The sequence below is a fragment of the Prionailurus bengalensis genome, chromosome D2, assembly GCF_016509475.1.
Source record: "Prionailurus bengalensis isolate Pbe53 chromosome D2, Fcat_Pben_1.1_paternal_pri, whole genome shotgun sequence".
Classification (NCBI taxonomy): Eukaryota; Metazoa; Chordata; class Mammalia; order Carnivora; family Felidae; genus Prionailurus; species Prionailurus bengalensis.
In genome coordinates, this window is record NC_057351.1 from 74,148,265 (window position 1) to 74,220,353 (window position 72,089).

General features: G+C 41.1%; 1 protein-coding gene across 2 annotated transcripts; it reads right to left on the minus strand.

Moving 5' to 3' along the window:
• Positions 1-12,392: 12,392 nt before the first annotated feature.
• Positions 12,393-52,263, minus strand: RAB11FIP2 (RAB11 family interacting protein 2). Of its 2 annotated transcripts, XM_043597671.1 has the most exons (5): positions 51,662-52,263; positions 45,511-45,953; positions 44,312-44,780; positions 19,872-19,917; positions 12,393-14,034 (listed from the first exon to the last, which is right to left on the minus strand). In XM_043597671.1, exons 1-5 carry the CDS (start codon positions 52,012-52,014, stop codon positions 13,807-13,809), a joined length of 1,539 nt encoding a protein of 512 aa, XP_043453606.1. In that variant the 5' UTR covers positions 52,015-52,263; the 3' UTR covers positions 12,393-13,806. The 2 variants fall into 2 exon arrangements, with proteins under 2 accessions (XP_043453606.1, XP_043453607.1); XM_043597672.1 differs by lacking the exons at positions 12,393-14,034; positions 19,872-19,917 and adding an exon at positions 42,464-43,602.
• Between the last annotated feature and the right edge of the window lie 19,826 nt (positions 52,264-72,089).

Consider the following 72,089-nt stretch of genomic DNA (forward strand, 5'->3'; position numbering starts at 1 on the left):
GGTGAAGTTTTCCTAAATAAAACAGACTTTCTTCATCTTTCATTTCTAAATGATATGCTTGCAATTCCAAGTGGAGAATGATAATGAGTTTTCTGCAATGCAGAAAAGGATAACAATAGTCCATTTACATCATTACTTCTAATTATTTGAGAATTGTCTGTATACTGGAGACAATTTAGTCTTTCTTTCTTTCTTTCTTTCTTTCTTTCTTTCTTTCTTTCTTTCTTTCTTTCTTATCTGGTTTGGAAACATCTCCCAGGTTTCGACTACATTTTTTCAAAATTAAACTTCATGAATTAACTAAGAGACTCATGGAAGCATTGCATATGAGCTCATCATTACTTCTTTGTGATACTGGATACATCTATCATTAACTATTGTCTCATCTTGGTATCATCAGATGACATAAATTTCTACCGTCATAAAAAGATAACACCTAACTGGTTATGGAGTAGACCCTAAAAGACTCAAAAATGTCCTTTAAAAATGGGGTGGGGGGGCGCCTGTGTGGCTCAGTCAGTTGAGCGTCCGACTTCGGCTCAGGTCATGATCTCACAGTTCATGAGTTCGAGCTCTGCGTCGGGCTCTGTGCTGACAGCTCGGAGCGTGGTGCCCGCTTCAGATTCTGTGTCTCCCTCTCTTTCTGCCCCTCCCAGCTTACACTCTGTCTCTCTCTTTCAAAAACAAATGAACGTTAAAAAAAATTTTTTTTTTAAATGAGATAGGATGAGGGAGCAGGGACTTCCTGAACCCTTGGTAGACATCACTGATTGATTATAGCACTATTTGTCCATCGTGTTCAACTCTGTATCATTTGTGTTTAGAACAGTGCTTTGCACAGAGCAGGTGTTTAATTTGTTGAGTGGAAGGAAGGAGGATAGGTGGACATAGGTTCCGATCAATGGATGATGGGAGAGCCCAGATGAGGCTTTACCAACGTCCATGACATAGCAATAACTGTTCATTGATCAATTAACACTCGAGGGGAAACCTATTTACCATGCTGCACTGAGGTTTTACTCTGGACTCATTTTTCCTGACTGTTCAATGAAAGACGTGTACATTCAACAAAACACTTGAGTCAGAAAAGCCTATCTTGCTTAGTGTCCTCAGCAAGATGCTTTATTTATTTTTTGCATCATGATACAATTAAGTAAACTGTTTTTATATCTAGAATTTCCATAAGACTCTTGAACAAAAGTGGACCCATGTACTCTCTGTTTCAATTAGGGACCACTCAAGGTTTCTTTCTTTCTCATTAATTACAAATATAAGCCATATTAGGATGGGAGCTCCTCCCTTCATCAAGGACAATGGAAAGTGTTTTTATAATAACCATGGTTGCAATATTTTAAAGTGCAGATAATTAAAATCTCAGCATGCTACCACATACAACAAAAAAAGTAAAACCTTACATCCTATTTCAAAGAACCAGCTACTGAGCCCCACCCTCCCCTCCCTTCTCTAACAGGCATCCAGGAAGGACCTGGAACGTGATGTGTGACCTGTAAGTGGTGGGAAAGCAAAGGTGAGCAGCTATTTTTCTCCGTTCAGCTTGCATACAGATGAGCAGGGCACGTAGACAAGGAAACAAGAATCTACAATAAGATATGGCAAACCCTCACTAAAGTAGTGAATGAAGGAGTTGATTAAACACGCTTATTAAATTTTGACGGGCTGCCTATAATTTGAGATGAATTTATTTCTGCGTCCTGCCCATTTCCCCAGGCAATGCGTTGCTATCTGTTGTTTCTCCTCTAGACCCAACTCCCACTACCTGTAAAAACCCCTTATGTTCATCCATTTCAAAATGTGTGTGTGTGGGGGCTCCCTTATAAGATAAAATCACTATTTATAATAGATATTCATAACGACTGTATGAGTCTTGGTTAAAAAACCTTGCTCACTCATTCAGCAATCATTTATTGAGTCCCAACTATATAGCGGGCAGGTGCTAGTTATCCATCAGTGCTATGGTGTCATCCGAGACTCAGCTCTTTGCCAGGAATTCTTTGTGTCTTTTGGGGATATTAAAAAAATACATAACTACTAGACTCAAAAGAAGGACAAATGAATGTGTAGGGTGGGGGTTTGCTGGAGGTTGGCAGAGATCAGACGGGGCAATTTGTATGGAGGGAAGTCAGTGCGATCGGAAGAAATGTATTCCTACGATGGAAATGTATTCATGGTAACTCATTTCACAAAACAGGTGGTTTACAAACATACACACGATTCAAATGATGAAAGTAAACGAGTCAGGAGAAAGAAATAGCGTCTACAAATCATAAAAGTAGGAGTAAATTTATCATTGAGCAAGGCAGACCAAGGGGCACCTGAGCGGCTCTGAGAGTAGGTTAAGCATCTGACTCGATCTCAGCTCGGATCTTGATCTCAGGGTCATGAGTTCGGGCCCTGCACTGGAGGTGAAGCCTACTTAAAAAAACAAAACACAAAAATGCATACTAAGATTTGTTTAGTTACTAGGGAATGCCAAACACTAGTGATTGCCAGACTGAAAAATAACTTAGGTGGAATCTGTTCAACTCGATGATTCACTACGCAAATAGGAAGAACTCAGTGCAGAGAGAATTAAAAGGCATTTATAAAGTGATTGGCCAGTTTGTGGGAATCCGCAGATAAGAAAGTCCCAAACTACTTTAGGTGGATAATAATATATGCCTAGGGAGTCTGTAATAATGTTGAAAGAGTAAGGATCAGACAAAAGGTTGAAATAATATGTGAATATCCCATAATAGTGAGATATTTGCAATAGCGAAATCAGAAATTAAGGTGTGGTACATTGCTGTGGGTTTTTTTTAATGTGTATTTATTTATTTATTTTTGAGAGAGAGAGTAGGGGACGTAACTAGGGGAGGGGCAGAGAGGGAGGGAGACACAGAATCCCAAGCAGGTTCCAGGCTCTGAGCTGTCAGCACAGAGCCCGACACGGGGCTCAAACTCACCACCTGTGAGATCATGACCTGAGCTGAAGTCAGATGCTTAACCGACTGAGCCACCCAGGTGCCCCTTAATCTGGCTTCTGACAGGAGATACGCTTTGGGAGTTTGCAGGACACCCATGAGTGAGGTCACTCCTGTCGCTGTGAGACCAGCAAGTAAGAGGCACTAAAAATAGGTTGAATTCCAAGGGAGCCTGGTTTAGGCATCAAAACACAAGAGTTGAAAGCCGTCGGAGAAGGCCCCGCTGAAGAATGAATACCAGGATTAAGATTTATAATCGGTGAAACATTCCCTAAGTCTGGTGGGAACTAAGTTTTGTCCCATGGATACACCATTCTGGCACATTCTTAGAGGAGGCATCATGATAGGTGTCTAGGCCACAGCTCCTCAAGTGGTGCGACCCCGAAGTAACAACAAGCCTCCCAGGAATGGACAAGTCTCCCTGGAATCTCTAGTGACTAAAATAACATGCGGGTCGTGGAAGAATCTGGGTGCCTCCATGCAGCTGAGTGACTTAGGAAACCTCCATTTTCAGTCCTTCACACGAGGTCCCTTGCTCTGGGGGACCCACCCATGGTACCAACCTGCCCCAGTCCTCCATCAATTCGGAGAAAAGAAATAAACAAATGGCCTCAACTCCGAAGGGATTAAAGACCTAGGATTCCATAATAGAGTCACCGCAGCCAGCTCAGTGTTTCTAAGACTACCAAATTAAACTCGATGCTCCCCCCAAGCCCTTCCTCCAAGGATGACCCCGAGACACCCAAGCCGTCCCTGTCACAGCCTCCCGACCTGGCCCGCTGCACAACACAGTCCACTGTCCATGGATCCCGTGAGGCTGTTACCATCTCTCTGCGAGTCCTCCTCTCACTTAACGAAGAGCTCCTATAAGCACAGTTCCAATTAGTATGAATTCCAGTGTTTTCATTTAAAATCTATTCACTTAAAGTCAAAATGACATCTTTAATGCCACTCAGCAGAGCAATTTGCCCAGAATAAGAAGTGAGCTGCTTTTTTGGAAAGACTTACTGCTAGATTTCAGTCCACATTTTTTTTTTAATTAAAATACATGGATTGTCTTCACAAACTCTTCCTGAATATTTCATGTGTTTTGTGCTTTACTTGCTGTACATATCTTCACAGCATGCATATTATTCAAATATTCCCAACAGATGGTCTCAAGTGCTACATATTATATAGCATTAAGTGAATAGCTTGGTAAACAAATGAGTCAAGGATTAAAATATCTTACAGCTTATAAATCATGAAAGATGTTCAATAACAGTACATTAATAAAAAAAAAATCTTTAAATGTAAACATAAAAACATTTAATGCCGCTATTGGATCAGTCAACTGTTTATGACAAATGAATTACTTTTTTTTTTATTTAAAAAAATTTTTTTTAATGTTTTATTTATTTTTGAGACAGAGAGCATGAGCAGGGGAGGGGCAGAGAGAGAGACACAGAATCCGAAGCAGGCTCCAGGCTCCCACCTGTCAGCACAGAGCCCGACGCGGGGCTCGAACCCACGAACCACGAGAGCGTGGCCTGAGCCGAAGTCGGACGCTTAACCGACTGAGCCACCCAGGCACCCTGACAAATGAATTACTTCTTAAAAGAGGTGGTCGTCCCGTAGGGTCTCAGATTGTAACCTAAACTAATCTGAGGCTGGCAACCAGTTTACCTGCGGGCCTGGCTCACTCTGGCCTGCACCCAACTTTGGTGGCTTCCTCTGCCATTTCCCTCTCATTAACCCCTCCTTCACAGCGAGGAAAGGAAAGGAAATAGGCAAGCCGATTTTGGTACTCTGTAGACTAACTTGAGCAGAATTTTGCCGAAAGAGGTTCAAGCTACAGGGTCACGGTGAGGATTCTGAACTGGCCGTGACTTTATGCCCTTGTGCTCTTAGGTCTCCTTCCACCACTCGCCAAGTTTGGCACTGATGTCTCCACGGGGGGCTCGCAAAAACTAAACCCCAACCCCAACAACTTTTGCCGGTGTTCAGATGTCTCTGAATCCATTTTACACTGTTAATGTTCTAGCCATTATTCCGCCAAGGGATAAAAACCCATAGACTCTCCCTACATTAGATGCTCTCTCTCCTGCCACCCTTATTTTAAATCATGTTGCTTAAATTTAATGCATGATGGCCTTTTCCGACTCACTTGGTGTTTCTCATAATTGATGCAGGATCTTACAAGACTTTTAAAATTTCATTCTACATGTCCCCGGAAATGAGAGAATTCAACCCAGTTTTAACTGTGAAAATAATATATGCTTTCACAACTATTTGACAAAATGGTTCTAACCAGCAAAGTTATGAGGTGGCTGTTAAATAAAGCCTCTGAGCTACAGTCATAAGCTGGCTTCATTTGTTCTGTTAAGGTTCGCTACCCAATTTCACACATAGAGTCACAACTTTATTCTACCACATTCCATATCCGGCGGAGAAAGATACTGCCTTCCTTAACCAAATGTAGAATAATCACCAAGTCAGAACAAAGGGAAGACATTCTGGCATTTTTACACGGAGGCCCATAGTCTCAATTCCAATCCAAAATCTCACCGCGCGAACCAAAACATCGTATCGATGAATCCATAGTATTCATTATGTGTCTTCTTTGCATAATGCACTGTGTTTATCTTAGGAGGATTCTACTCTACTAAGTTTCATCAGTCTTGACGACTAAGTTTCTTTAATGTAAAGCAGTCACCAAGGAACTAAAGAAACAAAAAATAGGTTCATAAATTCAGGACTGGTGAGGAAAGTTACGTTAAGTAAACAAAAATAAAAGATTATAATAAGCTACAAAAAGAGGGTGGGGTCTCTATCTCAGTGGTTCTCAAATTTGAATGTGGCTGGAGGGCTTATTCTAAGAACATTCTGAGTCCTACCCCCCAGAGTTTCTGATTCAGTAGTTCTGGAAAAGGGCCTGAGAAAGTGCATTCTAACGAGTTCCCAGGTGATACTGACATTGCTGTGTTAGGGACCACATTTTAAGAACCAGTGATCTAAACGATTCACCTTTCCTGATCTGGCTGGAGTCAAACAGTGTGCTAGAATTTTAAATGGCTGATGTACAAAAATCAGACGAATTATGGAATCAACAGCCATTATATTTTCATTGAAATACGTATTTCATATCCTAACAAAAGCAACATGGGAACACAGAGTCAATATAAAGTCAGTATTACTGGAAACTCACATACCACATGACCTTCACAGAGCACAATGTTATGTGCATCACTGATCTTTGAGACACTAAGGAATTTTAACACAATTTTTGCCAAAAGGCAAGGACATCATAGATAAGATATCAAAAAATCATAATTACCACAAAAAAGGTATATAAGAGATCCTGAGAAAACATTCTAAAAAGCTCTAAACACTAGAGCAGGGGCCTTCAGAGTGCAGTTGGACTTACCTGGACTGTTATCCTTCTTAAAAGCAGCTCGGGTTCAGGGACAGGCTAATCAGGCAAGGCTTTGTTCTTTGTTGTAGGAAGAAAATTTAATGAGACCCACCCTCCTGACAAATTTTGTAAGTGCACAAAACAGTGTTGTTAACTGTAGGCACAAGGTCGTGAGCAGAGCTCTAGAACCTATTCATGTAGCATAACCGAAACTTTATACCCATTGAATACTCTTTCTCACCCCCTGCGAGCCTTGAACGGGGCTGTTACGTCTCCCACACAGCCCGCAGCGCCCTTGGCCAACCCAGGTTTTGATGAAAAACAGAACCATTTGGGGGGGGGGGCGGGGAGTAAAACATACTCTGAATTGCTCCGACAATGACTCGATGGTACCTCAGAACCAGTGACTAAGGACGAGATAGTACACTGGTGACCGCTTGTTAAAAAAAACCAACGAACTAGTTGCTAACATCTGGAAATCATATTCCACGTAGAAATCTGTATCTTCATTTTCTCTAGGCAGATCGGATTTGGCGGCCCTGGCCCCACGTTCATTTCCATATGGCCGCATGAACTAGAAAACGGGCTGTCCGGATTGCCATTACTGTCCCCAGGAATCCCTGCTCTGCTACCCCGGGCCTGCCTTACTCGCCACCATACCCACCGGACCCTGTCAACCCTGGAGCTTGCAATCCGTGCACTGAGGCTATTGTACAAATGAGCAAGTTCGCTGGGAACCGAACACGACCTGTGGACTCGGTCTCCTACACTCTCTGATCATTTGCCAGAGCCTAAGAGAGTGCACGTAACGTTATAATGGTGGAACCTTCGCTCCATTCTAATTCGTTAAAAGAGAAAAGAAATCACGTGCAAACTTGGGCACTAATATCAGTGACCAGCTGGGCAGAACTTACGTTTGACCACAACGCACTACAATGGAAAACCCGATGGAGAAATCTGATCGCTGGCTTCCCAGCATAAATGCTGGTATGCCCAACAAATGATGAAACCATTGAACATTTGACAGATTTTAGGATGTGAGGAGTAAAAAAACGGAGTCAAGCATTCCTAGTGCACGTAATTACAGGTTTATTAAAAAATGTCGCTTGTAAGTAGGATCTCTGTACAATCGTAAAAACATGCCATTTGTGTTATCATGTAAAACTATTTGGCGGGGGGAGGAAATGCAGAATGTCAGACACCCAGGTCACAAGCCCCTTACCTTGGAAAACTGAACAGGAACGTTTCTGAGACAGGCATCGCGTTACAACAAACGCTACGGGGAGAATGGCCACGTTAAGAGGATGTCCCTGTTCCTGGGGCACCTGGTTGGCTCAGTCAGTGAAGCGTCCAACTCTTGACTTCAGCTCGGGCCATGATCTCATGGTTCCTGGGTTTGAGCCCCGCGACAGCACGGAGCTTGCTTGGCATTCTCTCTTTCCCTCTCTCTGCCCCTCCCTTGCTCTCACTCTCTCACCAAATAAATAAACACTTGGGGCTCCTGGGTGGCTCGTCACGCATCTGCCTTCAGCTCAAGTCATGATCTCGCGGTCTGTGAGTTCGAGCCCCGCATCAGGCTCTCCGCTGTCCTTGCAGAGCCCACTCCAGATCCTCTGTCTCCCTCTCTCTCTCACAAAAATAATAAAAATTAAACACTAAAAAAAAAAAAAAAAAAAAAAAAAAGTGCCTCTTCCCAAATGACCCCAAATATCTTTGTCTCAGGAGACTAAGGGAACATACGTGTGGGGATAGGCAGAAAGGGGAGAAACGTGGGGGGAGTGCAGGGATACGTTAAATGGACCCTCCCAGCAGTTAGAGAACAGGAAGGTGTTCTGGTCTGCAGAGAAATCCCTGGCTCCAAACGTGTGCAACTTATGGCCCAAACTACTCCACACGCATCCCATCTCACCGTCTGGCGTAACAGAACTGCCTAATACGCTGCCATATGCATAACGGCACCCAAGCCATCCTCCTTCCGTGCCTGCCTCCTGCAGCCAGCACCGGGACGGGCAGGGGTGCCCTGGGACTGCTGGGCCGAGAGGGTGGAAGCGGTGACGGGTGAGTGATTTCTGCTGGACGGTAAGGGGTGAGAAGTGCTATGGGTCTGCCAACTTACTCTCGAGTTTCACACGTAGATTTTTCGCTAGTCGTCTTCACTTTCCTCTGAAAGCCTGTACGGTTCTAACCGTACAGGGCTGTTGTGAGGAGTACATAAAATAACGTCTAACGAGGGGCGCCAGGGTGGCTCAGTCGGTTGAGCGTCTGACTCTTGATGTCAGCTCAGGTCATGATCCCAGGGTTGTGGGATCGAGCCCTGTGTCAGGCTCCGTGCTGAGCATGAAGCCTGCTTAGGATTCTCTTTCTCTCTCTCTCTGCCCCTCTCCCCCACGTGCACTCTCCCTCTCTCCCTCTCAAATTAACATTTTTAAAAATGCAGAAATAGAAAGCATTCAAGAGGGGCCTTAGCCTCCATCTAAATACTAAAATGTCATTCACTACCAAACCGTAAGTTCCAATTTTGTGAGGGGATGCCTCACACACAGAGGGCACTCACACATCTGTTGAAGAACGTCCACTCTGAGGTGCTGGAAAACCACTCTGAGTCACTCTGCAAAACAACTTCCGCAGTGAAGTGAGTTTAGGCCTTAAAATACACTTGCTGTCGTAATACATCAAGTAAGAGGCATCCTAAGTACTTTTCAAAGGCAAGAAGGACTCACGTACAAGTGCGTACATTCTACAGTCTTCTCTGCAGTAAGAAATTATGACAACCAGTGGTGCCCGGGGGGCTCAGTCGTTTGAGCGGCCGACTTCGGCCCAGGTCACCATCTCACGGCTCTTGAGTTCGAGCCCCGCGTCAGGCTCTGTGCTGACAGCTCGGAGCCTGGAGCCTGCTTCGGATTCGGTGTCTCCCTCTCTCTCTCTGCCCCCTCCCCCCTCTTGCGCTCTGTGTGTGTGTGCCTCTCTCTCTCTCAAAAATAAACAAACATTAAAAATTTTTTTAATAAAAAAAAATAAAGGAAATTATGACAACTGAATTAAGATTAGACACTTTAATCAACTATAATAAATCAATACTTATATATTATATAAAATTCTGATTCATGCATCAGATTACATAAATTATACAGCTGTCACGTATGCAATGCTTACAGACTTTTGAGTTTGTACCTGCAAAAAAATGTATACAAGTTTCCAGAGCTTTTTACTTAAGTGTAATACTCATCAGTTATAAATAATGCTTTTATCTTCCAAATACCTGCTAAATATATACACTTACAGATCTGCAGCATTTTTTTTTTTTTGTACCTCGAAAAACGAACCACCTGGGAGCTTCAAGGATTAATGAGTCCAATGTATCGTTTTTTTTACAGACTTCCATTCCATCGTAAGAGTGGAAAATGTCAATGTCGACATAGGAAATAAATGAAATAAAACGTCAACTCTAGTTTAATGCTCGAAAGCTTCTACACCTCCTATTAAATACATCAGAAAACCCTTCATATGCAGATTAATTAGTTAAGGTGCTACCTATTGCATATTAAATACTTCCAATGATTGCATCTGGATTATTCAGGTTATAAAGCTGTGGAAACGGGGGCCTGCGATGTGTGCTGACAGACCCCTACATCTCCATAAACCGGCGGCACCGTGGTCCTCTACCTCCTACTTCAAAGACGTCAAGTGAATGAGCATGCTTTATGCGCACGCACACACACACGACCCCTAGCATATCTAGAAGACACGTGAACACACGGACAGCAAAAAGTTTCGGCTGGATTTACAAATCCAAGGTAGGGTGCTTCTCCTAAAAAGGCTACAGAGGGAAAATAACAAGCTCCAGTGTAACAATGACTAGATACATTGAAGACAGCAGTTTTTTAGTTTCTGTCTTAAGATTCTCCTTGCTAAACAATAAGCACTCTGATGGGGGTGGGAGGCAGGAGGGAGGCGAGGCTGGAGGAAAAGGTGATGGACGGATGTGAGGAAAGCAAGTCTGTCACTAATGCGCTGAGTTTTACTTAGGGGTCCATTCATGAAATCCTTCTCAATACGAGGCAACATCTTCACAGCTGGAAAATTACAAGTAAATCTTCATTTACTGCCAAAAGCAATATACGTAGCTGTGCATAATCTATGGATAATATGACGTTCCCGGGAGGACGGCAAACTAGGCTCAATGTAGAATACAGCGGCACGAAGAAATATCTAAACGTTTTCGTGAACGGGTGACGTGTCACTTTATATACATTTCCCAGGTCCGACCCTGGTATTCAGAAAACGAAACCTGACGCATGGGATGGTAGGACAGACAGCGTGTTCAACTTTCAAAGCCAAATTTTGGAACTGGAAGGGAGCCAACTGTAAAACACGGTTATGAAAATAATAGCAGAAATACTTTTATCGGTAACAGAAGTACGTTCGCCGAAGATAGGTTTAGGATAGATACCCGTTCTGGGATTTCAGGAAATTCTCTCACAGTGGGAATGCCCTATCGCATGCAGTTTTCAGCATAAAAGCAAAAGTAAAATCTGTTTATAAAGTCTATTGTGCTGTGCATTATTTAATGAGCACACGTATTTTATTTCTATTTCTACGCTACTAACAAAATACACCATTGGAATGCTTAAAAGTCACATTTTGGAGAAATTAACTAAAGGTGATCTTGATGGCCTTTTTCCTACAACATTAGAAACTAAAACTACTCTGTTTGCACTTCTGTCCAAACACGGAAACACTGATGTGTTTACTTGGGAACTCATTTTTACTTTTTTTTTTTTTTTTTTTTTTTAATTTTTTTTCAACGTTTATTTATTTTTGGGACAGAGAGAGACAGAGCATGAACAGGGGAGGGGCAGAGAGAGAGGGAGACACAGAATCGGAAACAGGCTCCAGGCTCCGAGCCATCAGCCCAGAGCCCGACGCGGGGCTCGAACTCACGGACCGCGAGATCGTGACCTGGCTGAAGTCGGCCGCTTAACCGACTGCGCCACCCAGGCGCCCCTCATTTTTACTTTTTGACTTTAGCATATTGTAGTGACCAATTACGAAAACATACAAGAAGTTGTACTCTGGGTCACGAGTGGAAGTTCATAAACACTGGAACGATACTTGGACCCAAATGCCGACAATCAGCCATGACAAGTGCTGATTCAGTTTTCAATACAAGTCTCGTCTTAGATTTAAAAACAAAAGTATCGATTCAGTTATAACCAAATCATTCACATCTGATTGGTCTAATCCTTAACAGTTTCATATTGGCAAAGAATCTCTCCTCAAAAGTAAATTTCCTCATAAAAAGAGCAGTATGTGAGTAATACTTTTTAATGAACTCGATTTACATAAAACATATCCCCAATACGAAACTGACATCTTTTGGCCAAAGCATATTGAAATATCGGCAGATAATCTATCACAATACTGCAAACACATGGACTTTAGTATTTTAAAAAGTCTAAGAAGAGCTTCGGTTGTACTAACATCAGAAAAAAAAAGCTGAAAGTTTTGTAATATTTAATAAAATGTTAACTGAAAGTGGCACCGTGTTAAAAAAAATGACTCAGACCTCAAATGGGAAAATAAAATACTAATAAACCAAATTCTGAGGGTCATTACAGAAATTTATAAGTGGGGAAAAAAAGGTTGGTGGAAGTTATTTTTCCTTCTCCATTTCTTCACTTAAAAAGTTATTTAATTTTTGAAAAAAGGAAAAAAAAATCCTAATTTTTTGTATGTAGGAGAAGTTCTCAGAATTTCCAAATGTATGCTCTCATAGGAAAACTAAAGAGTCGGCTAACACAAATAAGCAATTTTAGCTTATGAATCTAAACTTGGCCAAGTATTATCTGATTCAGAGTATTAAAATGAGCCAAACTCTTCTCTCTGCTTTGCATTGAACTTTCAATGGAGTCTTCATAGAGATAAATATTAGACAAAAATGAGGTTCATTAAAAGACTGCAGAATAGATGTCTCCAGAGACAAGCAAACTTTCCCATTTGAAAACTGGAGACACAGATTCAGTGTTTCGTAATTTATTTTAGATTTTTTACGGGAAAAAAATTAGCAGATGATTAGCGATATTTTTAGACCACTGTTTTCCACCGTAAATTTCAGGCTAATTTCGTACAGATATATCAAGATAATTCTTGGAAGTATTGGCATTTGGGGGGAACTGAGTTAAGAAAAGGGCCAACATATAATTCTGTGATAAACCAGTTCTTAAGGGCAGATGTAGAACTGTGTCCAGGGCCACGCTAGTGAAGGTCTGTTCCAACGATTCACTCGTCCTTCGGTGACTCTTCTTCTGGTTCAAGACCCAAATGCAACCATCTGTTCTATTATTTACGTAACCTGAAACTAAGCCTAATTCTTCATTCCTCGAATTTGCTCGTTGCTCTGGGTTATCAGGCATCAGACGATCACCTCCTTTTTTCCCTCACAATGATTTTCAGATCTAACTTCCTAATATCTTTCGGGCTAGTGATCTAAAGGCATTCAGAATCTCAACAAAACAGATGACCTTAGCTTCTCTTGGACTTAAACGAAACTCAAACGCGAAGGCAAGTTACTCTCCTGAAGCTAATCAAGTTTCCTAAAATAGGTCATGCTTCAAAAAAACTACAACAACAAAAACAAAAACAAAACTCACAAAACTTTGGATCATTCCTTTCAGAAAAAGAGCAACATCTGATACCGGAATAACACAGGGGAGCAGCTCTGTGAAACCAAGGTTCACAAAGTCAAGAGCGATCTGAAGCAGCTTCCCGGTAACAAACCGTACGTGATACGGTAGCGATGACGATTTTGTTTTGCATCGAGAGAGCACACATAGATCTTCACATTGAGAAATTGGTATCTTAATTTTAGAGGCAACCAGTTGTTCTTAAACGTTTTAAAAACACATGTATATATGAGGTATATGCATGTATTTTATACACAAAGATACATGAACATATATTCATGTACACATACGGATGCATATAAAATAGGAACTCTTTTTTGAGTGTTTACAATGAACGGTATTCCTGCAGCTAAATGTGTCTACAAACCGACTTCTGAGAAACCGGCCACGGCGTCGATTCTGCTTTAGGAGAAATCTATTCCTGAGGAATCACGAGTCGTGTACTTCCGAAGCTGCCCCTAGGCCTATGGCAGGTTCGTGGGCGACACCAGCACCTAAGTGAAGCCGAAGGAACTGCTTATTCATGGAGAAGCTGGCCCCTTTTCACTTTAAAAGTGTAAATAATTTAGCTCACTTCACAGGTCACTCTTGAGAGTCCCTGCTAGTATTTACACGGGACGTAGTTTTTCGCAATGAAGGCGAGTATGTAACGAAGCCTGACCATGTGGTTTCTCGCAGTACCGAGATTTCCTTCTTCCTTTGTCTCTTTTCTTCTTGCCCCTAACGCAAGCACAGTACGACTGGCTTATTAACTGTTGGCGAACTTGCCAGCTTTCCGGGACGGTTCGTATGGCACTCTGAGGATACTGGGCGTCTCCTCCATGACCCTTACGAGGAGGTTGTCGATGTAGTCCTCGAGTTCCCGGATGTGCGTGTCTTTCCTCCTGAGGAGCTCTTTGTGCTTCACCAGCTCCTGTAGGACCTCCTCGTAGGTCAGACCACGATACCCTGCGGTGGCATCAAAAGGGTTGCTGTCCTGGAACAGGAGAAAGGTGGTCATTTCAGCAGACAGAACATGGCCAGGGGGAGGGGGCGGCAAGGTAAGAATTAATCTGGAACTTCAACTTTTGGGTTTTCAAACCCCGATGTGTCCTTGGCTAGAACCAATGTGACGTTCAGAGTGGCCAGCCAGTCCTGAGGCAAGAACTAGGGCGGACACACCAAAGCCTCGATTGTAATTCTAAATCTTTCTAGAACGGTTCCTTACGTTGTGGACAGTGTCCTAATAGACGAAATGGACCACACAATTTAGGATTAAGAGATAAAATGCTCTACCACAAGCATAATTAAAATAGACGAAGACTAAAGATCTCTAAGATTTGACTTGGAAAAACTCGGAGTAGCTATGGAAGAGTATACATTTGCACAATAGCTTAGCCCTCATGAACTGCTTCTACTGAACTGTGGTTTAATGCTATGGCTTTGGCTTTTTACTGAAGATGGTTTCAAAAAGCAGCCGTATCAAATCTGCTTCTCCAATTTGCTGTAAAAAGTTCAAGTCGTTCAGAATTAAACCAATGAGCAGCCTGGAAAGAAGTAATTACCCATGGGAGTAATTTCTGCTTTAATTGAGAGGCAAACAAAGCTTTTTCTCCCCTCAGTAACTGGTCTATTTCCTCCTCCTAGGACTACTACCCACATAACTCATTTCCCCTTTTGCCCTGGTTATTAGGAAACTCAGAGTTCAACTACAATCATGCTAACTAACACTTAGGATTGGTGGATCTGTGTTCTCTCATTCACTCATTTACTTATTTTGCTAACTTTATCCTACTGATGAATGATATCCTATTGATGAACACAAAAATAATAAAACAGAGAAAGACGTGGATTTGACCTTTATTACAAAGCATTCTAATATTAGAAGGAAAACATCTGTCATAAATTTAATCAAAACAGCACTGGAACATCACCTATGGTGTGGAGTATTTAGATTTTTCATTATAGTATATGTGTATATATGCAATATGTATATATGTCCAAATATAAAGTAACAACTTTTATGCCTTTTTTACACAGTTCTGTCCTTAATCAACAACTTAAAAAAGGTTTTTATCACTTTCTTTCAAAACATTTCCATTTGGCTTGAAGGGAAAAAAAAACCCCTGTAATACTGAGGAAACGGGTCTAGCTCTTAAGGACTAACTGATCTAATCTATCCAGTGGAGGGTAGAGAACGGGGACTGCTGGGTAAATGCAGAAAGGCCTTTGACTCTTTTTTCTCTCCACTGGGTTAAATTTGTCTTTAGTCCTTTTTCAGGATCTACTTTAATTTGATATGTGTCTGGTGCTCATGAGGAAAGTCAAAGTGTAACTTTTTATCCCCCCCCCCCCCCCCCCCCCCCCGCCGGCACCTTGACTTTGCTGTCCGGAGAAACACCTGAAGTACAGATGCCCATTTGATGCTTAGGTTATCAAAGTCACTCCCTTCTCAAGGATAAAGGAAAAATTCAGGACCCAAAACTGGTCCAACGCCATGGGCATCTGAAGCAGTGCGCTCTGCTCGTTTAAAGGAGGAAACGTGATTCAAGGCATAAGGGTCAACAGTAGGTAATCCGTGGAGAACAGCTGGAAAATAAGGCTTCAGGACAGAGTGCCAAGAGGCTGAAATGGTAGGTTCCGACAGACTGTCAAGGATGCCGGATGTTATTATTAAGGACTTTTGAGACTTACTGCAATGGTGAGGAAGCCATGGAAGGTTTCTACACAGAGGCAGAGTATGATTAAAGCGAAGTTCTAGGAAAATTAAAATGGGAGCAGTGGGTAGGATCATTTGGAGGAGCTTAGTTGTAAAGCTACTGAATGGAACGTTAAAGACAAGTAATAAAAGCCTCCAACAGATTAGCAGAAAGGACAGAGCGGATGCTAACGGAAAAGTGAGCTTCCATTCCATAAGATTATATTTAAAACAACTCATTTTAGCACTAGAAACTGGGAGCAGATACAACTTTATGAGTCATATTACCTTTGTCCCTAAAAACATTTAAGAATATTACTTCACAACCACTCTGGAGAGAAGTGTTGGTTTACTTTTTATTCTCTTCTCAGTCTTTTGTAATAATAAGACTACACACACACACACACACACACACACACACACACAGACTCACATGTTTACTAACTTACATAACTGGTCACGAGCAGTTTAGAGATATAAAACTTATAATTTCCTAACCACATTCTTGTTAAACATTTATTACATTAAGCAGATTTCTAAAGAAAAGATAAGCTACAGTAGTACTCAATACTGAGGTAAGTATATTTTTAAAATGTCTTAAAAATAAGCTAACCTTTCTTAGTATAACCTAAGTAATTCTGCATAGATTTGAGACAGATACCGGCCTAGGCCTCACTTCCCTTATCTGATAAATGAGATGTTCTCCACGGTTCCTTTCAATTCTAAGATTTCCTGGTCTACAAAGCAATTTTTTTCTGAACTCCATTTTTAAAAAAGTAGCGACATCCAACTCATGTGACTTCATTTATCTAATGAAACATTTACCGAAAAACAGAGTTCTTGTGCGAACTGCAGGGGTTAATGAAATTGCACTAAATGGGGTTCATTACTGCCGAGTTGACTGTTTTATGTGTTTTCTTAGTTTAACATAATAACAGCGTCAGCCTGAGTCTCTCTAATCTTAATCAAATTACACATATATGAACTGATTCCTCCAAACTAATTAAGTGACGACACACAGTTAGGAAATCATTCAGATGGTTATATTTACCACCACACCAGGACTATCAGATAATGTAATGGAAATCGTTTTTAAACATTTCTGTGAAGACAATGAGGATGAAGAACATGCCGAAGAATCCTTATTTTGACATGGGTAGTTTACATGAAAGCCATGATATGAATCGATCTAACAATTTAATCTCTCAAAACAATTACCATAAATACTGCTCAACGCTTTAAAGCCATAATCTGGCGTAGAAAAGCCACTATTTGGCTTATTTTTCCCCCCCTCCCGACCATCTAATACTTATATATAGACAGATTTCCTGGAAATACATTTCTGGCCTTCTCAATAAATTTTCCATTTGTCCTTTTATGTGAAAATTTCCCCCCAAATTTCTGCATTGAGTTTCTAGGCAGGAAAACATCTTAGGAACACATGTACTATAAACTATATTCTGGAAAAGAATATAAAATAATTAAAAACAGTTTTGTGCTTAGTTCCAGGTTTCATCCCACAGTTGAAAGCCAGTTAACCCTTCTAATTTTAGGCATCAGATGCTTGCACTGACTGACCTATTCAGTGAATACATATAGATGTCTCCTTCTGTTCGTTGATACAATTCCCAACAAAATAATACAGACTAATATTAACACATACAATAGGGAATGGAGTTATTTGCTGGTTACAAAAGTTCTTTGGCTTGAAGAGGAAAACTCTCAGGCAAATATAAAAATGAATTATTTTTCCAAAAGATATTTCTAACACTGTTCTCAGAAGAACTTCTAAAACTGAGAAACCTCCAAACTGGTGGAGACTCAAATAACCCCAGCAGGGCTCCTAGGTACTCAGTATTTATTCCTCCAGCACTCCGTACAGACAGCACGTATGTTTTTAAGCTGTCTTCTTGTATTGAAATTTAACGTAAATTTGTCTTCTCTCTTCCCCTCTCACGACCCATCCTTTGTCATCCCCACGGGACTTCGGTTCAAAATTTCCTTACGCAGATATCAGACAGTGGGGATGGGGTGAGAGGACAGCAGAATCGTGACGTGAAGTTTTCCAATCGGAATTTTAAGTAACACGGTTGTACGAAAGACTTTTGAGAATTACCAGGGAGCTGTTTTTACTTCACACGTAGCCTAGCCTTTTACACCGGGAAATGTATATTTTTTGCAATATTGAAATTTAAACAAAAGCAAATTATCAGGACTCAAAATAACTGGAGGTTTCAAGAGAGGTTGTCCTGGCAACCAAATATTGGTGGGGCACTAACTGCCATCCAAGGCGGCCAGGGGAAAGAGACAGAAAGATGAAGGCTTGGCATTCTCTGATCTTCTCATTATTGTTCTAATGAGGAACTTTGCTCTGGGAATATCATCTCAGCTACTTTCACATCTTTTGTCCGACTGCCTTCACCTCCCTTTCAGTTCTTAATTAGGCCTTAAAGAGCTCGCGCTGCCCTTTCAACTGGCTACTGCTCCTGTTTAAACACTGTGCTTTCACAGACAGGTGTTGGCACCAGCATGGAAGACATACAAACTTAATTACAAAATACTAGGCCCAGAAGGGGAAAAAATAACTTGGGGGATGGCTCTTATTGGAGAACTTAATGTAAATTACTTCAAACATCTTATAATCTTCAACAGAAGAATTGTTCAAATGCTTTCCCTCAATAACGATCCGGAGAAGGATGAGCTTTCTCCTCTTAATTGCATCCTGCGGTAAATTAACAACACCTAGTAATCCTTCAACTGTCATTTAGAAGAGTTAGTATTCCAGAGGAAAAGAATCGCACATCAAGGATTCTTTTATCACCTTTAAATCCTTTAACTAAAACAATTTTCACATTTATATTTCTTTAAAGAATTCTAAGGATGCTTTTACGGCAATAAATCACAAGATTGGGAAAAGTACATTTACAAGCACACAGAAATTGTAATTAAGGTTACTTAATAAACAATAGCTGCACATTAAATCGATTTTTTGATGTTGCATTTTGTTTGAGATTAAGTAACCGCCTGATAGAATTCATTTTACTATCTGATCAAAGGCTGACTTCATATATTCTGACATTTCTCGCCAGACTGCCATATTATAAAGACTCGAGTATTTATGAAACATCAAAACTTATAAATCATTTACATAAAACAGCAAAAATGCAGTACAAAGTCCTCTGCTTCTATAATGTTTTCTATAATTTTAAATACAAATAACTACATTTAGAACGGTTTATACACCACACCAGTTTCTTCTAGGCATATCACATCATAGAAAATTGCGATATGTTATTGCTTTAAAAAATTCTTATTATACATCTGGATCACACACATTAAGGACAGATGGTTCCAACAGCAACCACCAGCCTCTTGGAATAAAGGCTCTATTTCTGTTATTCAGTGGGAATCCAGTTTTCTACCGAGAACATGTGCCCATATTTTTGTACAGTAACTTACTCTCTAGATTTTAATGCTTTTAGAATCGACTGAAGATGCAGTGAACTCTGAACAGAGATCCAAACCTGGACTTCAAACACAATAAAATGAAGTTAAGATATCTGAATGATCCTTGCAAAATGTGAGTTACATTTAGATGGTCGCTTCCAAGCCTGTTAATATATTTGGTTTTGTTCTAAGAAGGTAAGTGTCCTAAAGGTTCTTTCAAAGACTCTCCCGGTTACCTCGATCTCTTGCCAAGACGCTTTTCCTATTGTTGGAAGTTAACAGGCCGTTTTATTCTTTCTTCGATCTTTGTCACAACAACAAAAAACGTCCATTTTCTCCCCACGCTCTCATTTCATAACCGTGATGTTGACCTTGACCTACAGCTTTCACATTAATTTTAAAAGTCTGTAAACAAAATGTGTAGATTCTAAATTGGCTTCAGTTATATCTCTAATACTGCTTGAATCTCTACACATCATAAAGTCACGCCCTATCGTACGTTAAAGACTGAGTTTGAATTTTGCTTTTCTTCTTTCTCCCCAGATGACCACATTAAGCTATAATCCAAAGGTAACTGAGGGGTTCAGGATGAAGGCTTTTTCAAAAATGTATGCCAGGCAGAAGGTCAGTTTGTGGTTTCTTTTCTGATGATGCACTAACCCCCCCCCCCTCCCCCTCGGCCAACTTACCGGGATTTTCCTGAGGTCCTCATTGCTTGTTGGATTCATATGAAAACTAAGTAACAAAAGACAAACATCCACGTTAAAAGCATATCACACAGTCCACAGTGGTTGAGGAAACAAAAACATAACGTTTCTAACCCACTCTGCAAGAACAATTTCTAAAGTCCTAATTTACTTGGATGAATGAAACCTAATCCAGGATGTAGAAGAAAAACAGTATTTACTCAACATCCTAAAGTATCTATAATTTTAAACTTTAGAGGAAAACCCTCCAGGTATTATCAGAACTGAAGAACTATATATAAATAGATACAGTTTCTAAACATCTTTAAACATAAGCGATTTTACCCAGCAGGACAGTTTATAAACCTGAATTTTATAACTTACTCATTTTACATACATGCACTCACCTCAAGCCTTGTACTATAAACTATGGAGAATTCAATAAATGTACGTTGGAAAGACTGGAGAATACATGAGTTAAAGCAGTCTTTTAAAAACATTATACAGGTATTAGAAAAATTAACTTTTATACACTATCCTCTCAATGAGAACGGAGTCAGAGTCGTACGAACGAGTTCCATCATTAATGTGACTTCCAAGCAACTGGCCTTCAAAATTTAAATACCCAAATGGACCCAAACAAAAGGTGTTTTTCTTCCATGCAGAGCGTAAGAGAACGTCACAGCTGAATGCTATAATCATTTTCTTCTTTGAAACATGTCCATTAGGAAGGGGCTGTGACCAAAAAGAGGCCGAACTTCAAAGCCATCTGATGAGTAAATATTTCATCATTGCCATTCAAGTTTAACTCTGACCCGGCACTTAAGAGTATTGGACATTAGAGCCTCGACAAAGCATTACTGTCCTCGGAACCTTTTTACCCCCCTTACCCCAAACAAAAAGACTTAACTGTAAAGTATACATTTTTTTTTCATTATCTGTGCTGTATCAGCCAAATAATTGGAATCCTTTGAAGAAATTCACTTTTAAAACTTTTGGCGGTGTGCACGAGAAGTCTCAGCTGGATGCGACGTCTGGAAAATCCCTACCGCTGCAGGTGCACGGCCCAAGCGGTCAATCCGCAGGGCCTCTGTGCACGTACCTGCACGGGAGAATAACTCACAAACCCGACGCTTCATCGGCTAGGACTAAGATCTGGAGTGCAAGCTTCCAGAACTGATTGCTGACCTTCTCTAGCTAGAATCCCTGTGGATAAATTTGGTATTTTTCAGTAGAGCCGCGTGCCACGGCAGAGCATATTAACACACGTTTTAAATACCTACAAACGAACACGCCGTCAGCAGGCTGACGCGGCGGAGCCACTCTCTCCTTCCCTGTCTTTGTGGTGTTCTGTACGGTTCCAGACTAGAGTCAGTGATGCCAGCAAAGCCGCAAGAGCCTGACAAAAGAGTGGCTTAAGAGAAAATACCAAAAATAAAATCCGTTATCGTACGGCACAGCTAGGCCGGGGGGGGCCGTGGGAGCAGCTAACACGTGCGGTTCCCGTCCTGCCCATTTTTCGGTCCAAGGCGGCCCACGGCAGACCAGTGGGACGACTCCCTCCCGGCCATCGCCTCACAGCACACCGCTGTCCCGAAGAGAACAAGAGACACATCCAGCTGCGTTTCCCTCCGTCCCACTGAGTCTCAAGGACAACGCGATTTACAGTCGGGGTTGCAGCACGCCTCGGTGGTTAAAGGAGAGGAGTGACCGAGGGCCCCGGAGCCAAGTGGCATCAACCCAAATCCTGATTCTGCCCTAATCTTGCCGTGTGACCCCGAGCAAGTCACTTAACGGTGCGTCGTCTGTAAAACGGGGCTGCGGACGCACCTGCACAGAGACTCCCGGAAAGACGAAGAGTTAGCAACATGGACAACACCCAGCAGAGTGACCCACGGGACGTGTTCAGCAAATTACTGAGTAAACATCTACCCAGCACTTGGACTGTGCCAGATACGATTCTAAGCACCTGACCAAAGTTAACCCATTTAATCTTTACAACCCTCAAGGTGGGTATGACTTTCATTTTCAGAATAAGGGAACGAGTCGCAGACAGGTTAGGTAACTTGAGTGTGGTCCCACGGCTGGTAAGAGAGGCGGGGTGGGGTCTCTGGTCCTCGAACCTGTCCTCTTCTCTGTGACACAGAGCCCGAGCCCTGCTCTCTGCTCACTGGGCACTGGCGGCACGGCTGAGGCCCGGAACAGGCAGGACGCGTGGATTACCCAGAAAAGAAACATCACCTCCCTTTGAGTGGGCACACGGCAGAGCCGTGGCTGGGGAGGTGGGGAGCACGCCCTTGAGAGTCCAAGCTTTCGACCACACGGAGGAAGGAGATGTCCCACCACAGCAATTAGCTGAGCAAGGCCAAAGTCAAGGGAAAAGCAGGATTCCAGATCAAGTGAAGGATGGGTTTGGCAGAGAGAGAGGGCTCCGAAGACAGACACCGTGGGGCCTGGGGCTGGGCGACAGCGGTGCCTTGGCAGGACACTGAAGAGACCGGAATGCAGGGCCGTGGGGGGGGGGGGGGGGGAGAGGGGGAGGGGAAGCAGTCCCTGAAGGCTTTGGGTGCAGAAGATGGGGCTCCTAGACCTGATCCGTGGAGCAACAGGCAGGGTTTTGACAATTTAAATCTTCCTTCATAAATGCCACTTAGACAATTCATGTCCCGTGGTATAATGACAGCATTACAAGAAATAATTATGACCGTACAAGTACCATAAACATTATTATGCTGATAGACATTTCATTCTGCATCTCAAGAAGAAATTACTGAACTGAGAAATACTGGTGGTGTAATTATTGTAACACAGATTTTTTGAAAGGAGACATTTAGGACCCACGTGTTACCCAAATCTCGACACCACCACCACGTAATAACCAATGGCTTTAGCCTATGGAACTAAAGTGAAGCCGTGGCAGTCTGAAAAATGCCCGAGAGTTCTTAGGGATGATTACATCACAACGGTCGCAGGCTGGAAGGGAAAAGGGGGTCGTGCGCAACAATGCCGGCCGTCCCCAGGTTCCCCCCTCTGGCCGAGGGCTGCGACTGTCCAGCGGCCCACAGCGCAGAGCGGAGGGACAGGGCTCTTGCACGGGGCATTGTCTGAAATCCAAAGGCACAGCCCCTCCCCTGTGGCCGGCTTTATTTTCACACACTGACGTGTCAAACACATGACAAACTCAGTCATTCACGGCTGCCTTTTTTGGATCTGTCCTTCAGGGGGAAAAAGAGTTAACTGAACTGGATTGAATCAGCTTGGTGAAAAATAAAATGTCTCTATTTATCGAAGCGTGGCACCAATTTGTGTTATCTTTCTCTTTGGACTGCTGTCCTCCTGTCAGACAAGATACCGAATAATACAGTCGGACTGCTCAACTAAGCTGTTGACAGGTTAGGGAAAACGGTGTTTTTAACCAGGTGTAGCATAAACTTAGACATGCTCCTACTGAAAAAGTCTATACGAATTTCAACTTACGATTAAAACAAACTTAATGTTAGAAATCAAAACGGAAGGAATTTGGGGGTGAGAAATAAAGAACTTTAAAGCAAATTTTAAGCTGATGAAAACATTTTCAATTCCCGTGTTCAAAAAGATTTTAAGCCAAGGAAGTATTTTACCTTAACATTCTAGCGTTCTTACGCAAAAGCTTATTTTTCACCTCGTGATATTTCCCCCATTTTAAAGAATTGGTAAACTCTGACAATTTGAAATTAGTGCTCGAACAGATTTCAAGGAGCCATTAGTATCTCTTCCATAACATCACTTACTAATTTATTTTGAAGGTAAAATAAATACTGAGTAAGGAAATAAGTAAATTGGTGAGAACTTGAAACTGTCCTAAAATGCCTACTAGAGACTAGCCTGCCACAGACAGGCCAGAGAAGTCTACCAATCTTTACAAAGTGATCAAACCGATCACCACACAAATCACTAAGCATCTGGCAGTGATCATTTTCTTCTCTGTCCTTCATTTTCTCCACCAAATACCAACCTTGGGAGCAGGAGTATCTACGAAAGGGCAGACACTATCAAGAGCAAAAATGTATACAGGGCTTGTCAAGAGAAAGGAACAACAACAACAAAAACCCAGAGAAGAGCAAAGATCTATGAAAACTGATTAACTGTCTTGTTAGCATAAGACAATGCAAACCGTGTAAGTTCCCGGTTCCAGGATTTTAAATCTTTCAGTGAAAAGTCGCGTAACAATGCTTGAAGCGCTTTTGAAGGCATTTAAAAACAGGTATTATTACGTCTTCCATAACATCGCTTTCCAACCCCCATTACTGCTGAAATTATACAGCGAAATCCATTTTGGCCTACCACCTGACTCACTGTGTATTTAGTAAGTGAATTCAAGTCACCTGCAAAATCCAGGAGGTAGGTGACCCACCTGGCTGGAACGGGGGGGGGGGGGGGGGGGCAAAGAAGGAAAGGAGGGGGGTAATAACGGAGTCCCTTTTCTCAAACACCATTCAATTCCTTACTGAGGATGGGAAAGAAGAAGAACTTTAAACCATCACAGAAGAACTTCTGACAGCATTTCCAAAGGACACTATCCTGTCGATCTTCTTGATTAACTGTAAGAGTAGCGACTAGACGCCCAGGGCTCCTCCTTGGTGGCAAATGTAGTTGGGAGAGGAGTATATCCTAAGAACTACACGTGACGTGTAACACTTTTAATGAATCTGAAAAGAGGAAAAGAAAAAATGCCCCATTTACAATGAAGCAAGGGCAAAGGATAAGGTGAGCCTTACGACAACGGATACTTAAAAAAAAAAAATTTTTTTTTAACGTTTATTTGTTTTGAGAAAGAGAGCAAGCACGCACGGGGTAGGGGCAGAGAGAGAGGGAGAGAAGAGAGAATCCCAAGCAGGCTCTCCACGCTGTCAGCACCGAGTCCGACTCACGACCTGTGAGATCGTGACCTGAGCTGAAATCAAGAGTCGGACGTTAACCGACTGAGCCCCCCAGGCACCCCAACAACTAGTATTTTATTGACCTTAACTGTGGTACCTACCGGGCACCCTTCAGAGCCCTTGACATGTTGACTCACTTAATCCTTGTGATGTGCTGTGTTGTTTCCGTTTACAGAAAAGGAAAGCGGCACAGAGAAGCTAAGAAGTTGACTCAAGGGAACAGAGTTACTAAGTCGAAGAGTCAGGATTCAAAGAAAAGCAGCCAAGCTCCGCCGCCCGACCTCTGGGGCCATGAACCCCGCTTCTGCCGCACAGGTGTTCTGAACTGTGAGCTCACAGAGGGCTGGTTTCGGGGAGTCCAGGGCCACTTCCCGAGGTTTCTCCCAGTCAGAGATGACTACGAAAAGCCCAAGACTCAGATCGTCTTCAAGAGCCGGACAACAGGCTGAAAAGCAATAGGTTTTTGGAATAACTGTGCCCACCGTTTTCAGCGTCCCCCTCCTGCTCCAGGCTGCCCCTCCCTACGCCCCAGCAGGCCGACCTCTGCACAGTGCATCATCTGGGCCGCCCTGCCCAGCGGCTTCCTGTTCCTCTCTGGTCCTGAGAGGCACCTGCAAGAGACGGGGGACAGAAAAGGGGAGGCAGGGTTTTCATTCCCCGCCCCACCGCCGCCTCAAGCCGTCCCTGCTGTGCTCCAGGTTGAAGCAGTAGGTTCTCTATCAACAACCACAGATGCAGCCACAGCTGTCCCTTCACACCTGAGCACGGCAGTCCCTTCAAGACACTGCTGGTTCCTGGTGCTATCCCCTCCCTCCTCGGTGTCCTTAACCCCAGGCACCCCCCGGTGCCTGGTCTCTCACTAAACGTTCTTCAATGATCTGTTCTGACTGTGTCATCTGTTTCCTGCTGGGGCTCTATAGCGGACACAAGAACATACAATAAATGCCATAAACTCTTAACTTCATAACTGAAAGTGGTTAAAGACAAAGGCTTGTCCTCTTAATCTACCAGGAAGAAAGAAAAAAGAGAGAACCAAAGAAAAACGATCTACCACAATTATTCATATGAATGATCTCCACTTCCCCTTTCCCTGCGATTTCTGGCTTCTGCTCTGTAACTACTTATTTTAACACTCTTTTCTTTCTTCCCGGAATATACACAGTCTCCCACTTTGTAAACGATAATTCACATTTACATGCCGGCCGCAGAAAAGTTCCGGGCCTTCATTTAACAACACTTTTCACACTCATGGAGCTAGAGTACGTTCAAAATTATTTTCAACTTAGAATTACATTATTAAAGACTGATTGCACTTGCAAGTTCTGAAATGGTGTCACTGCTCAAAGTGACTGGAAATTTGAATAATCCCGCCTCCTGTTTATATACTGCCTTACAATTTATAACACATTGTCACAAACCGAATTTCTTGAAACGAGTTTCCAAAGGAAGAGTCCTCAAGGTGAGATACGGCTACTCACGGCCAGATCCACTCAATCAAAATCCCGGCTGATCAGTTTCACCTTGTGCTTCCCCTACTCGCTCCCTCTGCCGGACCTGCTCTGCGGACTCACCACCACCCCGGTCATTCCCTAATCCTTTGCGGTTCCTCACCTCTCCCACCAGAGCTTGTACACAGCCCTCTGACACTGCCCCATTTTTATTTTGCCAAGTTCTAATCCCTCCCAAGTAACCCCCGCTGACTTTGCTACTCACCTGCTACCATCTGAAACTATCCCCCACCACCAACACTCGCTGCTGCTTTTTTTTTTTTTTCAACGTTTTTATTTATTTTTGGGACAGAGAGAGACAGAGCATGAACGGGGGAGGGGCAGAGAGAGAGGGAGACACAGAATCGGAAACAGGCTCCAGGCTCCGAGCCATCAGCCCAGAGCCCGACGCGGGGCTCGAACTCCCGGACCGCGAGATCGTGACCTGGCTGAAGTCGGACGCTTAACCGACTGCGCCACCCAGGCGCCCCCGCTGCTGCTTTTATAATCATCACCGACAAATTATTTTTATCAAAGGCAACCAACAGCCTCCTTCTCTTTGGCCTCTCAGCACCATCTGACACCAAAAGACCGGTCTTTCTTTTTGGGACTCGCTTCTGTGATATCTGGCAGCCGAGATTTTCTCCTACGTTACCAATGACTCCTTTTCCTTGTCATCTTTGTCTTTTCACGCTGGGTATTTCTTAAGGTTCCGTTTTCAGAGCTCTTTCTACTGTACCTTGGTGCTTTCATATTCTCCCACCACTCCACCTACCACCACGATGATGCCTGGTGACTGCTAAATCTTTTCTCCTCAACTACAACTGCATCACCCTCTGTAATACCACCTTTACAAGTGTCTCTTTAACGTCTAGGCTTGGATATCCTCCCTGTACCTCAAAATCAACGTGTCCCAGACCAATCATCATCTTGACTTCTTATCAGTTCTGTCCGATTTTCCAACTTCTGCTACAACCAAGTCTCCTGGCGCCCCAAGGTGAAGCTTCAGAGGTACCCCTGACTCCAGCCCTCAGCTTGTATGCCTCATCAGGAAGCTGCCAGATTCTGGACATGGGTCTCCCGAGGTTTCCTTCCTACTCGTGGTCACTGCTACCTTTCTGAGCCTAAGACCACATCACCCCCAGTCCAGACTAATCCAACAGCCTCTTCACAATCTCTGCCTTCACAATCTTCCTCGTCCAATTCAGCCTAGGCAACACGGCTGGGTAGGACGCCCTAAAGCTCAAGTCTAACCTTGTCAGCCATCTGTCAAAAAACTTCCGGCCTCCAACTTCCTCACAAAAAAACCAATTTCTTAGCCTGGTTTGCAAAGCCTATTGGATTTGGCTCAATTTATCTTTCCAAACTTATTGCCCCTCCCCTAGTTCAACCTATTTGCTCTAAATTTCAGATTTTTAACGAAGAAATGCCACTGCCTATTTCAAAATATCGGGATTAAAAGAAGGTTAAAAGAAGTGAACATGAAATGTTTTTTATGACAAAGTGCTATTCAAATATAAGGTATGTCAACCTAGACACGGATCTTACAACTTTCATAAAAATTAACTCAACATTGATCACAGGCCTAAATGTAAAACACAAAGCTATAAAACTCCTAGAAGATAACGCAGGAGGAAATCTAGATGACCTTGGGTATGGTAATAACTTTTCAGATACAACACCGAAGGCATGATCCATGAAAGAAAGAACAGATAAGCTGAACTTCATTAAAAATTTCTGCTCCGTGAAAGGCATTAAAGAGGAGGACAAGCCAAGCCACAGGCTGGGAGACAATGTTGGCAAAAGACATCTGATAAAGGACTATTATCCAAAATACACAAAGGACTCTTCAAACTCAACAATAAGAAAACAAACCCACCCATCGGAAAATGGGCCCCACATCTCAACAGACAACTTCACCAAAGAAGGGATGCAGAGGACATTAACATATGAAACGATGCTCTACATCCCGTGTCATCAGGGAAATGCAAATTAGAACAATGAGACACCATCCCACACCTGTAAGAATGGCCAAAGTCTAGAATACTGACAACACCAAAGGCCCACGAAGATGGGGAGCACCAGGAACTCTCGTTTATTGCTGGCGGGAATGCCAAATGGTGCAGCCGCTTTGGAAGATAGTTTGTGGTTTCTTACAACACTAAACATACTCTTACAATACAACCCAGCGAGAGCACTCCATGGCATTTACCCAAAGGTGTCAAAAATTATGTCCACACAAAAGCCTGCACACAGAAGCTTGATTCATAACTGCCAAAGCTTGGAAGCAAAATGTTCTTCGGTAGGTGAATGGATAAACTGGGGTACCACAGACAGTGGAATACTATCCAGTGCCAAAAAAAGAAATGCCCTATCAAGCCATGAAAAAAAGACATGACGTGCATATTACTAAGTGAAAGAAGCCAATCTGAAAAGGCTAAACTATAAGACATTCTGGAAAAGGTGAAAAACTAGAGGCGGTAAAAAGATCAGTGGTTTTCAGGGTCTGGGGGGAGGAAGTGATCAACAGGCAGAGCCCAAGGACTTTCAGAGCTGTGATAACACTCTGTATCATACTATAAAGGTGGACACGTGTCATCATATATTTGCCCAAACCCACAGAATGTACACCACCACAAGTGAACCCTAAACTATGGACTTTGTAGAGTTACGATGTGTCATTGTAAGCCCATCAATTTTAACAAATGTACCACCTCAGTGGGTGATGTTGATAATGGCAGAGGCTACACATGTGTGGGGGTAGGACACATATGGGAAATCTCTGTACCTTCTGCTCCATTTTGCTGTGACCTAAAACTGCTCTGAAAAAACTAAACAATTTGTTTTTTAAGTTTGCCTTTTGGGAATCTATCTTAATTCCTGGATTCCCCGCCCCTTCTGCTATAACTTACTTGAAGAAAGAAATGATACTTCGTTAATCTTTTCAGTCCTGGCATCTGACCCAGTGCCTAGAGCATGGCAGATGCTTAACAAATAGATGTTGACAACAGCCAGTGCTTAATAACAATGTCTAAGAACTGGGCTAATACTTGACCAAGGAAATCAATGGTAGGCCAATACAAATTTTAACAACAAGATTTCAAGTCCCCAAAGAGCAGAGGAAATCATTTGTCTGAGTAACAAAGATTAATTAATTATACCTAGACCTGACAGCATATTAATGGAATGTCTTTCAGTTCTTTTTAAGATAGGAAGAATTATTCTGAGGCTTATAAACTGCTAATATGAATTGACCTAAGTTTCAAATTGGTGACCTATAATAAAATCAGTTCAACTAGCCAATCTATCCAGTTTACCAATCAGGTCTACCAGTTTGAGTATTTGACCACAATACAGATTAATTTGAGATTTTTCTGGCAAATCCTGAAAACACTGATTCCGTAGAGGTTCAATGTTAAAGGAGTGTAAAGAAATGTTCATGATCCTCTTTATAAAAGTCCTAAAAAATAAAGTATCCAAAGAGAGATTTCACTAGTAAACACAACCTTTAGCATATTTCAAGAGGGCTTCAGAGGCAAGGTGGAACGCAATATTTTTTTTTCCCTTCTTTTTAGGAAAAGAAAAAGTTAGCTCCAAATCAAATTAATGATATTTTAGATTAAAATACTACATGATCTCTCCTGGGACTGGGCACACACACTGAATACCTGAATGGCAAAACAAAACCTAATACATAAATGTCTACGGGGATTAACTGTAATTTACTTATTAATATTCTCACAGGATGTCTTTCATGAGATCTCACAGGCAAGACAATTAAAACCTGTGGTCAATGACACCAGAGATCATGGACAGCAAATTCAGAGCAAGCTGCTTCTCGATCATGAATAGTAATGAATATATTGTTGAAGATGTCCTAAAATTTGAGGACTTAAAGAGATCTATGAAATTAAGGTACATTTCATCAAGAATATCATATTCAATCCAATTTAACTTGCCATTTTCTCCTGATGAAGAAATGAAATAATTTTTTTAAATACAGTAGGTCAAACCATTCACAAATTTCCAAACCTAAGCCCTATGGCTTGTATGATCAAGGCCAACCCAGCACCCTTGATCAGCCTTTTCTCGTGAGAGGCTGAGGACCTGGGGAAAGGAAACTCCTCCCTGGAGGGAGGGGAAGGGGTGACAAGTTGGCCCTGGGTCCCTTTGGCCTAGGTAAAGAAGGCCAGAGAGTACACAATACTCTGGACCAAGAGTACCAAGCTGGCTCTTGTACCTGGGACAAAGTCAAGTTGTGGAGAGGAAGTCAATGGAGCCCTCTGGTCACCAGGGAGGCCTCAGAGGTTCAAGAACACCCTGCAATTAGGCCCCTGGCCAGAAAGCAGCAGCTTCCCCAACCCCAGTCATCTTTGCTGAGCCTTCAAGGAGGGACGCCCAAGGCAGCCAGACTTACCAGGGCCCTTCCATTAGGTGATCTGCACCCCAGACTCCTGTGCATACTCTCTGGAAGCAGAGCTGCTGGGGCAACTGGGAGATTTCTGGCTTCTCTACACCCTCAGCTGAGAAGACCAGCCCTGAAACTTTCCGGGTGATCAAGAACTGATTTCACAGGGCTACGAAATTATAAAATTTTGCCGGAAAATATATTGTCTTGTGTAAAAATATACTCCCTAGACACTTCAAAAGTCGGCAAACATAATTATTTTTATTGGAAATTATACATTATACTGTATCCCTCAGCCAGCTTTTTCTGAATGGTTCTTCATTATTAAAATGGTTCTTTATTATTAATAGTAAAAAAAACCAAGAACATTTTATTATTTTTTTTTGAGAGAGAGAGAGAATGTGGGCACATAATCGGGGGAGAGGGGCAGAGAGGGGGAGAGGGAAAGGGAAAGAGGGGAGGGGGTGAGAGATTGAGAGAGAGAGAGAGAGAGAGAGAGAGAGAGAGAGAGAGAGAGAGAAGAGGGAGAGAATCCCAAGCAGTCTCCGTGCTCACTGAGGAGCCCAAAGCGGGCTGGGTCTCACGACTGTGATCATGACCTGAGCCGACATTAAGAGTAGGACACTCAACCAACTGAGCCACCTCAGCACCCCACTAAGAACATTTTAAACACAGGAACCCACTGATTTAAAGAGTGTACCTCGTCCCATTTGCAAGTTTCTGACGCCACAGTAACTTCCTCATATTCTTGCTCGTACGAGCGATATAAATAAAATTACTTTTCACTGCCAACGGTTTCTATTCGAATTTAAAAACTGAACTTGAAATGTGGTTTCACTGGCATCATTCTCTGATTTTGTGAGTGTCTCTTCCTGTTCCGGCCCATATCATACATGCAGTAGCCATGTCGCTGTTCTCTGGTCGTCTCCACAATTGTTTTCCTTTCACATCGCTCATATGCCAAAAAAATCTTTACCCTTATTATAGCATTAGGTGCAAATTCTTCATTCTGATATTCTACGTTCCCATTAACAAGGTCCCATCTCCACGGCTACCTCCAACCTTAATAGTTTCAGGTAGGCTAGGTCCCTGATAGCCACTTAAAACACTAACTTTTAACTCATTTACTGGTCTCATTCTAATCTCCATTCAAAACAGCACTTTCCTTCCTCTCTCTTCAGAGATCCATCCGTTGAGGCTCTGACAATTCTACCTTTTCCATGATGCCTAGACTGCCTGACCTCACCCATTTAATCTCCTGTCATTTTAGCTCTCTGAGCATTTACTAACTGTACCACCAATTAGCACAATTAATTACGTATCTTGTATCTATCTGCCAATGATCCTAAAGACAGAGACACTGCCTTATGCATCCCTGTTTCACAGTATTGACAGAATTGTCATAGGGGCGCCTGGGTGGCTCAGTAGGTGAAGCGGCCGGTTAGTTCTAAAACTAACATCTTTTTTTTAGGATATCACCCTAATACATACTGTCTTGTAGTCTAAAGATAAAAGGCACAAAAAGATGGCATTATAAGACCCTACCCATCCCTATTATTGCATAAAATAAACTGATGACAATAGAAAAATACCTTAAATTTTGGTTATATGTATTTTTTCTCTTATGTGAGGAATATTTTTTAAAACCAGAATGATAGAACATTAAAAACATCAACTAATATTACTTCAGGCATATTAAAGAACCTTGAGTGGAGAAACCACTCAAGCACAATCTTATCTTCTTGGTGAAAAATAGAATACAGGACGCTTTCCCCAACAAAGAATGAAAGAGCCCACCTCCAAATCTGGTTAGAAGGGATACACTAGTGCCTGTGTGAATTTCCTAAGGCAGCGACCCTTTTCCCAAAGGGCACTCTGGAATGTTCTGAGGAGTTTTCTGTAGGCAGCATTTATCTTTCTTTTTAAAAAATTTTTTTTAATGTTTATTTATTTTTGAAGGAGAGAGAGACACACACAGAGTGTGAGTGGGGGAGGGGCAGAGAAAGAGGGAGACACAGAATTCGAAGCAGGCTCCAGGCTCCAAGCTGTCAGCACTGAGCCTGACACGAGGCTCGAACTCACAAACCGCGAGATCATGACCTGAGCCCAAGAAGTCGGACGCCCAACCGTCTGAGCCACCTAGGCGCCCCAGCATTTATCCTTCTTATTTTGGTAGTCTGAACTGCCTTCTTTAACAATTTAATCTAAGCTCAGCCACATGAGTTTAGAAAATATTCACCATGATTTAAGGTAAAGCCAAAGCTTAGATATTTACCCTATCCTTATTAGAGCTATGCAAGAATTTCTGAACGCAAGGTTTCATAGCAATATTGATTATAATACTTTTGCCTTGCAAACTAATACATTTTCTACTTAATACGGAGAATATTTTACTTAATGTGATTTAGTTTATCAAAGATTATTATGGAACATACATCTTGAAAGAAACTAGAAAAACTATCAAGTTTATTGTTTTCTGCCAAAAGTATATCCCCCATCAATGAGAAACATGAGCCCCTAAATTCGACTTTAAGATTTAAGTTGAGAATACATTATTACTTGGAAATAATGTAACTTATTTAAAGCGATTATTACATACTCTGTAGATGCCGTGGAAGATGCCCCCACTTTCTGGGTCGCCCTGTGGCAAACAACCCTAAGCACTTCATGTGCACCTACATTATTCAATCTCTTCTGCGACTCCAAGGTTACCAAGCTGGTTATTCCATTTTACAGCTGAAAAACATGAGGCTTAGAAAGGCTTTAAATAAGACCATACAGGTCTCAATCCAGACCTGAGGCCTAAATTTGAACCCTTAGTACCTCTCCTAAATTCTCTTCAGAATATTCTACTATTACCGCATTTATATTTTCATGTTACCCGGCAAAATCTTTGAGTGGAAGAAGGTAATCACATAATACGTTCTGAAACAAATATTAAATTATGTGCGGTATGATTTCCATTTTTCATTAATGCGGGGCACTTAATTTCTTTGAAAATGGAAAAAAAATCTATATGAAACAAATATACTGTTTACCTCTAGGCATCAAACACGTGATGAACCTGAACCCACCCCCCCTTCTCCCTCCAGGATCCACAACAAAGAGGTCCTTATATTTAACGCAGGGCTGCTGCAGGGCCCTGGCTAATTGGCTCCTTGGTCCCCTGAAGTAGCAAACGTACTTCCTCAGGAACCTACCGGGCAGGGAATGACAGACATAGAGTATAGCTCCAAGACTCCAACTAAAAAAAGAAATGGCAGAATTACCAAGTAGTTAGTAAAGAGCTAATGAAGTTAACAGTATACAGTCACTGTTTATCAAATATCCTTTCAAAATGCGTCTCGCATTTTTTTTCAATGAGTTTTGTTGCTAGCTACTAACATAACTGTCTCTCCACTCATTCCCCAACTTACAAAATCATTTTTGATGGCCGAGGTTAAGCTCAAAGGCCTCTTCCTTGAGGAAGCACTTCCCAATTTCTAGCCAAGTGTTCGTCTACCTTTTGTCTATCGTGAACTCCGTGTGCAACAACACACAGTTCATTCTGCCTGGACTATGGGTCACTGCTTACATATCCCTCTCCCTAGTTTGCGTGGCTACTAGGACTTTAGTCCACTATGAATTCTATCTTCAAGCCACCCACCCTTAGCCCTAGTAGAGCTACATATACATGTCTGTTACAACAATTTTTAAAAACTGGTGAATTACGTTTTACTCCAGGCCAAGTTGACTCATGTAATTGCTATTTAAGTGGTATTAGCACTTTTGTCAGAAAGGTTTCTAAGATTAAAATAAATACATAAAATACACACATTTTTATCTGATGTATGACATATTATATTTAACATGCAATATTTATATATCACATGTTAATGTTTGTATTATGTTATATAGTAGTATTGTATTATGTTTAACACATCAAATCAAAGAACAATAATTTGTTCTTAAAATATAAGTTCAAGGAGACAAATGTCAAATATCTGGATCTTAATATTCTTAGAAACTAGTTAAACGTATAAAAAGGAAATTGTTTCATAATCAGATTAGTTGCTTTATTTTCTATCATCGGCAGCTATTTAAAACAACCTGGCCACAGGTTAACACTCCTACCATATATTAAAATATAAAAACAGTACCTGTATTTCAAAAGTCAAAGCTTTACTGTTTTGGCAAGAAGTAGCCACGGGTGAGGTCATTAGTCATAGTGGCGCAAAAGAAAATGTTCTAAACATAGAAGCAGGGGCCTGGACAAGTAGTGTATGCAGAAGTAAGGGCTAAGTATGAAAGAAACAGAAGTTATTCTCTTGAAAGAAACAAACAAAAGGGTTCCAACAAGGACACGATTTGGTAAACTCAAAACCGCTGGAGAGAAGTACATGTAGTCATTACAATGCTAAGGTGAACACACTTTAAATGCATTAAATCCATAAGCAATTACAGAAATCTGCATTGTTGTGTTCAAAGAAGCCAAGTGTGTTTCAGTATTCACAAAATCTCAAGAACTATTATTACTGTGCTGATACTAATTTCCTTGTCTTCAATAACTCAGAACACATGATTTCAATTTCTAAAATAAAGTTCTAAAATAAACAAAATAGCAACTCATTAAAAAAAACCCAAAACTTGAACCTCTCCATTAAGACTAAAATGTCAACTTTGATTCAAAACTAGGTCTGACATTGTTGTAATATAGATCTTCCTTGACTTACAATGGTGTCATGGCCCAATAAACTCATCATAAATTGAAAATACCATAAGTTGAAAACGCACTTAATAATCCAAACCTACCAAACATCATTGCTTAGCCTAGCCTAGCCTATCTTAAATGGGCTCAGAACACTTACATGAGCCTACAGTTGGGCAAAATCATCTAACATGAAGCCTATTTTATCATAAAGTGGTGAATATCTCATGTAACTTATTGACTACTATACTGAGAATGAAAACCAGGATGGCTGTACGGGTACAGAGTGGTTGTTAAGTTGTCTGACCTCGTAATCGAGTGGCTGACCACAAGCTGTGGTGGCTGCCGCTGTCCAGCCTCATGACGGAGGATCCTACAGCATTTCATAGGCCCAGGAAAAGAGCAAATCTCAAAATTCCGAAGTATGGTTTCTACTGAATGTGTATTGCTTTACCACCATCACAAACTTGAAAATTCATAAGGTGAACCATTGTAACTTGTGTTTCATCAAATTTCAGACACTGATGAAAGACATACCATTGGAATGATCCTTGTTTCTTCTGCTTTACCAACCCCCCACCATCCAGACCTCTGCACACAAAAGTAACATCTCCAAGACGTTCCTTTCTTTTCCAACCTCACTGCCAAGTAATCTCCACCAACTCTCGCCCCCACAATCGTTCTAACTTTCTAACTAGCTTTTCTCCCCCTTCCCATTCATGTCCCCACCAGAGTCCCCCAAGCTCCAGGGCTAGCTAAGATAATTACTCTGATACTATCACGACCTAAGTTAAATATCTTTCACGGTTCCCCAGTGCCTATACAATGTCCAGTCCTTAGCATGGAGTTGAGACCTAATACGTACATGCCTGCTTCTATGAACTCTAAGAGCAGGATTTACACCTTGATAACCTCTGAGTTTCTTGTATATAGTAAGTATCCAGAAATAATGCAAATGAAAATACCATTTGATTCTCAGATCTGAAATTTAGAGTAAATCATCTGGAAGGCCTGGATTAGTCACCCTGAGGAGGCAATGGAATGAATCAGGAGACCTGCAAGGGCTTTCTTTTTATTCTTAATCTTCAGAGTATAACATGTTTATAATAAAGGTCTGCTGATTGTGGGAGTCTTCTGAACCAAAAATCAATTCATACCCCAACAATTTCAAATTTATGCAGGCCGCACCCAATGTCTGAAATTGGGAATCTCTAGAAAGTACCATAAGGGCATGACGGGAGGGACCTGTGCATATTATAAAAAAGCTACACTGGTGAAAACCAGTTGCCTTTCTGGCCTTGATCCTGAGAGCTTTAAAGGGAATGAGGAAAGCAAGGTCAATTTGGAATAGACGATTTTAGCCGACAGGACACAGGTAAAGACTAAACAGAACAGCAAATGTCTAAAACAATTAGAATCATATCATTTGTGTCTTTCCAATGTATTGTTCTCATAATGCACAGGTTCATTAATGGCGATTAACAAAGATTATTAATCTATATGTAGCAAGCTTCCCTGCTTGTTGGTCTTACAAAGAAATAATCCTCTCAAATTCTATCTTAAAAATTAAAATTTACATATTGATTTACAAAATTTGGTGTACTGGGGTCACTAGAATATAATCTTAATACTTTCCTATCAGAAATCTCAAGGGGACTTATACACTATATCTTGTATTTGATCATATCATAACAACTTGTTCTCTTTAACTATTGGACTCGCCGTGTTATCCTGTGTCCAGTGCCTAAGAGCTCGTTAATTACCTAAACTATATCTCCATAGGTCTTGTTAATTACCCGTCTCCTGTCTCAGAGGACCTTGTTAATAACTTGTACAGTCTCTCTAAAGAGGTCCTAACAACACATTAAAATTAAAGATGCTTTTCTTTTAGCACCTGTCAAGTGCTGTAAATTGAGAAATTTTCACATCAGTTTATTAGCCTACAGTAGTTTTTGTGGATTTTTTTGGCTGGTTTGCTTCTCTCACAAAATCTCTCTGTATCTTAATCTCTCAGCTCAAAATAACAACAACAACAACAACAACAACAACAAGTTAACAAAGTTTCGTCTTTTTTTGTTATGGAGCTTTTTTTGTTTTCAATTTTGAAGTCTATAAATATCAATTTGCATTAGTGAGTTAGCAAAAGGATGGCATGGTCGGTATCTGCAAATTAACCCATCGGGAAATGTACCAATTAATGAGAGCTATTATAATGAGTATTAGGATGACAAAGGGTAAAAAAAGTTTCAAGTGGCATCTGGGGAGTTCGGCAGGAAAGTTCTAGTTAGTGTTGAGGGAACTCATCATATTGCATATTCCGTGCTCCCAGTCACTGTTTCATTGGATACATTCTGCAAATCCCGGGACACTAATGGATTAGTGGCTCTAAAAATCACCTCAAAAGTTTTTGTTTTCTGTCTCATAAATGAGGCTACAAGTTTTCAGCTATGTAAACGGTGTATAGCCTGTCATGAATAATAGGCAAAATTATCTTTAATATTAGACAAACAAAAAGTAAATACTGCTATTAAAATAAACCTCATGCACTTTAAGGTCTACCACGCCAAAGACTGGGTTGTAAATTCACACGGGAGGGGGACAAAAGGTCCATAAGGAGTGTTATAAAAATGAAGATTTTAAAACCATGAATGGGATTATTTCTTTAGGAGCATTTGTTCGCTATAACTTTTTAAAATCAAAATGTAGGCCTCTAGTAAACAGTCTTTTTTTCATGAACATGTTCTGCAACTCCATAATAATGATTACACGCTTATAAGCCTATGGTGATTGGTGATTTGTGAAAATAAGAAACACATTTAAATATACATTCTAGGTAACAATTTTTTATACCTTCTAAGAAAGGTATGATACAACCATAGACAGGAATTGACTAGTTAAGGAAAGAAAGAAGGGAGAAAGGGAAGTAGGTCAATGTGATCCCAAAAGTAAAAGGCATTCTGTCATGCAAAATTATAAAATACTAGTGATAGATAGGAGTTCTTGATCTCAGACACTATTTCTGCACTGTCCTAAGAAACAGCTAAAGGGCACACAGGGTTTTCCACAGCAAATACTGTCAATGGAAATCCATGCATATATGTTCCAATAAAATCAGTAACACCCGAAATGATATTATAAAACATACCATTAAGTGAACATAGAGCAACTGAGACTTTTTGCCACATGGTATTCACAACTACAGTAAGGCGGAAAAATAATGAGGGGAAAGCATGTTCTTTGTGTGAGTCACAAACGGAAGGATATTCCCAAAACGAAATTCTCCACTAAAAATACCTCCCGTAAGTTCTTGCTCTCCGATGAGCTTCCTCTCTTAACATCAAACATCAGCTCTCCATACAGGGTACGCTTATATTATCGACTGTGTATTTTTTTTTTTTTAATTTCAGAATAAGACATACCCAACGAACTTTTTCCTTAACGAATTCCCTTGACTGGGTAGAGTTCTTCAATCCTACACTTTTTCATGGAGGCTCAGAAGAACACCCATCTCAGAGTTTCTCTTCAAGTTATTATAGGTAGCATATAAACACACGCATGTTTTGTGTTGTTCGTCACTACTGATGCCTAGGTTTTACCTGAACCCTGAGAAACAAATCATGCACAGAGGCCATAAATATTAAACCGTCAGACATTTCAATGCCTACCATGATTTAGATGTGTCTTAGCTATTCGGCAAAATCTCATAGTCCTCTCCACATCCCTGTTACAGTCAAGCTGATCTCCTTACTTTGGCCTCCACCTCAGCGAAGGCCCTGTCAGCAAAACTGACATGACGATGTCACCTATTCAACTATGAGTTCACCAACAGGACTCCTCATTCCTATTCATCAATGAGTACTTACTGAGCTCTTAGGAAATACATGATATAATTTAGATTAGTGATTGTTAAACCTGACTGAGAATCAGTGGTTAAGTCTTTAAAATGTTGATTTTTATTTCAGGGCCCATTCCACTAAAGATCCTAACTCAGTATGAGATAGGACCCAACAAACTGTAAGTTGAAAAGAAGTCCCCAGGAGCCCCTGATGATCAGCACTAAGGATGTGCACCGATGTAGGTGCTGTGGGGCACCCACAAAAGAAGAATTCAGCATAGCTGTTAACGAAGCTTAGGTAGCTTAGGAAGTCTGGATCTGGTGTTACAAATCAGTGGTTCTTAAACTTTTTTCAACTAGGCTTTTTAAGCACAGCAAAGTTACCATGGCCCCTGTGCCCTAACGATTAATAATAGTGCTAAGGGTTGTGAGAAGTAAATGCAAAAACTGCAGTTCACTTAATATTGTAAAGATGTATCATTCAGACAAGGTTTACCCAGTTATGCTTCGTTAGGTGGCCTTCCACACGCGTTCAGGGACACAGGCTGCCCCTCTCTTATGGCTCTGCCCTTCTCAAAGATCTCCACTCAGTTAGCCTGGGGCTCCGCCAACTAGTTCAGTAAACTGCCAAATAATAAATACCTTTGGCTTTGGCCTTCCTGGCCATACAGCCTCTGTTACAACTACTTGACTCTACCACTGTAGCACAAAAGTACCCATAAACCAACGGGTAGGCTGTGCTCCACTGAAACATTCCTTACAAAAATAGGCAGCGAGCCAGACTTGGCCCCCGAGCCTTGTTTGCCAACGCCCTGGTCTAAGGTAGTGAGGAAGAGAGGCAACAGTACGTTGACGACTATCCAGTACGTTTTCGCGAACAGACCTGAAGATGGTCGACATCTCTTCGGCTAACTCTTCATTAAGCCAGAACTTCGTCACATGTCCCCACCTAACTAAGGGTCTGCGTCCGTCTGAAAAGAAAGGGCATCATGTGTGCTGAACACACCCACCCCTTCCACATTCCACTGGAAGACCGGCCCAGTGTCATAGAAGAAATGGCTGTGAACAGATTATTTAAAAATGGTGCAACACACACACAGGGGTTTTTCGTTTTCGGAAAATTATATACTGCTGATGCAAACAGGCACGACTTTACGAATTGTGGAGTTAACCACACAACACATTAGTTGATGCTGATGATGCCAAAGCACCTGTGATTTATAATTAAAAAAAGCAAGCGTAGCAATTTTAAATCACAGATAACTCGATACCCATCATAAAGCGATGAAACATCTTCCTGAAAATGACAAGAATTCCAACTACACCTTCCAGTCCACGTGCAGTAGGCGCTTCTGCAGCATGCCAAGTGTTCAACGGCATCCAGACTTTTCAGAAGTGGCACAGACCACAAAGTCAATGCGGTGTACTCACCGCACCCCATTCAGCTTCTTCCGGGTCCATCGCTGAGCCCGATTTCTTCACTGGCTGCACTGAGGCCGGGACGTGACTGCGCTCTGGCCAAGGGGACATCTGCAGAAGTGACGTACAGCACGGCCAGGCCTGGCACATGAAAGCGTGCTGTGTGGGGGCCTCCGCTCGCTTTGCCTGCCGCCTGACCTTGGGAGACAAGGTGGTAAATGGTGGCACAAGAAAGGAGGAGCCTGGTTCCAGAATACTAGGGTGGCGCTGAACGGCTGCAGGGAGCAAAACACTGGCTTCCCTCGTCCCCGGCATCGTGAGTCAGGAGGCAACAACACGGAGCTGTATGCTTGTACCGTGATAGGTGATAAGCCACTGAAATCTGGGGTTATTACATTACAGCTGGTAACTTGCCTAACACTGGGTTCTTACGAAACTCCAGAAAATGTGCTATTTAGGGTATGAATATTACATTTCAGGAGTCCTTTAAACACACTCAGATTCTGAATAATGCTTAGTTGTACACAAAAAAATGCACGTATCTGCCTTTGTGGCTCTGTCTTCCACGTCCCAGAAGATCTCGATCTCTGCAGCCCACCCTGGGCTGGAAGAGGAGACTGAAGGAATAAAAGCACATTTTAGGAAACCGGTCTGCCAAGCTTTGTATTCATTCACTCAAAAATGTTTTTTTCTAACACCTGCTACCTGCCAAGCATCAGGCTGGAGACTCGGGGCAGAAACACGAATGCCATGTGGGCACTGCCCTCAAGTTGTCCACGGCGGCGGGAGGGACAACAGTGACCAGCCTGTATCAGTGAACGATGGGAGGCCCGTAGAAAGGAAGACTTACGTAAGAAAATGCTGCAGCACACGGATCAATTACCCTCTCCACCTCCCTAGAAAGAGCAGGCCGGGCTTCCGAGAAGAGGGGCAGGGAGATGAAAGAGACTGCAAGTTAGTGACTGCGAGGACAAGCGTAGAACCCCCGTTCTCTGTTGGAGTAATCCCACAAAAAGCCTGATTCATTTCTCCTATCAGTTTGATGCAAGACTGTAGGACCTATTCCAAGAACAGAAGCAAAATACCTATTTGTTTGTGGTTTACAAGGTGCTTTCTTCAGGTGGATTTCACTTTTTACTAAGAAAAACTGATGTCTAAGAAAGTGTTCCTTGGTCCTTTCCAGTTTTAATCCTACGCTATGCACACGCAGGGCAATACCACGGCCTCCCTGCACCTGCCATCACAGGTGAGCCAGAGACACCACAAAGAACACGATCCAGTTCCACAGCTACCCAGTTTACCCTCAACTTTGCTCAGCATTCTCGCAGACACTAGTCCCAAGAGTCCAGGAGACTCTAAACAGATCGATTTAGCACAACTGGAAAAAAATAACCTGCAGCACACGTCCTAGTGATAGGAGGCCATAGCTTCAAAAGGGCCTTCGGTGGAGATGTTAATGTGAGCAATCTAAAATGTCTCCTATCACTGAGGGCTGATGTCGGGACGAGAAACAGGACCATACTGTTACGTAACGACATAACTACCTTGACCGTATTCTCCAAATTCCACTCAAGATAAAGCTGCTTTCTGGAAGTTTGAACTGCTTTCTTTTCCAAGATCTATTTATAGTCGATCCTCCTTCTTCACACTATAAATTAGAGCAACCCGCAACCCTTTTATTCCAAATGTGTTACATTTACCACAAACATGGTTTGCACACAGATGAAAGGTTAACTTCCCAGGAACCTGGATGGTTGTTATCCTCATGCCTGACATCCCAAAGAATAGGGAGAAGAGAAATAAAATTTTTAAATCTTGTTTTTTTGTTTTTTTTTTTTTAAAATGCTTGCGAGCGTTTTATGCATATATCAAGAAACAACTCTAATTCTGATAGAAATAGCACTCGTACTGAAATCGCCCAAACAAAGCCTGAATCGGGCAAAATGCCACACTCACTTTTCAAATCTGTGGCAGTCCATGTGAACAGCCCAAGTAAAGGGCAATTAAAGAGCTGAGGACACTTATTTTTCCATATGCTGCCATAATTTAAAGACCTTATTTTCCTATCATTTCCCATTTTTCTTGCTTTTCCTTGACTCTAAAATTATGTAAATTATCCAATCTCTAAGTTATCTCAGACAGTTGTTTTTAATTATCTTCTTCATAAAAAGAAGTTCAGTGAAAGTGGGGAGAAGCAAATATATTCCTATTTACCCCTGTAATTTAGGACTTAATATATGCAATATACTATGTAAAATCCCAAAATGAAATATTTGAGAGCGGCATAACAAAACTACGGACTCAATAAAACATTAATACCACATGACAAAAATATATTTCTTTGGAGTGTAGTTTATAAAGAAAACCGAACAGTACTTTTTAAAGCCATGGCAAATATTTATTGCTAAAAGAAAACGAAAGAAACACGTTTCCCGTGAAAATGTTAAATGCCTACTTTAACGCGTCATTAGGAGATCGGAAGACAGGTGGGAGAGTACGGTCTAAACGGGTGCTTGTTAGCACTGTATTTTTCGCTTCTAGTGGGACAAAACAAAGCACTGCTTTTGAATAAAGTATGATACGACAGTATATAAAACATAATAACAGCTACCGTTCACGGGTTCCCTATCTGGGCCCTGGCTTTATACCATGTACTTGATTTGTAACTTATCATCACCCAGTCCTACCAGGTAGGTATTCTTTTCCTTGTTTCAAAGATGGAGATGATGAGGTTTATAGAGGTCACAGAGGTAGCGAGCCAGGGTTCCCGCTCCGGTCTGCATTCTAGACATTACTGCCTTGAGGAAAAACTTCTATTTCCCATGGCAGACACTCTACGATACTATTCTATAATTGCTTAGGATTCCAATACATTCATCTTAGTCTTTGCTTAAGGTTTCTTTTAATCAGCTGTTCCACGGTGGACTTCTGCAAAATCCATAAGCTCATTTAAAGGTATATTCACAGTTCCAACTTGTACTAAGGAATAAGAAAAGTACCGTTATATGCATAACTGAGAACTCAGATTTTGAAAACCTAATCTTTATCACTACCATGAGAGTGAGCATTCCCATGCCTACAAATCATCATATAGATGCACTTTGATATATTTACAGTACCCACAAGGGTCACAAAATTCCAGTAAACAGTCACAAAGAAAAGCTACTTCTAAAGAGCCACTTGCTAAAGGCAGGTGACACCTACTATGAAAACCAGTAAGACCTAACATGAGCCAGCTATTCTGAGAGAATAGCCCACGGGTTGCTATGGTCCACTAATCCTCTCCAGAGAGCCCAGGAACTAATCCCTGGAAAATAATATCTAGAAACACAACACATCCCCTAAATTTCTGGCTTAAATGAACACCCACTGGTGATTCACTCTCACCATGTCTCATCAAAAGCTATGCTGCTCTCTTCACAAGTTTCAGTTGAGTTTCTGGCTCACATAAGTAGAAAATAGACTAGGGTAGGGATTAAGAATCTTTTCCCCTTCTAAGATAAAAAGTTCAATTCCAAAGATGTATGCAATGATTCCTGGCTCCATAATGAATTATAAAAATAAGATAAGAATTTTGTTCAAGTCAAATAAAAGGAATTTAAAACATTCAAGTATTTTTAAAGGGATATTTGATACTTTAAGGGCGCTATTTTTCAAAATAGCCCAACTTCCCCCATGTTAGGCTTACCTTGAAGATGGCATTATATTTGAAGCCCTGAATTTTGCTGTAAACGGATTAGTTGACTCATAATCGAAATAGTCCTGACGATTTTCACTAAATGCATTGGGTGATTTCAAGTCACAAGGGCTATCAGATCCCCCATTGTTAAGTTTATCAGATCTTCTGCTATCTTTTTTTCCAGTCACTCTTTCAAACAGGCTAACTTTCTCCCTTTTCTCCCTTTTATTTTCTTTCCTTACTTCAACTGGTTTTGAAAACAAATTCATGCTGCTGTCCCAGGATTCACTGCTTTCTTCAAATGGATTTTTCTTCCTTGGCAGTGTTGCAAATTTTTGGGGTAATGAAGCAGTCACATTTGTAAATGGGTCATTTTGTCTTCCGAAAGACGAGTCACCTTCATCCACACTGCTGTCAGGTTGGTTCATTTTAGAAGTATCAAAGCTTAATGTTCTTCTGTGTGGAGATTTGAGACTTCCTGCAAACAATTTTGTAGTTAGTACATAATCAGTGACACATTGCATCATGCTACTTGACAGATTCTGTGTGCACACTGCTGCTTTTCGAATGAGAGCAATTAGCTATTTAAAGATATTAACCTTTAAAATAATCAAGGAAAACAATCTTAAAATGCTAAAGTATAGCAGTCTGAAGTAGGCAGGCTATTAATAATTAGCATATTGCTAGACAATCAGTAATTTACTCAGCTCAGAAAGAAACAATCATATAAACACACTATAATGTCAAAACCAGAGGTTCTGGTGGGCACGATGGTGCTATAAATTCTCAAAGACGTTTTTCATCATTAGCATTAAATATACTTTCCTACTCCTGCACACGCAAGGTTTTTCTTCTAGGAACTTTCTGATTAAATGGAATATCCATTTACATCTCAGGCTTCCGAGACTGAAGAAGCAGCAATTAAGAAAAAAACAAAAAGAGAGAGAGAAAGAGAATGCAGGCTTTGAAAAGCAACTGGGACTTATTTTTGTTATCACTTAATATAACCACAATGCTGAATGCAGACAAGTTCTGCCTTTAATAAACATCAATTTTGAGGATAGTCAGCACTCAACAAAGATTTGATAACTAAACTTGAAAACTATCAAGAAGTTGCAATTTTTAATTTTCTAATTTTCTCAGTGAAACTCTGAAAATTAAAAGGGTAGTTCAGATCACTGAGGCTACGATTAGAAAGTGTCACTTACCACTTTCCGGAACCGCTCCGAAGGAATCTATCTGGCGTCCAAGAAGATGTGTCTGACCAGCGGTGCCAGACTTCAGCTTCTCAGAAGATATGTGGGTCCCAGTCAGATCAGACATCGAATGTGCCGAAGAGAGTCGCTGAGGACCCAAAAGGAAAGGCTTTTTTGGTTTGGATTTCATCTGCATTTCACCACTTGAAAATTCAGTACTGGCATCGGGCATGTGAGAACTTGGAATGATGGCAGAAGACGTATCAGAAAATGTCCCATCGTTTTTTCTACCTTTCATCTTATCTTTTAATTTTGCAAAAGGAGACCTTGTTTTGTCCTTCATTGATAAGTCGAACATACTTGCTGTCATATTGTTCCTCATGAATTGAATATTGACCTTTATCTCACCCCTGTTTTTGGCTCTTTTTCCTTGTTTGGATTCTAATCTAAACCACCTTAAAGAGAAGGAAAAAAAAAAAAAAAACTGGGTTGTAACATGTCACAAAGAGAGGATATGTGCCTGTTATGTACAAATAGCTTTTCAGGCTAAGCTATTATTACAAATCAAGGCACTCTAAGCATGACAGTGATTATGTGTCCATCTGACGTAAATGTTGCTAGTGGCCCAAGAACACGGTTTAAGGTTAAAAGACACTGAGGTAAAGACTACTGAAAGAATTCATCAATACAAACCACTTTTGAGCACTATAAAATGATAAAGGATCACATTTTTTAACAAATCCATATTTAGCCCCAACCCCCAAATATTTCTTCTCTAAAAACTACTAAAAGGATGTTGTTGATATTGGAGACCACTGCACCGGAGTTTGCTAATCATGAAAATTACATGTGATGTGAATTTAGATCCCTGTGAAGTGGGTCAAAGCCTTCTCCTGAATAAAATCTGAAAAATGTGTAAAACGTAGGAAGTGACAATTAGTAATAACTCTTGTAAGGGTTCTGAAGAAAAGAGAAAGCCTAAATGCTTCCTGTTAGAATGGACTTGCTTCATTTGCTATTGCCACCTTAACAATACCAAATAAAAATTCTCTTAATTGGGGCCAAATCTCCTGCTTTTAGTCAGTTCGCCGAACTGCACGGCCCGTTGTCAAATGACGTTACAGGAGTCGCCCTTATCCGCGGTTTCACTTTCCACGGCTTGTTACCAGTGGTCAACCGCCTTCTGGAAGAAGATGATCCTTCTGGTACTTGCTCAGAAGGTCGGCGGTAGCCTCATGCTAGGTCACGAAGCCTACATCACTCACCCCACTTCGTCTCAATCCGGAGGCATTTATCATCTCACATGATCACAAGAAGGATGATTACAGGACAGGAAGAGATGTGAAGAGAGAGACCCCATTCGCGTTACTCTTATTATGGCATATGTTACAACTGTTCTGTTGTATTATGAATTTCTTACTGTGCCTAATTTATAAGTTAAACTTTATGACAGGCACACATATATAGGGAAAAACATAGTGTATCTAGGGTGGGGTACTAGCCACACTTTTAGGCAACCACTGGGGTCTTGGAACGGATGCCCCGTGGATAAGAGGGGCTACTGGATAAGAGGCAAAGTTTATTTTGGTTTTGTTCACGGTACTTTTATCCATGAGAAAGTCTTCAGTTGTCAGTGTTACAAGTGGTCATTCTATAGGGAAAAGAGCCAAAAGAAAAAGAAAAAAATTTGCAAAATCGAGCCTAGAAGAAGTTTCTACAGTGTTTTCCCATTACTTAACAATGAAGCATAAACCGCACACAGGTTAGTACTTAAATACGGCTCTAATAAAGTGTAACACATTTTCTTAGCTACAAAGGAACTCTGATCTAAGTTTACATTAGTACTTTCTCTCCTTGTTACTAAGAAGATACCCAAGAAGAAGCTTATGTTTACCATACACCAAGTGAAGACTGGTTCACGGGTCTTTCCAGGCAGGAGAGGAAATTAGCACATAGCGTATATACCAGCCACATCTTAGCAAGCAGCACACAAGAGAAATATTTTCTTCGTTAATTTGAGGCATTTCAACCAATTAAGATTTAGTTGCATCAAAGCAAGCAATTTATTAAAATAAAGTATTTTATAACAGAAAGCCTTCATCAGAGACCCTAAACTGAGAAAAGCCCTTGAGGCCAATGGTGAAATCTGAAGACACAGGGGCTGGAAATAAGAAATGACAGCAATAAACTCTGTGGAATAGAAAACCTTGAACAATACAGAACTTAGCACTTGAAAAGCTTGGTGATAAAACAAGGTTATATACCCAGTTATTAATTCCCAGTTTGGGCTAATAAAGCCATTTTAAACAGGGGAGAAATGCTTCTGACGGAGGGTACATGGGAAATATTCTGTACCATTTTAGGCTTTACACAAAATAAGCGAAATACACTCTGCAAGAAACATACCAAAAACAAGACAAAAAACCTACGCATGTAGGCCTTTCATGTATATAACAAATCAAAGCAAATCTGGGAAAAAAAAAATAAACCAATAAACCAATAACCCAATAAACGGAAGAGGGTAGAAGTAATCGAAACTCACTGAATTTCAGAGATAAGGCCGAACCAATCACCTAATTTAACATCCGCTTTTCACAGATGAGGAAATTGAGGCACAAACGGTAAGTAACTTCCCAATGTCAGATTAAAGTTCACTAAGGAAAATATCCAAGTGGATGAACAACATGTGCATGCAAACAGTTGCTCTTTCCCATGTGATGAACCACATATGTTAGTAACATTAAAGGCAGGGCTGGTCACATGTTATAGAACACTCTATTTAATCAAGAGACAGTGACAGCCAAAGAGGAAGGGAGCACAGGTTTTCTACTGCTAAAGGGTAAGCTACTTGAAGAGTCTGCCTTGCACTCAATAAATGTTTACTGAATACTTCTTCTAAAACTCTATTTTTAACACAACCGAGCTATAATTCCGTGCGTGTGTTGCATTGTTTTATTTTATGGTAGGGAACCCTAAAGACTTAGGTAAGCTTTGAAGGATCAAGCAAGTCGGTATTTGAATACAAACTGTAAATACAGTATATTTTCCATCCTCCCCCCACCCCGCCCCAAGGAGAAAACTGCAAAGCACTTTTAACGAATACGTAAACTTAAAATTTAGGCATGACAAATAACTTCAGCTGCTTTGAACGGGATATAATGGGGAAGTCTTAATGAGACCTTCAAGAATCATTCCAGAGATAGTACTTATTTTCCCAGGCTTCAGAAAGATAAAATGAAGACACATCATTTGGGGCTTAGTGGATTAATGCTGATTTTTTTCACCTCTGGAGTACCGGGTTTCAACTGCGTCTGGCCTCTGTTCAATTTTTAGCGGGCACAGGCCCATGTTCAAAAGCCACCACACATGTGGGAACTATTCCCAAGCAATCGGTGCTGTGTGGTCAGAAACGGGACAAGATTGGCAGGAAGGGTGCCAGAGGCCAGGACACAGGTGCACTGCAGACTCGCACAAAAGTCCTAAAATCTGCATGTGTTTGAGTCATACCTAACTCGAGGGACCCTGATTGTTATTACTTTTCATGAGCATTTAAAAAAAAAAAAAAAATCAACATCACCCAGTTCTGCTGTAAAAAAAAAAAAAAAAAAAAAAAAAAAAATCAATAGATATTACATAACAGCATGAACGATTTTACCATTCTATTATTAAACATTGTATTATTTCCTTAAATCTTGTGCCAGAACCAACCCAGACACTCGTAAAAGTGGGAGATACAGAAGTTCTCTTTCCGTGCCCCACTCAAAGTGTTCTGGCTCAGGCCCTTTCCCTCTCCTGACAGGAGAAGAGAAGAAAAGAAAAGAAAAAAAAAGGCATTTAATTTCAAATCATAAAAATAAGCAAAATAAGAGTTTTAGCCTTCATGCTTCTCTCCCTATCATGACACAATTGGAAGACAAGCTGCAAATACTTGTCTTCAGCGTCGAGAGTGAAAAGTGTCACACCCAGCAGCTTCGTGGGACTTCTAAATCAGCTGGTGGCCTTCATCACTCATACCGGTTTTCTAAAAAGCACTTGGGGATAGGCCGACAAGGCTCAGCACTGTGCAGAATATTAAATATCTTTCTTGCAATACACCGGTGGCTCAAGTTCATCGCTCACTGTGCCACGTGCACAGCTGTGCTGCAAAAGGAAGCTATTAAATATATTAAAAAACCCAGAAATATTACCAATAAAGATATCTCATCAAATATGTGGTCCTCATTTATCCACAAAGAAAATGGGATTTAATAACATATGAAAATCGCTTCACATGCAATAAACATCACAAGCCCTGTTGATAACATTTAAAAGCGTTTTCCCCCTAAAAGTTCTTATCAGTTTTATGCAGTGGCCAATAGAGAATTCCCGTAGGGAGACTACGATAAGAGAGTGTTGCTTACGATCAAATTTATTGTCATTCGGATGCTGACAAAGATAAAGAGTACAACAAGAAGGAGCTTTAAGAGCTTAGTTCATCCTCTGAGTTTCCGAATTCACAGTTGGGCCCACTTTCCCTCAGAAAACTTCTATTGGAGAGAAGGCCTGAAATCCATCATTCGATAACCTAAAAAGTACCAAAAGTGCAGCATAATATTTCAAGTTACAATATGCTTAAAAGTTTACATTCAAAGCACTTTAAATATTATAGAGTGAGTGTCATCCAAAGTTGGTGATTTGAAACAAATTATTTGCTAATTACCCACTTTTTTTTCAGTTTAAATTTGATGAAGAGCTCCTCAGGGGAAACTGAATACCACTGTGTAGGTATCAAACAGTGATCAACATCACTGATATATATATATATAACTTTACATTTTTTAAGCCCTTTCTCTTTTTCTTAAAATACTGTTATCTCTTGGTGAGCTTAAACGTTTACCATTTTCCCTCATGCATTCCCAGTACTTATCCCCGTACCCTTTTACCCTGCGTATATTAAATCTTACATACAGTTCCGATTTAAAAGACATTTTTTAATAAAAATAAAAACTGCAACCAGGAGAAGCCTGCAGGAAGACATGTACAGAAAATAATAAGACACGGTTGTTCTAAAAATGTAAGAAATTAACACGAACCTCAAGAAAGAAAGTTACGCTTATAAAAAGCTTTTAAAAGGGCAAATAAATTTCAGTTATGACCGAAACAAACACCAAAGCTGCGTCGGAAACTTGAAGTCCTGTTATAAATTCAACCTGTATTTTTCTCTCATTAATTCCATTAATCTTAAGGGTCTCTCACACCAGAATAATTATAGGCTTAAGAAAGGGTGAGTACACCTATCTCTGGAAATTTACTATTTTTCGACTTGAGACATAACATCCAGTGTTAAATTATATTATCCTTTTTTTTTAAATGAGAACGTATCTACTCTAAGCTTGAAAGTCACAGGTAAAAGGTCATGTTTGTATTGAAAAGGTCATCAAATCACTTCATCAGAACTGAACCCTTGTCTCCAATCTGAGAACATTCCACATAGTCTAAACATGCCGACTTTACAGAACTAATTCTGAAGTAATACACTCCCTCCAATACGTTGTAAATTCAAAGAAAAATGTTAGTGTCTATTGAAGGTTGAGAATATTTGCACATAGTTTTCATTTTTTTTTTCTTGTAACGGCTTTAGACTCCATCAAGCTGTACTGACCCTGAAAGATGGCTGAGCTAAAATAAAGGCCAAGTTTACAAAGCTGCAATGAAATACTGAGCTCTAAATGTGGTAATTTATCTTCTGACAGAGTTCAACATGTGACCTGATATTGGAAGACTTAATTTTCTGATGTTTCAATTCCTGGAAAATTGTAATGTTTAATGATTATAACAATTTACACATACATGAAGTTTTAGTTGGTCAACACTGGGATCCAGTCCTCCTAGGAGTAGTGAAACAATGCCAATTTACTTACAATTCAATGCAAAATATTCAATTATTTAAGATGTTTCCCTTAAACACAAAATGAGAGTAATGGATCCTTAACGACTCCATTTAAAAAATATTTCTTCACAAGGGCTACTTCGACTTCAGATGTGTGCAAATGTGGTGCCCAAATCTAGGTCATGTTTCAGTCCAAAAACCAACGCCCCAGTTACACAAATAATTTCCAAGAACAGAAAATCCATAAATAAGATATCATCTCCCCCCAAATTAAAAATAAATTATATAACTTACTCTGTTTTCCTTCTTTGTTTGTCCTCAAAGATGTCATTGAGATTGATTGCCACCTGCCCTAAAAATTTATCCAGACCCACCAGGGACCTGTGCATAACTATGAGGAAAAGAATGTATTTCTCTGGATTCCCCTGCATTAGCAACCCAGGTAGCTCAAAAGAGGCCTCTTCCTTCCAGACTGGCTCAAGGGTTTTCTCGGCTACAGAGGTGGAGTACTTTTCCTTGCCCAGCTGAATTATAGTGTATGTGTCATTGGTGCCACTTTTGCCTTTGGGCTTCAGATCTTTGGCTTGGAGCACTGTGACCTGCACGTGGGTAGGAAACCACTTTTGGGCTTGCTCGGACAGCATCATTCTGTCCTTTTTCTCCGCACCGGGTTCTCAAGCGCAGGCAGTGCCCCTCCCGGAGGGAGAGCCTAATTCCTTAATCGCTGCATCCTAAGGGCACTTAACGGCGACGGGCAGACTCACTGCTGCCCAACTTCGCCAGGGCTCACTGTCAAGCGCCTTGCTGGGGCAGCCCCGGGGCACGGCTGCTCTGGGGGTGCCCTCGCCGCCGCAGAAGCGCAGGGGCCCACCATCCCCAGGCCGCGCCGCCCAGGCCTCCGCGAGGACCCCGCACCTTCACGCGCCGCCGGCCGCGGGGACGGCCCCTGGGCGGCGGCGGCGGCGGCGGCGGCGGGGGCGGGCGGCTCCCGGGCCTGCGGGCAGGTGAGGCCTGGCCGCCGGGGCCCCGCGGAGGGCTGCAGGGGTGGGAGGGCGCCCCCGGCCCGGCCGACTAGGGCTCGCCCGCCCCAACTCGCAGCCCCCGGCCCCCCCCGCCCCCCGCCTGCCTCCTCGCGGCCGGGCCGCCCCCGCCTCCTCCGCACCTCCCGCCCGCCCGCGCAGGCCGGCGGGCCCGGCCCGGCTCCTCCTTCCGACCCCGGTAATACGAACCGCCGGCGGCTCGCGCGGCCTGGCTCCCTCTCGCAAACCTCTCCCTCTCCCTCTCCCTCCTCCTCCTCCTCCTCCTCCCTCCTCCACCCCCTCGCCTCGGCTCCTCCTCTCGGGCGGGGGCGGGGGCGGGTCGCCTGGCTGTGGAGCGGGACGGGGGACGGGGCACGCGGCCGCCCCGGCGCCGGCGGGCCGAGGGCTGCAGGGCGGCGGGCACGGGGCTCGGCCTCGCCGGGCCGGCTGCTGCTAACACCCGGCGGGCGGCGGCGGCGGCGGCGGCGGCGGCACTTCCGGGTTGGCCTTCTCCATGTTGATCTCGGGAACGCGACGGGGCGGGGCCGGGCGGGGCCGCGGGGTCAAGGGTCAGCGCCTCCCTGGTTGCCGTGGCGACCGGGGGCGCGCGGCGCGAGCTCCTCTCCCAGTGCTGAGTGCTCCTCCTGGGTTTCGCGCCCGCTGCTGCGGCCTGGCACGGCGCTGGGCTCTGGGGACGCGGGCACCTGCACGGGGCGGCCGGGGAAGCCAGGGAACGTTCCTGAAAGGTGGCAACCAGGGCCCGGGCAAGCCCGATCTAGGAAGAGACCCAGTTTTAATCTTTGGGAACCGTCTTGGGGGGTACCCTGATGCCTGGCGCTCGGCACCGAGCGGACCTTAGATAAATGGTGGTGAGATGCATGGGCCCTCTTCCTTGACCGAAAACACACTTTTCCCCAACCCCTTATCCACTCTTCTCAAATTCACTGGAAACACACCCCCCACCCTCCACCTCAGTGGAAGAAGAGAGGGCAGCCGATAAAAGATTCCAAAACCGGCACAGGAATTTAATAAAGATCGCGAGAGACACTGGGCTGCAGTCAAAAGACCTGGTTTTCCACCCATGTCTGCTAGCATCAGCCTGTGTGACCTTGGACAAGTCATTTCCCCGCCCTGAGCCCCAGTTTCTTCAAGGGTGAGAAGACCGTGTCTAAGACCGCCGGCCACTGAATGGGTTCAACGTCAAAAGGACACCTCGTGGGCACAGTCTGGTAGACTATCCTACTTCGGAAGCCAAACCCAGAGAGGACTCTCCTTCACCAAGGGCTACAGACTATGGCCTTACCTGCGCCTTAGGGCAAAACCGAATGGACACCAGTGCTGCTGGAATGGAAGGGGTTTTTTTTAAGAGAAGAAAATGGGGATGTGTTCATGCTGAGCTTTCTCTGGACTAGCCTGATCTGGTGGGGAAAGTATGGATAATGGCTGACGAGCCGGGAGCCTTCCTTGACGCTCCACCTCTGCCAGAAATTCAGTATAGTGCTTGTGATGCACTTAGCCTCCCGAGGCAAGGAACTGAGATTCTGGGAGCCTCCGACTCGTCCGTAACTTGTAGATAAAGTGGCTGTTGGATTGTAGATAGGTTTTGATTTGATTTGATTGTGAATAAAATAGTTTGGAGGAGTATTCTGAGATAATGTACGTTTCCTAGCATAGTGTGGCACCGAGTCTCCTTTGCCCCTCAATTTCTCAATGACAAGAGACCTGCATATACTACCTTTATTGTATTTCTTTCTGTTCATGTTTTACCTTCCCAAGGAAATTCTAAATTCTTTGAACTGCCTTGTGTATCATGGGTCATCCCTCCACAGTGGCTGACATTCAGTATGTCCTTGACCTGTTGAATGACTTACTGCCTTTTCTCCCTTTATAGGACTAATTTTGAGACCCAAACAATATGATAGATGTGCATATACTTTTCCGACTTAAAATGGCCGTAAAATGGGGCGCCTGGTTGGCTCAGTCGGTTAAGCTTCTGACTCTTGATTTTGGCTCAGGTCATGATCTCGTGGTTTGTGAGATCAAGCCCCCCGGCACTGACAGCAAGGAGCCTGCTTGCGATTCTCTCTCCCCCTCTCTCTGCCCCTCCCCTGCTCACTCACACATGCTGGCTCTCTCTCTCAAAGTGAATACACGTAAAAATAAAATAAAATAAAATAAAATGACTGTAAAAGTAAGGTATCGTGTTTATTATTTTTAGGCAAGGTTTACAACTTTTCCATTTGAGGACATTATGTTGTCCATATTCCTCAGTGCCCCATATTTACGGGATACTAACTGCAGCACTTAAAACTAACAAACAAGGTCTTTTCATTAAACGTTTTTTGAATGGAGGCGTGTGAAGGCCTAATATATTTGCATCACCAGAGCAGCCAATGAAAAACTTTAGTTAGGGAGGGGATGACCTTATACATTATTTTAATCTTGAAGAAAGAAGATATTGTCCTAATTCTAAAGGACGACACCACGAATCTCAAAGACTACCCGGGTTCTAGCACATTCTTTCAGGGACCCACTGGCACTTGCCAGTGTCTATAGATGTCCTCTCATCTGTTGGAAACTCCCAGTTTTTTAGTTCTGCTTACACACAGTGACTGGTGTGAGTTCTGCATGAAGTAGGCACTCCAAAAAGAGACACTGGATGGATTTGCCACCAAAATCTTCAGGGGAAGAAACTATAGAGGAATCTTGAATAATCCTGAGCTAGACACCATCTAGAAAGAAAAGACCTGGTTTTAGGTCATTCTAAAGAAAGCATGCTATAAAAGTGGGGTTTCTTTTTCTTTTCTTTTTTTTTAAAGAGAATTTTCCATCTCTGAGACACAGTGTATGAAAAGGCCATGTGTGGAAAATAAAACAAAATCACCATCATACTGTGAATATAGCAGCTGGATCCCGGAGTGGGCCATTGTCAACGTTAAAGAAAAATATTCTTAATGATTTTTAAAGAGGGCACTGAATAGTCAATGGTGGAATTTCAACCAGGATCTCCAGGGAGAAATCATTTGACACCTGAAACTCATGGAAACAAAATAAACATCGTGAAAACAAATGTAAGTTCAGATTTTGTATAAGTTGCATTTTTAGAAGCCTTCATGCCTCTATTAAAGGCTGTAATTAAATAAACAATAGGCAATTAATTATAATAGTGGATGTGTGTTTCTAAAGAGCTTAAATTGTTTGGTAAGCTTTATTAACGATTATCAACTTGTTTACAAGTATCAATTCACTCATCTCTGAAATACAGCCATCTCCAGGGTAGGAGTTAGCAACAATAGTTCACAACAACACAACCACACACTCCAACACAATTCAAGGAATACGCTAAAGGCAAGAGCGAAACAACTGGAATTACTAACACCTCTTCCTGTGGCACCGCAATTTCTTTTGAGTTTTCCCCAAACCTAGCTAGGGCCAAAATTGTTTAGATTTACTATCTGGCAAGATCAGAAGTTACGACCTAATGATCGTAAGCCAGAATAAGAAAATAGCATATTTTTGCCCCAGGGAAGCAAATAAACAACAGCAACAAAAATGAGCTAAAAAGAAGCCAGAATTACATTGTAAAAGTGAAGTGATTGCCTGTAAGAAATTTCTCAATTGTTTACTAAGAGAGTAAAAACTGGTCGGTTGGATCGAATATGTGGTTGGCTCACAGTGAAAAATAACAGCAATTATGTAAGATCCGGGATCAAAGTGGTTCTGCAAAATGTTTATCGTCTTACAGTTTTAAAAATCTCTTACTAATTTTAAGATATACATGGAAGGTAATTTAAGAAGGGAAGAAGGAGCGGTGCCTAGGTGGCTCAGTCGTTGAGCGTCGGACTTTTGCTCAGGTCACGATCGCATGGTTCATGGGTTAGAGCCCTGCATCAGGCTCTGTGCTGACAGCTCGGAGCCTGGAGCCTCCTTCAGATTCTGTGTCTCCCCCTCTCTCTCTGCCCCTCCCCCACTTGTGCTCGCGCGCGCTCTCTCTCTCTCTCTCTCTCAAAAATAAATAAAAATATTAATTTTTTTTATAAAAGGAAGAAGGATTACATACATAAAGACAACATACCAGAGTTGAACAGAGTCACTTGTTTTTATTATCCTATGACTAATGGTATGTGCAGAAATATTTAGTATTGGGAAACCAAACACCAGGGCTTGGGAAAATAACACAGCTTAAAGGAGTAAAATGCTGAAATTTCTCATTTTAAACTGTTACAAAGCCAGTTGCAATGATTAGGAAAAATTTGACCAGAAAATAAAGTCAATATTTATTCTCCAATAGTGGAAGATTCCAGTTTAAAATATTTACTAAGTGCTGCACCTTTAAGTAACGCCCCATAGGGAGACTTATTCCAAGCACTGTGAAAGACTCTTCCCTTTGGGCAGCAGCATCTCTAAACTTGCAACTTGCAAATCTATTGTAAGACAATTACAATGCTCTTAGTGTTTAAATAACCCACTAGGTCATTCCCATATACATAATGTAACAGATGTTAATTATTTTTCAGTTGGAGGTTCAGAGACATAAGGGCAGCAAGAAGCTTTTCCAAAGTATCATTACAATCTTCAGACTTCGGATGCACACACACACACACACACACACACACACGCACACTTCAAATATATAGATAACTTGTACGTATATACATATGGCAAAATTCCAGAATCACGTTGAAGATATATACATAGATTAATTTTCACATAATCAGTGAAAAAACAAAAGAGTATTTGGCAAGTTGATTTACAATTATAATCACAATAAACTACTATTGGGAGGTGTTGATGATTGTTTTCATCGCTGCATTGGTGGATTTGTCTTCTGGGATTGGGCAGTATATGGATTCAGCATATAGTGCATGAGAAGCAGTGGGTTGTATAACATAAAGAGCTCTAGTCAGCAACTTGGGTCTTAATCCCCAGTCTGCCTATTCCTAGCTACATATCTTTAGGGCAGTAATTTTCCTTCCTTGGACCTCTGTTTCTTCATCTGTAAAATAAGAGTCTGTAATAGGAATCACTAAAGCATTCTATAATATTTAATAATTCTAAGTAGTACGTCCACAACACAAAGAAGCAAATTGCATTTTAATTTTCTAATTGAATTCAGTCAACACACTAAAGCAGATTCCCTTTCTATGTAACTTATTCATAAAGGATCCTCTAATTCAAGAGAAAAAAAAAATCTTCAAAATGTCTGGAGAGTCTCTCTCCCAAATGAAAATGATCATCACAGAAAGGAAGTAAATACAACTTTTATTAACAGACTCTACATGAGGAAATTGACACTAACAGCCCAGGATTTGGAAGAAATTACATATAAGTGGTTTTGGAAAGACTTAAACTTTTCACTTGTAGTAATAAACATAAGTTCTATTGATATTCTTTGCAACTTTTTCAAGCTACAAAGACATGCAGACTGAGGAGGACAAGAATTTATGGACCACAATAGATATTTACACATCAGAAAGTTTTGTGTGGATGTCTTTTAATTTCCTCCTCATGCTATCATACTATTAATGTTGTGTGATTTTTGTTCCCTCAACAAAATTTACCCATGTTGGGGCACCTGGGTGGCTCAGTCAGTTGGGCGTCCGACTTCAGCTCAGGTCATGCTCTCACACTCCGTGAGTTCGAGCCCCGCTTCGGGCTCTGTGCTGACAGCTCAGAGCCTGGAGCCTGCTTTGGATTCTGTGTCTCCCTCTCTCACTCTCTCTTCCTCTGCTCATGCTCTCTCTCTGTCTCAAAAATAAATAAACATTAAAAATTTTTTTAAAAATTTACCCATGTTAATGCACAGAATGTGAATTCATGTACTTTAACTGTTATATGGTGTTGGGAAAGATGAGTAAGTCTCATTTGCTCTTTTCTTTCTGAACAATGTTTCAATTGTTTCCAATTTTTTACTATCATAAACAATGCTGCAGAGATATCTGTGTAGGTCTCCTGTATACATGTGCAGGGAACTTTTTTTCATAATTGTGCCTCTTTCTGACAGCTGACATTGAAATTATTACGAGTTTGTGAATAGTAGTGTGGGAAATCTAGGGGTCTGAGCATCAGATCTGTGTTCTAATCCTGGATCTACAACTAAGGAGTTGTAATCCTGACAAGTCATAATCTTTCTGTGCCACTGAGTTTCTTTCCATCTTCAGAGTTCTCAAAGCCCTTTATATTACTATATATATATATATATATATATGTATATATATATAAAACACATATGTTATATATATTTTATATTATGTATAATATATGTTATATATATTTATATTATATGTCATGTATTATAACTGTTATATATATTTATATTATATAATGTATATTATTGTATATATAAATATATACTATATATAATATTATGTATTATATATTATATATTACATAATAAATTTAACATATGATATATATTATGAATGATACATATATATCATGTGTGCTATGCTATATAATATCTATTAACTCATTAATTTATATATACTATTTACTTTCTCATTATACTATATATACTATTAATATATATATAATACATACTATGTGCAATTTATAACATATTCTTTTAAGTTATATCATGTAGCATATATATATATAGCATACTAATTTGTATATGATTTATTTCTCTGTATATATTTACATACAAAATAAAATAAATTTACATATATATAAAATTACTGAAGAGCAAAGATTATGGTTCTGGGAAGAAGTTTTGTGAAACTTAGATATTTATCTTCAAGTTTCAATTGTGTCATCATGAGCCTTTCTGAAATCTCCTAGAACATTGCAACTTCTATGGATTTATGTAGAGGTTAACACACACTGGATGATTCTGAATATTATTGGAAGTAAGATTTATCATAGTTACGTAAACTTAGTATCTTTGTACTTTGTCAACATGTTAACATTTTTTCATGTTCAGTTAAAATCCAAGATGGAGAATTTCTTAACAAATAATAAGGAATTAGAATTATAATATTTCTGGAACTGATATATACGTTCATTTGGAGGACATTAAACTGGTGGGCAGCTGGCAAAAACATTTAGTGGTTGTGTTTTTTCCCCATACAAAGGATCTAGTAGTCTCTCCCTGTATACTTATTTAATGTATGCTAACCAAAGCAAAGGGCTTTAAAAGTATTTGATGTGCGTGTGTGTGTGTGTGTGTGTGTGTGTGCATGTGTGTGTGTGTGTGTGTGTAACAGAAAGGCTGACTAGGTGGAACAATTTGAGGGATGAATCCAACTCTCTTGTTCCAGGGTCAGATTTTATACTGTTTCTGCTAAGCAGTTTTCCACCATCCAGAACAATGTTTTAGTCCATCTGAATATCTCATAGGTTTGACTTGGAACTGGGTGCTTATCTTTTATCCAGTCTGGATTAGGTCACCTTCAGAACATTTATAGGTTATAATGTAGAGCAGGACTGTTACTGAGACTGTATCATAATCATTTTGTAGCTATTGGAATCATCAGTGATGATGCAGAATTAAGCATAGGACTTAGCTTGAAATGTAGACCGAGAAGAAATACCTGCTTCCAGGAAGTTAAGTGGTATAACGAAAGGAACATCGAACTGAAGAAGTCATCTGGTTCAAACCACTAATGGCTTGTACGACCTTGAGCGACTTAAATTCTTCCTCAGTAAAATAGCAACTTGTAAATTTCTTCTACCTCCAAACTTGGATCTCAGATTAGCTAGAATGTCTTCCCAGTAGACTCACCCCAATGAGCCATTTTGTTTTACTGTAGTTGTTTATCAGGCTTACGCAGGAGGATAAGGTGTTTACACTGTGTAATCCGTATCTATAGCCGTGCTCTTGTAAACCGAGGTCTTAAAAAAAATGATGACGTTTAAAAAAAAAATTACTCCCATCCAAGTATGAAGTGCATCATATGAAGGTGCAAACTGGCTTTATACAAGTGAAGTCTGGTGCATTAGACACATCAGGAGTCAAGGGCCGGCAATGTTTTCAAAGACAAGATTTTCTCCAAAGTTCCCAGGATACAGACACTCCCTCAGCTTCCCTTGAGTGGCTGTCCCGGGATAGGTTTTGTCCCTTGACTACTCACTACCAGTGTGACTTCGGGCAAATCGTGTAAACTCTCTAAATTTAGGTTTCCTTGTCTGCAACCCTAAATTGGCTGTTGGCAGGGTTAAATGAAGGGTTGGACACAGCTCGGGGAGGGCCTGGTGCATAGGAAGTACTCACAAGATGTTTGCTGCTGGGAGGTTGGTGATCAACCCCACTTCTCTTTGCAACTGCTCTCCTCATTCTGAAGGTAAGACTGGACGGCACACTCGTCCTGGGCTGCTCTTCACCAAGTAACTAAGGATCTGGGGCTGCGGCAGGTGCCCTTCTAGCCCAGCAGGCAGGAGCCAGTGAATGGAGACCCTGCGTTACTCTTGTCTTAAGCCAAACCCAACATTATCAGACACTGTTCCCAAACAAAAATAGAAATGAATGTTTCTATTCTCCCAGTAATGTTTCAAACATTTGGAATTTAAGGATGACGTTTTAAACAATCATTTAAACATCTTCTTAAGAATTAATCTGATTTCCGAGTCGCAGAAAAATAGGGACTCGCGAAATAATATAAGCTTCCATCGCTATAAGTGGATGAATTAGAAACTTGAGTGACAGATCAGATACCAGATAATACACTAGATTTTCACATCGAAATGTTACAAATTTAAAAACACCAGTGTGACATCCTTTGGTACACCTAGCTACAAACATTGCGCGACTAATCGGTGTTTTCTGACTCCCACGGACTGCTCTAATTTTAAGCATGTTATCTCTTTTGAGAAAAACAATAGCTAACATATGCTGACTGCTAACCTTATGCCGAAGCTGGTAACATCACAATCTCATTCGATTTCCAAGAGGTAGCACTATAGTCAACACAAATACAACGATTGTTGTTTCCTATCCCATCGCAAAGAATGAAGGGCGTCGGTGTGGTGGATTCTCGTCTTCAGGCATTGCTCACACGGGGATGAGGCAGGAAACTTGGAAACCAGATCCTTCATACCCTTTGACCAATGCTTGTTCTTCAATTGGCTTTAAGCATTATCAAAATATTCTTGACAGATCCCAGAGCCTAGCGCTGCTTTAGTGAAAAGCACAAGGCAATTGATCGATTTTGCAACTCATAGCATCTTCGGTGAAGCAGCAGGCCTGGGCTGTGGTGTTCAGCATCCATAAACTGCAGAGGGATTGAAATGTATTACTGAACACATTGAGAAAAAAAATCACTTTTTACATCACCCCATTCTTCCACTTTCGTAATCAGAAGACAAAATGCCAATACGTAGTCTCTTGTGGAAAAATCCTGGGCACGTAGGGCGCCTGGCTGGCTCAGTCGGTTAAGCGTCTGACTTTTGATTTTGGCTCAGGTCATGATCTCACGGTTTGTGGGGTTGAGGCCCATGGGAGCACGGAGCCTGCTTGGGATTCGCTCTCTCTGCTTCTCTCTCTCTCTCTCTCTAAAAATAAACATCAAAAAAAAAGGGAAAAGAAAAGAAAGGAAAAGAAAAGAAAAGAGAAGAAAAGAAAAGAAAAGAAAAGAAAAGAAAAGAAAAGAAAAGAAAAGAAAAACACACTGGATTTTCATTCATTCAGGAGAACAAAACTCACACACCACCTCAACCTACCCATTATGTTTTATTGGACATTTGCTGGAGAACAAAACACAACAATGTATGGAAAAGCGGTTTGTTAAACTGTGAAAAATTTTACAAATATAAGATTTTATCATAATTTTTAGGCACCTATCTATTAAATATATACCTCGTAGCATCCCCACATTCTTCTGGCATCCACAGTTGCTTAAAATGATTGAGAGTTGAACAGATTTAAAAGCAAGAGAATTCTGTGTTGAATACAATCAACTTTGTAAGGGCAACGGATAAAGAACTTGATAGCTAAGTGGATAAATATATGTGATGGACCAAACCTGGCTGACCATTGTGGGACAGATAGATTACGTTGTATTGACAGATTGAATTTGAACTTTACTGTGGAATGAAAAGCCCAGTGCCTTCTCGGAAAAACACACTCTCACAAGCTCATGTGGCTGTAAGGTTGATAATATGTTGATAATAACTGGTGTGTTTTTCATTCCCAATAGTACCCAGTCCCCCTTGTGACCTTTCTCCCAGTTTCAGGCAGCATTAGGCAGAGCCAGACTTTACTATTGCTCCAGCGACCATATTCACTTTTCCCATTTCATAGTAGCCAGTAGGGGAAGAGGTATAAAAAGCAAAGCTTACGCAGTAAATGAAGAATTTTGGAGGAATCCAGTTGAAGAAAGAGCCTGAACTGACAAAGATGTCACTGGTCAGGGGGAAGGAAAAAAAGACTGCGGGAGAAGATCAAGTTTGCTGCACATTTTTAAATGTCTCCAAGACCTTTTCCTTTCCCCCTTGTTGGCAATGGGAACTGAGCAAATTGTTGATAGAGCCTCCAGCCCAATTTGAGCACCAAAGGCAGTCATCAGTTGAATCTTGTTTCCTAGGAGGGTCCTTGAAAGTGAGGAAGGTCCGAGAGCCACCCCCCCACCCCCAGCCCCAGTGCCTTGCACCATGCTGACTTGAAGGAACATCAGTGGCAGCAGATTAGCAGGGCAGAGATGCCCTGGACAGAGAAGCTTGGAGGAAAGCTTTCCATGAGCTCCCTGTCATCAGAAGCACCAGATAAACTCTGAGAATTTTATCTTCTTGACAAAGGTGTGAAAATGACTAAGAAAACACCAGTAGACCTAAATGATTGCCCAACTCAAGAGATCTGGAAGATATGGAGTACAGGGATCAAGGACAAGGGCCCCACTATGATGGGGGACACATGACAGGCCAGTGGGAATAGACACGGCAGCCATGGGCTCATCCTGGCTTCTCCCCTGGGGCCTCCGCTTCAGTTTAGCCCTTAGAATTTCAGATCTGTCCTGGGGAGAAGGATAGAGAGACAGAAATTCTTATCTTACTGAGTGTAAAACCTGAAATGACTGAATATATCCAGTTAGGATGGTTTCTGGATGAATTTTGACCGGAGCGGAAATGGGAGAACCCAAATAGAGATGAAGTTGAATGACAGGGAAATGGAGTTACACATCTTACATATCACCTGAGTACGTGGCCTGAAATGCTACATTTGCTAGAAGGGATAATACATTGCAAGAAAAGTGGGGGAACTGCCAGAACCCATGGATTTGAGAAGCCCCTCCATGATGTTATAAGATAGCGTCGGATCTCCTTTTCTATCAGCTTATGGTTGTACATTAGGGCTCCCTGTTAAAATGTATTAACATATGTAAAACATATACAAATGTGTTAACCTGAAGTGAAGTCTCTAATGAACGTGGTCTTACAAATCACCTGCAAGTGAACTGGACAACCTCACAACAGCATACAGGGAAAAGATGTAGGGCCATGGTTGAACCCAACTGCCACTGAAATTGATATTGTGGTGTAGCTTCTGGAAAAGCTAATGCAAATTTTGGGTGCATTAATGGAAATACAGTCCATGAAGTTGCCCCAATACTATCCTTCCTTCTCCTCTCCTGTTATAGCGATTGCCTATCTGTGTTTTCATCTGAAGACAGTTCCTCAGCACAGGTAATGGGCCTCATCTTCTCATATGTTCTCATGAACACATGAATATTGCATCTGCCGTATCCCTTCTCCCTCTTGCATTCTCAATTGTTTTCTTCTCTGCTGGCTCAAATCTCATCCACAGACATATTCTCTAATACTTCTCATATTAAAACAACAACTCATTTGACCCTATATCCCCTCCAGCTACCACACCGCTTCTCTGTTTTCAAAGAAACATTTCCTGAAAGACTCGTCCATACTTGCTCTCTCTTTCTCCCATTTTCTCTTGAACATGCTCCAATCAGATTTTTGTCTTTGGCCACTCTACACCTACATATTGCCTGAGTCAATCTTCAGTCATCTTCCTTGGCCGACTAACAACACTTGACATAGTTAACCACTTACATCTATCATCCTTTAGGGACCATTAATGTTCAGATTTATAAAGCAAAGACATCCTACAAGAACACCAAGGTTCAGAGGGATGAGCTACTCTTGTAGCATTTGGTGTGTGATTGTGTAAGGTCACTGTGAGACACAACAGTAAGCAATGAAAACATGAATCAGTTTATTGTACTCATTTAGTGCCTTTGTAAAATTATGTTTAAAATATGTTTTATACTCTGCTCCTACCATAAAGTTTACTAAATAACTCAAACCAGTTGATTCTTTGAAAAGTGCGATCGCTAATTGGAACAAACAGTATTATATAGGTAATATATATTCTCTCTGATTTTATGTATACTTATACATAAATATGTATTTTATATAAGAACATACAATGTTATACATGTAAATATAGCATATAGCATATACGTGGCTACCATATATTTAGTATTATATAAAATATTTAAAAATATCTAAATATATATATATTATATAGTATATATAGTATATATAGTATGCTATATATATAGTATATAGTATAGTATATACTATATAGTATATATATACTGTATATATATGTGTATATATGTATATACTGTATATATATAGTATATATAGTATATATACTATATATATATAGTGTATATATAGTATATATACTATATAGTATATATAGTATATAGTATATATATGTAGTATATATATGTAGTATATATATATAGTATATATATATAGTATATATATAGTATATATATAGTATAGAGTATATATAGTATACTATATAGTATACTATATATACATATAGTATATACACATGTAGTATATATACATATATATACATATACATATATACACATATATACATATAGTATATACATATAGTATATATATAGTATACTATATATACTATATATATTATATAATATATATTATACTATTATATATAGTATGCTATATATATATTATACTATATTATATATATAGTATACTATATATATACTATTATATATATTATACTATACCATATTATAAATATAAAATATACAATTATGTCATATTATATGCCAATTATTTTATTACTTATGAACTGTGTATAAAGTATATAATTAATATGTATATGTGTATATATATATATATAATTTATAGGTTTTGGGGGTTGCACAAACTGAGACTCCTACCAGTTAATTTGTTTACTACACTGATAATATATGGAGTAAAATTAGAGAGAGGTACTAGAGATATGGGTACTTAAGCCTAGGAGTCGGTTCTGGGCTTGGTGTCCGGGAGATGAGAGCTGGAATTGGAGACGGTTGGCATTCTTGGTGGCAGGGGTTTATGTATTGCACCAGTGATCCACCACCGATGTGTGTCTCCTCCGGGCTCAGGCTGCTTTTGGCTTCCCGCTGTGTAGCCTACTACCCACTCCCACCTTGGACTGTGTAGATGATCTCTGCCTCATGCTGCCACCTCTTCCTCATCTGAATGCTGCTTCCCCTTTGCCAGGACTTAAGTTCATGGCTGAGAGGGAGTCTCATCACCCCAGCCCAACTTTTCTTCTGCAAGCCATATCATAGCTCTGCCTATGCCACCTGCACCTGTGCACACGGTGGGTGGGAGGAGAGGGCGCAGGGCCCTGAGGTCTGCAGATGATTTCCCCCTTGTATTAGGGACGTGGGCGGGGCCAATTCACTTGGACTGAGCTGTTGATAGGCAGATACGTTGATTGGCATGCAAAACACATTAAAATACAGACATTGAAGATTTTTGGTGTGGCTCACATTTCAGGATTGAGCTTCATTTAGGAACAAAAACACACTCTACTTCTCAGCCTAAATGAAATGAAGTGTTCAACATCACTAAATGCAAGCTCTTGTAACATAGATGTCGTATGATAGAAACACAACATGTTACTTCAAGTATTTCTTTCTATATCCTATTAATGTTTGTAGATTTTTTTCTTTCTCAATTGTTGGCCTAATAATGACTGCAAATTATAATTGCTAATATTCTCTAGAGTAGAAGGCTTTCAAATCACCTTCCAGCATTAATACCTATTAAAAAAAAAACCGAGTTGCTTTTGGAATTTCCTGGATTCTTCTGTTTGTCATGCAAATATTCAGTTCTGCTCTTTTTATGATAATATGAAATAAAGTAGTTTCTCATAGTAACATTGTAAATCATTTGCTTTCTATTACATGCAGCTGGTTCTGTTACTGTAACGATTTTCTATGAGTGCATATTGCAGAACACATAAAATGCAATGTGATATTTCTTTATTCAGAATTTATATGCAATTATTGTTTGCCCAGCAATAATGAGACAATTTGGAAATATAGTAATTTATCGTAATACATTTCTTTTTAATAGGAATCTACACTGAGAGGGAAAAATCCAAATTTCTAAAAATGCCATCTCTGTTTGTTACATAGACCAGAGTTTTCATCTCACTGAAAATTCAATATCAAAATTAAAAACAGCTGAGGTAGTTACTCGGGTGCCTTACTTCAGCTTATTCAAAAGAATATAGGATGAACGGTAAGAATTAAGTAAACCACAAATTATTTTGGAGTGTCTGGTTTGTATTATAAATAAATTTTTCACTGCTGGTTGTTTTTTCAAAAATATTGACTATATTTTTGATATCCATTCCTGTGATCTAATCTAAACTGTGTCCTACCAATTTAATGTATTGTTTGTTCATGATTACATTTTTTATTACACTCATATGCTATAAGTATTTCTCACTCTGCTCTTCTGGGTGTCCCCCGAATGGCCGCAGTGTTTAAGACATGTCATGGACGATGTTAGGCAGAGAACTACCCCCCTTTCATGTTGCTACATACTAATTTCACACCTTGAATCGCGTCTAACCGCAGCAACAATGAAATATCCATGTTTTTAAAGAAAATTGAAGAGCATTTATTCAGGGGCAACAACAAAGAAGCCAAAACAGAGTGTCACTCCAGCATCAAAGTTTTCTTCCTTCTTGATCTGAACTAGAATTTTAAAATACTTGTTGGCAAATTTGCACTGGTTTCTATTTTGACGAAACCAAAGTCATTTAGTTCTTGCGGTACAAATGCTTATGAGCCTTTCTTTATATTCTTAAAATTGTTAAATTAATACAATATTCTCACATTTCATTCTTAATTACAAAAGTAATATTGCCAATATAGTGTATTGTGTATAATAGGAAAGAAAGATTACTAGTCGCTGCCTATGGGGCACATATTTGAAAAGTGTGTCTAATTCTCAGAACAATATTCTATTTTATTCTCATTTTCTCATTGGTTCCTGTGTCTCCTTACAAAGGGGCACAATGTTTATAAGAGGGGGAAGAACAGGGCAAAAATGCATGAAAGGTTATGGAACCAGGAAACTGATGGAGGGGACGATCCTCTTCGGATGGGACACCAGTTAGAGAGGGGCCAGTGTGGTGTGAACTCTGCTCAGAGAAAGCCATGCACACTATGTACACAGGGCCACCATATTGGTGGACATGGAAACATATGGAACCTACCAGAGCAGCTCTCCACACCGCTGACTGGTGACCAATTACCCACGAAGATCCTTCCTTTTCCCAGAGGTGTTACATCTTCAAACAGGGTAAGGTCATCTCAAACAACATGTCCCTCCCCTCTTGTCCCACCCTGATTTAAAGAGAAAACCAAGTTGCCTCCCCAGCTCAAGTCCCCTGAGCCATCCATCTGGGGTGAGGTAAGCCTTGCTAGGTGCTTTGAAGAGGATATAAGTTGAAGTTTGTAAGCCAGACCAGGTAGGTATGTGTTTTAGTTCCAGAATGGCCTATATGAAACCTGCTGGAGATATTATTTTTTTTTCAACGTTTATTTATTTTTGGGACAGAGAGAGACAGAGCATGAACAGGGGAGGGGCAGAGAGAGAGGGAGACACAGAATCAGAAACAGTCTCCAGGCTCTGAGCCATCAGCCCAGAGCCTGACGCGGGGCTCGAACTCACGGACCGTGAGATCGTGACCTGGCTGAAGTCGGACGCCTAACCGACTGCGCCACCCAGGCGCCCCGCTGCTGGAGATATTATTAAGGAATGTGTCAACCACTGACATCTTCAAAAACGACCAGAAAACGCAACTGGTCAAGCCAAGAGAAATGTATCAGATCCGTTGCAGTGAGAATGAATACCACTTGGACAGTCTCAGTGATGCCTCAAAGTGGAGAAATTGGGAAAGGGATGAGAGTCTGAGCTGGTGCTTTGAAGGGAGTGTCGTAAGGTAGGAGCTCACTGGGGGAGATGGGGCAGTTTGTGCCATAATGGCTCCGGGTAAGGGCAAAGCAAGGCTAGGGTTTTGAAGAGAATCTTGTTGAGCAAGTTGCTAGGCTTAATCAGTAAGCTATTGACAGTTATACAGGCTTATCTTCCAGAATGGGTCTACTGTCTTATCTTCTAGAACAACTGCTTTCTGGATCAGACAGACACGTTATTTTGCACGTTACCATTGTAAACAGATTTTTTCGCTGGAAAGCTTTTCTCTTATGTTCAAAATGTTAAACACACATGCACACACACACACACACACACACTCCCACTCACACACACGAACATGTTGTCTCAAGTGCATCCAAAATAAAGATAGAACTACAGAAACGTTGGTAAAACAAAGATCAACTGGTATTTCGGCTGGACCTAGGGTGGATTTTGTTCTCCTTATGTTAATCAAAGATAGTTGTTTCAGCCCCCTGCCTTGTGGGACTAAGACAGCAGCTCATGGGATGATGGAGGTGGCTCCCCATAGAGGCTTAAAAAAAAAAATGAAAAAGAAGAAAGAAAAGAAACCCATCTCTTACATCATAGGAAATGGAGTGGAAACAGAAAAGGGAAGGGAGGGGGTGTTCGTTTCCCTGAGAACATTCTTCGGAAAATATGGCCTTTCAGTATTTCCTTACCTGCCCCTCCTCACCTCCACCTTCAGGTTGATCTCCTTTCATTCTTTAGGGTTGCCACAAAGACTCATGTAACTTGATTTTTCACCTGGATTAAAATGTTAGTAATTGGAGACCTTATGAAAAGTTATTTCCTGAGGGCCCCATATTCATCCAGAGACAGCCAGAACTACAACCATTTTGATGAAAATTACTTGCTTTCCATAAGATTCTGAATTGTTAAAAGATGGAGGAAACATGCACGAGGTGGCCAGTGGTCATTGAGTGCTTTCCGTGGTTGGTTTTGAAGCTTAGTGAAACAGACAGATTCTATTGTCAGCATTTTGGTGGTGATCATGGACGGCTTTTTCTTTGAGGAGGTAACAAGGTAGTTAGAGGGGGCTCTTAACCACCAGGGAAGGGTGCCTCTGCCCAGTTAAAAACTTCCATACACATGGGCCCTGTGCATTTCGCACTCGAAAAAATCATTTGGACTTTTTCTAGTGTTCCCCAACGAACAGGTCAGAATGGAAAGCTAGATAATCATTTTAGATACAATTGCTTTGATTTGAAAGTATCTAGATGATGTATGTGTTGCATCTGGGGGGTGTGGTTGAAGCAATTCTTTGAATTATTTAGGAAACAGCTTGAGTCGCCCATTTCACTAGGCGAACGGTCTTGATGTCAAATATCCAGGGAGTTCCGAAAATATCCAGCCTTACATGAGGATAATTTTCAGACTTTTGAGGTTCTAGCAGAGCCTGGCTCTTTTTACGTGACGGGGGAAGTGTTCCCCTGCTCCCGAGAGGGAATGTTTTCATCTGTGGTCCGCCTACCCCTTATGTCTTCTCTCTTCCTTGGCCTTTACTTTCTCCACCTGCCTCTGCTTCCTATACAAACTCACTGGTTTACTACTCCACGTTCAGAATGCTTTGAGTTGTGTAGACAAAACATTTCAGTGTTTGATAAAGAAATTTCCATTTTCATACGGGGTCACATTCAAGTCACTGCCTACGGGGTTATTATAGTTCCCTCCTTACATATTTACCTCCCCTGGAGCTTCGCTTTTGAAACTATAACCTTTTCCCAAAAAAAGACACTAAAATGACTTGTTGGGGGTGGGCTTCGGGCCCGGGCTTTTTATTGCAGGCCCCTCCACCACGCCACCTGAATGTCCCAACTGCGTTTCAGGCTGCGGTCGTCTAGACACAGAAGCTCTGTGGAGAACATTTTCTCTAAGCATTTGGTGGCTGGGAAGGAATGAATGCCTCAATTCTGAAGAATGTCACCTATTTGGTTTTATCTCTGTTTGGTTTTCAGGGAGTTGGCCTCCAGCTTGATAACACTTCTTGCCCTCCCTTGTGACCTAAGCTTCTGGTACCAGGGCCTTGTTTTTGCCTTCTCAGTGCCCACTCCTTTCGTCTTCTTCTTTTGACCTCGTTGCCACAGACCTCTAGCAGAGGCCGGGAGGCCAGCTGTACCCCTCCGGCAGGGGGCTGCCCTCCTGATACCCGCTGCTGCTAGCCGAGGCCCAACTAACCGAGAACAGACACTTTTACTTGGTTAAGCATCTTCCCTCAGGGAGCCAGAGTCGAGTTCAAATAGGTTAAAGCATTACATTTGTAAATTTGTAAAGGATCAAGTTGTGAAAAGAAGGGCAGTCTTGTTCTTTGAGACTTTATTAGGCAGTAAATGCAACATGATACATTTATAGGAGCAAAGACCCAGATTTTCTGAACTTCGCCGAGCCAGAGAGATGTGTTTTATTTCGTAGATTTTATGGAATGGCTGCAGCATAGGTACATTTTTACAAGGCACTACGCTGACTTAAGGTAATCATAAAGTAAAAATAGGCAAAGGGTGCGTTCAAGTCTAAGTAGAATTTATATACATATTTACCCAATCAAATCCAAAGACCCAAAACCATATGTTTCTCATTTTTGGTTTAATTTTTAAGCTCTTTAGTTGCTCTTTTTGATGGAAAAGAAGTTGGGTTAGCTTTTTGAAGATTGTTGCTTGTATCATAATAAAATGCACCAACTATGGCAATAAACACTCATATCGGCAGAAAGTGACACGAGGCCATGTTAAAAAAATTCCTCACTGTGACAAAATAAATCGGAATTCTATGGCAAACCTCTTGCAGCTTGTTGTCATTTTGCCGAGAAAACAGAGCTACTGAATCTTTCCTACGTGGCAACTGAGCACAGGCAGGGAAGGTTTTTCAGATGATGCCACGATTCTCAAGCTGTATTTTGATACAGTTCTATTAATTTTGTCGCTTTTGTTATTATAGTCTTGTCATTCTTCCATTCTACTGTAGTTATTTCATGGATTTTGAAAAATAAAACTCATGAGGGGAAGATGGTATACATTTTAGGACCAGCAACAGGGCAGTACAAGCTATTTAGGAACGGCAGAGGATATACATAGCGGAATTGGGACATTGTCAGATAGGTAGGCAGGTAGGTCAATCAGTAGGCGGATATTAGAAGTTTCCCTTCTATTGTACCTTTCTTCCTTCTGTTTATCAGAAGCCAGAAAATTAGCGGACTCAGCCAGAAGTTTGCAAGGAAGGATGGAAATGAATTTAGGTGTGGTCGTTTTGTAAAAATATTGATTATTTTTTAACTATTCAGGTGGGGTGTTTTTCCACTTAGAATGGCAAAGAAAAAGGTAGTCCCACTTCATTTGTTTCTGTTCTCAATGCTCATGAGGCAGCCAAATCAAGTTCACAAACAAAGCATGAGAATCTGTCTGGCCACCCTCCCCACTGCTAAATCTCACTCACAGGTATGGGTGGTTGAGAGCTGAACGTACATG

Bases quoted from the DNA above. Each gene is read 5' to 3' on its own strand.
- RAB11FIP2 (XM_043597671.1), bottom strand. From the start codon at position 52,014: ATGATGCTGTCCGAGCAAGCCCAAAAGTGGTTTCCTACCCACGTGCAG. The intron at 19,918-44,311 runs GTAAGCCTAACA...TTTGTTACTTAG, and splicing joins AATATAATGCCATCTTCAAG to TTTTCATATGAATCCAACAA. The intron at 14,035-19,871 runs GTAAGTTGGCCG...CTCCTGTTCCAG, and splicing joins AGGACCTCAGGAAAATCCCG to GACAGCAACCCTTTTGATGC.